The 60,815-nt window shown below is 39.5% G+C and overlaps 2 protein-coding genes across 2 annotated transcripts; both read right to left on the minus strand.

Annotated features, from left to right (window-relative positions):
• Positions 1–3,394: 3,394 nt before the first annotated feature.
• LOC122049114 lies at positions 3,395–18,979 on the minus strand. Its single transcript, XM_042610570.1, has 7 exons — positions 18,559–18,979; positions 14,040–14,139; positions 12,593–12,658; positions 10,889–11,003; positions 10,473–10,555; positions 10,211–10,272; positions 3,395–3,839 (listed from the first exon to the last, which is right to left on the minus strand). Exons 1-7 carry the CDS (start codon positions 18,750–18,752, stop codon positions 3,740–3,742), a joined length of 720 nt encoding a protein of 239 aa, XP_042466504.1. The 5' UTR covers positions 18,753–18,979; the 3' UTR covers positions 3,395–3,739.
• Positions 18,980–24,488: 5,509 nt separating this feature from the next.
• LOC122024699 lies at positions 24,489–25,091 on the minus strand. Its single transcript, XM_042583407.1, has one exon. It carries the CDS (start codon positions 25,089–25,091, stop codon positions 24,489–24,491), a length of 603 nt encoding a protein of 200 aa, XP_042439341.1.
• Positions 25,092–60,815: the final 35,724 nt, after the last annotated feature.

A 60,815-nucleotide genomic window follows, 5' to 3' on the forward strand; every position in this document is an offset into this window, starting at 1 on the left:
TTATGTATTTTAAATTTCTATTTATTTATTTTATTAAAGAATAAAAGCATAATATACAAAATTACCAGAGATTTACCAAGCCATGTATTTGGTTTTGCATATTAGCTAAAAAACAGATATCAATTTTAGAATTGATCAAATTATGAATCCTTTCTCATTTTCTTTCCAATAATACCTCCCGTCTTTTTATTTTATTTTTTTCAAAAAACTTAATTTCCCAACTCTATTCTTTCATCTCTGTTTTCTCTATCGTCGGAGCATTGACGGTGCCTCTCCGTTGTCATCCATTCACCTTCTCCTAACAGTGCAAAGAGATATGGTAAGTCGGCGATGGTAGCTAACTTCGTTGATTTTAAACGGGATATCGGGAGTGATCTTCTATCACTATTCCATCTAAATTCCATTCACTTTCTTTTCATGATCTTCACACCATTGCGTTTCATTATTTTATTTTATTTTTCAAAATTTGATCCATTTTGTGAGTTTCTTCTTGCTAAAGGTAAAGTCCAACGAGTCGGAGAAGTCGGTCACGAAAGGAGGAAAACGAGCACTTCCAAAGGATGAGACTGATTTCGTCGATTCTTCGTCAGAGGACAACTCTGGTCGTAGCAATGTCAGTGCATCTCAAGTTTTTGATTCCGAATTAAAGATATGAACTTTATATGTTTTAGGATGGTTCTATTTTTTTTAATCAATAGTTGTTTGATGAAATACCAAGGCGAACGACGATAGAAAAAACTTGTCGAGACGGAGATGAAGGAGGATAACTGGGAGATTAGATATTTTTGGAAGAAAAAATTAGATTGTGTATACATTTGATCAAGCTTACTTATGCATACTAAATTTATACTATGACTCAATGTCACAAATTCTTAAGTATCATTAATTTAACATGTCTACTAGTCTTACCAAAAATTTATGTAATTCTTAAAAATATATCTATTATGATATTCAGAAAATAATTTTTTATATGCAAATTAGCATTCTATTTTTTATTTTTTGAGTTTTCCTGGTATTGATTATGAATTTTTCTAGTAAACTTTATTTTTCCATTGTCTTTCTATATTTCTACGTTTAATCTTTGAATATGCAAGGGCATATGAAGGAGGACCACATGAGGTTATCTTATTACAAAGAATCATCTAAGATACTTGAAAAGATTGAATAACTTAATTTTTCATTGGATGATATGAAAAATTTTATTGAGGAATATTCATAATATTTTAGAGCTATTGTCGTCTTTATAATTGTTATTGATATATATTAATAATTGTTGTTTTGTCTAAATTATTGTGCTATTCTTGTGTGTTGTTATTATTGTAAAACTCAATAAAATTATTGTTGTAATTTTATAGTATGACAGTTGTAAATTAATATTTTTTTATAGTATGACATATTTTTTATTTTGTTCGAAGTTTGGACATCTCTAGGGCCATTAGTAATTTTTGTTCCAAAAGTGACCAATGGTTTTAAAATATTCTAAAAAAATAATAATAATATTATCTGACATAGCACAGTCGATTTATTTGCGGGGTCAAATAGTGAGTATTTTCATCATATTATTTATAGTGAGTTTTTAACTTTATTTTTAGTGAGCAACAATATTGTTGTTGACTTAGATTTTTAGAAATTTATTACTTTTGATTGAAATAGAATCAGAAGACGTATAATATATCAAATTGAAACTTGTTCATAAATTTTTGATTTGATATACTGTACGTCCCGTGGTTCGATTTAAATAAAAAATTATAGTCTATCGAAGTTTAAATTAGTAATATATTATTGATTATTTCTTAAAATTAATAATACAAGTAATATATTATTGATTATTTCTTAAAATTAATAATACGTTACTTGTTTCTTAAGATTAGCAAACACGAACATCAGCAACAATGTTGTTCTTGAATTAAACTTTGAGAGAGAATAACTTTTGGGTAAGATTGAATCATAAGACGTATATCACATCCAAGTTCGTTCGAAAATCTTCGATTTAAAATATTATGCATCCAATAATTCAATCTAAGTCAAAAATTATGATCTCTCAAAATTTAAGTCAGCAACATAGTGTTACTGGTTTCTTAAAATCAGCAAGATGTTGGTTTCTTAAGATCAACAACATGAAGACCAGGAGCAATGTTGTTGCCGACTAAATCTTTAAGAGACCATAACTTTTGACTTGGATTGAATTACATGACACACAATATATCAAGTCGAAGATCTCTGAACAATATTCGATTGATATATTGTGTCATGTAGTTCAATCCTAATTACAAGTTATAATCTCTTAAAGTACAAGTCAACAACAATGTTATTGTTGCTGGTCTTCGTGTTGTTGATCTTAAAAATCAACAATAATATATTGTTGATTTAAACTTTGAGATATCAGAACTTTTATTTTGGATTGAATCATTAGACACAATATATCAAATCGAAGATATCTGAACGAGATTCGATTTGATATATTGTCATATAGTTCAATGCTAATCACAAGTTATAGTCTATCAAAGTACAAGTCAACAATAACGTTGTTGCTAGTCTTCGTGTTGCTAATCTTAAAAATTAATAATAATATATTGTTGACTTAAAATTTGAGAGATCATAACTTTTTACTTGGATTGAACCATGAGACACAATATATCAAATTAAAGATTTTTAAAGATCCTTCGATTTGATATATTGTGTGTCTTGTTATTCAATTTTAATAAAAAATTATAATCTCTTAAAATGTAAGTTAGCAACAATATTATTTTAGTGATTTTAAAAAACCAATAACAATATTGATGCAGAGGGAGATTTGGTGCACAGGGAGATGTGCAAGCTATCACTCTCAGTCTTTGCATACGAATATTAACCAAATTTGTTTAAAAAGTACTTCAGAAAATTTTCCTGGTTATATAAGCACAAAAATTGAAACATAAAATTCGATATAAGAGAGCCTAAAAGTCAATATAAAAGACCCGTTTATGGCTGCACAATAGTGTATGTTCTATTTCTCTTCATTAAGAAATGGACTTAAGAATATTGGTCATCATTTAGAAACGGACTTAAGAATATTGGTCATTTAAATAAGTCCATAAATATTCACCATTAGGATAATGAAAAACTTTAACTAGACATCTCCAGGATTAATCAAAGTGATGTATATCTGTATTAAAAAAAAAAAGTGCATGTTCTGAGAGCAAAATAGGATTCATGCCATTTGTTATATATGTGTCTCCTTTAACCAAACCATCAATATGACGTAAAACATTTATGATTTGGCCAATTAAAAAAAGTAACTTAACACACTTATTTAACAATAAGTTCAACAGTCTTTATTTTGGAAGAAAATAAATTAACAAACTACAAACTTTCATTCCGACACCACATATCTTCTTGCAATTCTCCTGGCAAATGGGAACAAAATAGAGATGCAATATTAAATTAAAGGTACCTTTGAACATTAAGGTCCACTAAATCTGGTTAATCACTGACAATTTCAGAACAAACACATAGAGTTAAGGCTATTTACTAACTGTGCATTAGACTAATTAATCATCAATTCTAACCAAAAAAAAAAATCCTTGACTGCTTAGGTTATCTGTAGACAATATGTACTAATCGGCTGACCAAAGAACATTATTAACATTATTACAACGACCAGGGCAACAGATAGATTACCACTGGTACTAACTGCCTATTTCAACCAGAAAAGTGTTTGATTTCCTTGGGCAGAGCAACGAGGTGGCCATGGATCAGTCTACATATTTGGCCTTGGCAGGATCGATTTGGCAAGCTCTTCGTTCAACTTCACTGGAAGTGATGGCATCTGCTTCATTATTTCAGGCATATCGGTCAAGCTGCAACGAGATTAAAAATTTAGTTTGATAAATATCCTGAGCAAATAGAATATCAAGTGAAAGTTTCAGTAATTGTCTCTGAACAGATTCTTCTTGAATCACTGAAAGACTGTTCAGTTTCTTCAGATACATGCTCAAAGCCTACAAATTTAGGTTGTACGTTGAGGTCAGAATTTGAACGTTTGGCAAGTTCAGCCTAGAAATTTGATGAACATGCAATTATGATGTATATACTTATTAGGGAACGTTGATTAATGTTACTACATGTGAAAATCTAGTAAAACCTGATCATGTTTTTATAACAAGCATAACTGCTTCCATTTATTTATTTCACCAAGTTGTTTTATATAAACAGTGTCCACTCAACACCAACAAACCGTATATTCCCCACCAGCTGGGTTGCATTACGTAGACCTTAATACTCAGGTCAATTGGATAACATTGAATTATCAAGCACCATTCCTTCAACTCCGGTTAATTTCATTCATCCAAATATGAAATATGTCCATTGTCTGAACATTTGTGTACCTTGAAATTTATATCTTCTTAATCTATTTCCTTCCCTTTCATCATCTATTTGGATTCCACTTAAGTAACCACAGAAAATACTTTTAGTAATTTACATTATCTAGTGACCTCACACATCCACTTCTACATGTTCAATCTCAAATCTTATCCGTAAGTTTCCAGCTCGTGTGGAGTTAGTGTGTTAACTTGGATCTGTACTGGTTGACATGAAAAAGAAAGAGGGAGGAACAAGGAAAACCAAAAAGAAAGGATGCCCGTATATTGCAACAATCCAACATCAGTCAATCGATCAAAACTATGTTCAACTGTGAAAACATTCACAGCTTTTACAGAATAAACAGTTTTGTCGAACAACTGTGACAGTTTGAATAAGTATGAATAGTAATAGCGATGAGCACAAAGTAGGAAATCAAGAAATGTAATTAGAAAGATATTAATTTTAGAAAGATATTAATTTTCTATGTACAGAATAATTAGTTTCCTATTCTCTTTTCTATTATAATTTTATATATAATAGGTATTCTCGTTCTAAATGTAATACAATTCGAGACATCAATTTTTTCCACATGGTATCATAGCATTAAGCCTTCATTGCTAATTTTCTGCTTCTGCATGTCTTTATCATGGCTGATTCTACATTTCTACATTTCTTCGGTGGATTCAATAATATAAAAATTGAGAAACTTCGAGAATTGTTGAGTTCTCTTGATAAACCATCTAGCGTGTGCTCTTTGACTCTTTCATGTATCTCCTCACTCCCTTTTTGTATGAATACCTCAAACATTTTTTTTAATAACTTATGAATAATAGACTGTGATTCCCAATTCTCAAAATTTCTACACTTATAATCTCAGCCCAAGCAACAAAAAAAATTGTAGTAGCTAATGGATCTTTAGCTACTTTTGCTGGTTTGGGAAATGTTCACCTTACTGCTAGCCTTATCCTTAAAACGTCTTTCATGTACCAAAATTGTCGGCCAACCTTATTTCCGCTCAAAAATTAATTACAGAACTTCACTGTCATGTCATTTTTTCTCCTCCTTATTGTGTTTTCCAAGATTAGGACTCGAGAAGGAGGATTGAACTTGCTAAGGAACATAGTGACCTTTACTACCTTGAGTTCACTATGAAGACTAATTGATCTTTATCCTTTCACAATTCGTCCAACAAAGATAATATTTGATTGTATCACAAACGTCTTGGTCATCCTTCTTTTAGAGTTTTAAAGGTCATGTTTCCACATCTTTTTGAAGGATTAGATATTTCTAAATTTTAATGTGATGTTTGCGAATTGACAATTGACAAAACATTCTTGTGTATCCTTTCCTATTAGCAATAAAAGAAGTTTCTCCCTTTCATTTAATTCATAGTGACATGCGGGGTCCTTCTAATATTCCCAATGTTTCAAGGACCTGATGATTTGTATCCTTAATTGATGATTGCACCCCAAGTTACATGGTTGTTTCTCCTCAAACAAAAATATGATGTCAGCATTATTATTCCTAATTCTCACTCAATGAATCAAAATCAATTTAAAGTGAAAATCAAAAGTTTTAGGACCAATAACGCTAGAGATTACTTCAACCAAACATTGTCCTCCTACTTCCAATTTCTGGGGATTATTCATGATTCATCATGTGTTCATACACCCCAATAGAATGGAATAACAAAAAGAAAAATGGACATTTACTCAACACTACTCGTGTCATTCTTTTCTACAACAATGTACCTAAATCCTATTGGAGAGAGATTATCCTTAATGCCACATACATGATAAACAAATTTCCCTCACGTATCTTAGATAATAAGAGTCTCATGCAACTGCTCAACGATTTTTATCTTCATTTCTGAACCATAAATAGACTTACTCCTAGAATTTTTGGATGACCTGCTTTTATCCATATCCATGGTCCACTACAAGGTAAACTAGACTCTCATGTCATCAAATGTGTCTTCCTTGGATACTCATCCACTCAAAAAGGGTACAAGCGTTACCACCCTTCATCTCAAAAGTTTTACATCTCGGCTAATGCTACCTTATTTGAACATACCCCGTTCTTCTCCAAGTCCTATCTTCGGGGGGAGATTTCAGTGACAGAAAATAATGCTTCCGAGTCATTTGAACTTATTAATGCTCTTGATCTTCTGAATCACCTTCTATTCATATTCCATCTAGTGAGTCACCTCCATCTTCCTTTCCATCCAGTGTTTCTTGGGATAGTCCAAGTATTCCTTAAGTGTATTCAAGGAGGAAGGTCGCTCTAGAAGCAATACAAGTCCAAGAACCTCAACCACACTGGGATCATTGTAAGATCTAACCCACCTTTACAACCTATTGAATCATCCACTAACTTAACATATAGCCTTAACCTTCCCATTGATGTTAGAAAAGGTACTAGAGAATGCACCAAACACTCTCTCTACCCTCTATCTCACTATGTTTCTCTTAAACATCTATCATCACAAGCCCACAAAAGATTCATTGTGAATCTAATTACCATGATTATTCCCAATACTGTTTATAAGACATTGCCAAAAAGGGAATGGAGGGTTGTCATGAGGGAGGAAATGGATGGATTAGAAAAGAATAAGACATAGGAGGTTGTTGAGAAGCTAAAGGGGAAGAACATTGTTGATTGTAGGTAGATTTTTACACTAAAATAGAAAGTAGATAGATCTTTTAAGAAATATAAAGCTATGTTGGTGGCAAAAAGTTATACTCAGACATATGAGGTATATTATAACTTTTGCTCTAGCTGTAAAAATGAATACTATCAGAGTTCTATCTTTGACTGCACACTTCAGCTAACAACTCCTACAGTATGATGTGAAGAATACATTTCTCCATGGAGATTTAGATGACAAAATTTATATGAACCTCTCACTAGAATTTGCAGGGGATATTGATAACATACTATGTAAATTAAGGAAGACTCTTTATGGTCTAAAATAATCTCCTAGGGCATGGTTTAGAAGATTTGTAAAAGTCATGAAGAAGTCTGGGTATAATCAAAGCCAAGGGGGTCATACTTTCTTTGTTAAGCACCATTCTAGTCTATGTAGATGATAGCATTTAACTGGAAATGATGAAAAAGAAAAACATGATCTAAAGCAGAAATGGATAGAGGAGTTTGAAATAAAGGAATTGGGCAAATTGAAATACTTCTTTGGTATTGAGGTAGCATAATCTATCAAAGAAATTTTTATTTCTCAACAGAAGTATGTGACTGATCTATTAGCTGAAACAAGGAAGATTGGGTGTAAGTCGATTTCTAATCTAATGGATCCAAATCACAAAATAGGAAAAGCTAAGGAAGAACCAACTGTGGACAAAATGATATATCAGAGGTTGGTTGGTAAGCTCATATACCTTGCTCACGCTAGTCCAGACAAAGCATATGTTGTGAGTGTAATCAGTCAATTCATGCATGATCCAAGAGAATCTCACCTCCAAGCTACTTACCGAGTATTACATTAATTGAAAGACACTCCGGGAAAGGGAATTTTGTTCAAGAAAAATAAAACGTTAGCTTTAGAAGCTTACACAGATGTAGGTTCTCTAGTGAATAGAAGATCAGATACAGGATATTATACTTTCCTTGGTGGTAATCTGGCGACATGTATGAGTAAGAAACAAAATGTGATGGCAAGATCATCTGTAGAATCAAAATTTAGGATCATTACTCAAGAATTACATGAACTACTCAGGTTGAAGATTATTCTAGATGATTTGAAAATCAGATAGGAATGCCCCATGAAACTTTATTATGACAATAAGTCAATTATCAATATTGCTCATAATCCTATTCAACATGGTCAGACTAAGCATATTAAAATTGATAGATATTTCATCAAGAAAAAATTGGAGAAAGGATTAGTGTGTATGTCATGTCCCTTTAGAACTACAATTGGTTAATGCGCTAACAATGAACTAAACAGTTCTAGATTTCATGATCTTATAGTCAAGCTATTAATGGAAAATATCTATTCCTTAGCTTAGGAGGAATGTGGAACAACTTTCACAACTTATTCAAAATAAACAACTATGTCGAACAAAATAATTAGTTCCCAATTTGCTATTAATTTCCTATTCTCTCTTCTATTGTCATTTTATATATATGATCCTGTCCGAAAATCGAGAAGATGGTTGGCTGGGGATGTGGTTTCTACGTTGACTGGATGTGGACCTCGCTTCGCTCTACAAGTACAAGAAACGTCAGTGCCGAGCCAGGGAAGGGGTCCCCAGCATTGGCCCCTGATGTTCAAGTCAGTCATCGGAAAGAGGAAAAAGACGGAGCAACAATAGACACAGATATGAATAGTGAATAACGCGTACCTCCGCCGGTGTATGGACCCTTTTATATAGTGCTCTAGTGGGTGACATGCATGCTTCTCAAGGCGTGGGCATGTTCTCCAAAGGTAGTAGGCACGTTCTCCAATTTGTCATATGAAAGGACCTATCAAGAAAGTGTCTCTGACATCATACCTTAACAGGATATGCATATCCCTGACAAGATAGTAGAAGCTTCCGTCGTACGATCCGCCGGTTGACCATGCCTCGGATTGGCAAACGTCACCTGTAATAATGTGGACTATAAAGTCGATCATTGGGTATGCAATAAGTTATGCGGAGGGATATGAGTGATGTAGATGGGATCTATCCCTTTCATATGACGGAAGCGATATCTGTGACCCCTTGATTAGTAGGACACAAGAATGCATGATCATACTCGAATGAGTCAATATGCGATATTGAGCTTATTTGATTAACTATGTCTACTTAGAGATCAAGAAATACAAAAATTGATAAGAGGATGACACGATCTATGTCTCATTGATCAATCTAGATATCAAGGATAGAAGAATTGAGTCATACAAGATAATAGACACAAAAAGGTTAGGTTGGATCTTGACATTCTCATCAGTTGGGTAGCAATGATACCTTGGTAGATGTCACTCATTACTTATGTATCTAAAATGATTTTAGAGACATTGCCAACGTTACGAGAACCTATTGGTCACACACACAAAGAACATGTTAATTTGGAGATGGGTTCATATGGGATCATTAGATTAAGTCTAATCTGAATTAAACTCAGTGAGTTAAACTCAATTGGATCCAATTATTGGATTGAGTCTAATTCGAATTAGACTCATTGAGTCAATTCGGATTGATAGGGATTAATGAGTTAGACTCATTAAGTGACTCGATGAATTTGAATTCATCAAGGAAGAGAAATGTTCAATTTAGAATTGATCATGCATTGGATGAAGAGTAAAAAGGTAGTCAATTTTAAATTGATGATGCATTGGATGAAGACAAATATTAATGTCAATTACGACAATTGACATTAAGGCGTTTGATTGAATGAGTACAAAAAGGGTTTTGATTCATTTCATGAAAAGACTTGTGTTCTTGCTCTTCTTCTTCTTCTTCTTCTTCTTCTTCTTCTTCTTCCACCTTTGGCCGAAACTCCCTAAAAAGGTTGCTAGCACAACCTTAGGTGGTTTTCTTCTCCAAGTTTGTGAGTCCGTAAGGTGGACCGAACGTGTTCGTGTGAATACCGAAAAAGGCACGAATACTTGATTGTGCTGAGATCCAATGAGGACAAAGTTGTCATCGGGAGTTCGTGTTTATGCAACAAAGATATAACTCTCATCACCGCTAGTATACGATTTCCTTCGCTTAGATCTTCCGGAAGGATCTCGAAAAATATATTCCGCTGCGCTTGTGTTTGTTTTGAGCTCGAGATCCTTACACATTCCTGTATATTCTAAAAATTACCACGAAAAGGTTGAAAACATAGTGCAAAAAACAAAAATCTTTCGGGCAAAAGAACATACTCTTTCAAGACTGATAGTATATTGTCCAGTGTCTGGCAAAACAGGTTGATGTTGTCTTGTATCTGCAGTAGGAAAGAAACATGGTTCGTTATGTTCATCATAGCCAAATCTATGCATAGAAGTTGAGGCTAGATAACTCTGCAGAAAACTAGTAGTCCAATTACAACAAAAGCTATGCCCACACAAACATTAGTGATTAGTGATTCCAGTTTGTTAGACGCAGCAAAGAACCAAACAAAACTGAAACATAGAATATACACACCTTTAAGTTAGTAAAATTTGCTGATATTTTACTGAAGGCCTCTGCATTACTCTCAAGAAGCTCTCCTGTTCGTCCACCAATATCTGTACATAAAAATGTATTCCTCATGAAGTACTACTCTACATTGCTTGAAGTAAATATATTAATCCAAATATTAGTAATCATTTATGCTACTAAATTAATGTCCAAAACAAAGATGATTTGTTGTTATCAAATGTTTGTCCTAACTATTTGTGGTCAACTACATAGATGTTATCTCTCCATTGAACTTCATACAAGACTACATGCCTAGTAACATTTAGATCAATTAAAGCACAATCATTTTTGTAACATCAAAATATGGTTTCAAATGGAAACCAAGTCAAAATCTTATTACCACAATAAAATTAGAAATGGACAAATGAAGATGTCAGAACCTTTATAAGCAATGTCATCATCATCGACTGGGAGCATTGGCGGTGGATATGTAGGAACATTAGGACGTGTTCCAATGTAGCTTAGCGCTTTTGCAGAAGCATCTGAAACCCTCTCCTGTGAGAATGACAATAAAAAATCAGATGGCAGATTTAGAGAAGTAATTAGACACAGATGTCCACATTCTTCCAAATGATGAAAGCCCATTACAAGTCCCTGCGGATCCTTCAACAAGTTTCATCAAATATATATTAAAGCAATGCAAGACTCATAGGTTAACCAGAGTAGGAGAAGGTTTCAAATGTAAATAACATGGCATTCCCAAGGATCTGGAACACAAAATACCCTCTTTTTTTTTTTTTTTTTTTTTGGCAAATATCCAAGACAAAGCAGATTAAGTTTACATAGCAGTTATGGTCATTGAAAGCAGTCATGGTCATTGAAAGATATAAAATAACTACCGACATGTATGGTTTGGAATCTCATGTCATGCTAGGCATGGCTGAAATATATTGTTCCTCTAAGTTCTTAATACTGGTCAGCATGCATCTTCTCTCCCGTACCAACCATGCTACTCATTCCAATGGTATCATACCATGCTAACAGAAGGCATGCATTGACTCACTTCTGCACATGTTTAAATGTGTCAAGATGAATTCTGATGAACTTAAAGATATTTTTTATTTTTTATTTCTAAACTTTTAATTTAATTGATTATCTAAGTCGTATTTCTAAAAGCCACTAAGTTAAGTGGATGAGAATTAAAGAAGTAAACTTATCAAAAACCATCTCGATATGCATTACAATAAATAATTAAATAAAACTATTATTCAACTAACTAATCAATATAGTCAATTTTTTAAAAGTAAAATATCTAAGCAAAAGGAGATTGAATGAGTACAACCGTTTCGAATTTATCTCATAGGCTTTGTCACATGTTGAAGAATGCTCAGTACTGCACAAAAGTTTTACTTACTATCTGATTGCTACAAACTTATTTTTGGAAGTAAATCAAATAAATAGAAAAGGTTGAAAGAAGTAAAACTTATTTAAACTCATCTTGGCACACTTCAATGTGTGTCAAAGGGTGTGCACAGTTTGATGACAAATTGTATCATTCGATCTAAACCCCAACACAAACAATATTGTAAACCTTGGATTAGATCAAAAAACAAAGAGTGCAAGGAGAAAAAGGGATTTGCCCATCACCACAACCACCACTAGGATAATTGCTCAAAAGCATCTGTAGATAGGCAAGTTGTAACTTCAGAAGCAATGCCAATGGAAGAAGCAACACAAATCCAGAGTCAAGAGATGGATAGGATAGCATCTATCAACTAGTCACCCAAAATTAAGAGGGAAAGTAGTGGCACAGGCGCAACAAGATAGCATGAAAACAGAAAAGAAAGATAATGGTTGGCAGTGAAAGTTTTTATCATTCTAATGCCAAACTGAAATGGGATTGGAAATGGTTAGGATTCTCAGAGTTTCCATATATATGTAGATCCATAATGAGAACAATTTATAAAAAAATGAAAGTTGATCAAACTTAACCAACACATGAAAATAATTCTTAACATACTGGAAGTGGTGATTATTCAAAAAAAAAATATCCATACAACAATATGATACATTGAAAATTCCAGTTACTTTTAATAGCATAACCACATAAATATATGAGTGAGTATATGCTATAGGTAATTCACCTTTTTATCTTTGCTTTTTCTTGCCAGATTGTGCTCTTCTTTCCTCCTCTTGCTGTTCTCCTTTTTCTAAAGAAAAGAAACATCTTTATTAACCAAAAAGCCATAGCCACAGTTGAAAATGTTTACTTGAAAGCTATTATCTTAATTCATAAATGATGAATTGGATTTTATAACTACTGTATCATTTATTAACAATATTCTAAAAATATAGTCTATTATTGATGAAAAAAATGTTACTAAATACAAGACTTAGGTCAACAAATAAAAAAGGCAGCTCGGTGCACGAAGCTCCCGCCATGCGGGGTCTCGGGAAAGGATTCATTGTACGCAACCTTATCCTGCTTTTTGCAAGAGGTTGTTTCCAGGATTCGAACCCGTGACCTTTTGGTCACATGACAACAACTTTATCGTTGTGCCAAGGCTCCCCTTCACTTAGGTCAACAAATCTACTAATAAAATTATCATCCCTAAAACTTTTAGTGATAAATAATTAAGTTTTAGTGACAGAATTTTTGCTCTTCTTCTATCACCAAGGAACATAAACCTCAAGTTAATCTTTCAACAGATAGACTAATCAAAACATTCTATGCTCGGAAAACAAGTTGTTCAATTTTGTGTATGGAAAATGATTTGCAAATTGCTAATGGAAGTGCTAAAAGTAAACTTTCGAGCCATGTTAACAGCATTTTCTATAATACAATCAGATAAAGAGGAAGGACAAGCAGGTGCACCCCTGTATAGACAAACAGAAAGCTTACATGAAACATTTATGGCCCTTACAAGAATTTTCAAACGAAGCTTGTTTTACAGTGTTAAACAGGTTTGCCACTCCTTTCTGTTAGCACCCTTAATCCATGCCAAGAAATTAAGAATTATAAATCCGTTAGCCCAAACAAGATGTCCAACTAACAACATCCAAGCCCAAACAGATAACCTATTCTTACCAAAAGGGTATCTATTGATGAGTTATTAAGGGTTTAACCATAGATAATCCCTTAACCACTCTATCAAATAGGTAGAACATTCATTAAATTGTGAAATGTTACCCAATCATAGTGTGTTGTGTTTCCAATGCCAATAAAAAGTAACCCAATGCTATTTAACATCCAGAACTGTCAAATAAAATGTGGTCCCAAGAAGAAGAGAATTGAACCTCAAAACATGTACACAGAAAGAAGAGAGAAAAATACCAGTTATTGAAATCATTTGTCCTTGTCTACATGCAATATATGCTTTCTCAATTCAATAAAAGGGTAATATTTCCACAAAATCATCAAATTAATGGAATTTCTGATGTTTATTTCTTCTAGAAGTTACTTTCTGAAGAATCAGAACAATATTCATTAAATACAAAAATGATGTTACATGTTTACAGTTACAAGCATAGAAAGGCATGCATATTCTGCAAAATTATTAAGCATACATCAAGCTTTTATATCATACTTACCGTCATCCATCTACACCGCATTGCCACATCACGAACTGTCTTGTCATGCAATTTCATGGCAATTTTTGCATAGCAGATCAGAATTGTTTCAGAAGCATACCTGCAAATCCATCAATGGAACCTTGAGTAAAAGCAAGGCAAACACAGGCCATGTTTCCTACGAAGGAAGGAAACAATCAGGGAGTAGGAGAAGAAAACTCATAGTAAATTAATTATGAAATAGTTTTCATTTGATTGTTTCCTTGGAGGGAAAGGAGGAAAATTTAAAATTTTATTTACTAAAAGCATTAATCATAAATAGATGGTAAAAAAAAATTCTGATTTTTTAAGTTGGATTTTTAATCTCCAGTGCAGCCTTTTCCACCCAAATTGGATGGACAGTTTATGATATAGATATGAATGTTTTCATCAACGTCTATCAGGATACCGGGATAAATCCACTTTGACTAACGTAAATACCAAGTTGGACAAGGTGCAACCATTAATATATCGCCAAAAAGATAAATTAGTTTCTCATCCTACCAATCCTTTTCAATGTAGAGCTTCAGAGTCTCAGACACAAGCAATGTCATCAAAACAGGAACAAACATGGGTTCTTGCCCTGATCCACTCAAATCAAGGACCATATAATTTGCTTGAACAGACACATTGTATTTTTAGACAACTGCAGTACATCATCCTAACTCCTCAACCATCTACAAGGATCTTCATAAGCGCCATATGTGATGCAGGAGAGAATCTAAAATTGGAGTTTTTTTAAATAGTTATCCGTTAATTAGGTTTAGTTTATTTTTTATATTTAATTTTGTCCTAAATCTTAGGAAACGAGTCTTAATAGTTAATTTATCTTAAATCTTAGGGAATAAATCTAGTTGGTTATTTTTCTGTTATTTTTTTTTTTTAAGGGTTTTGAGAGCTATATAAACCTATGCTTAGATGATGTTTAGGGACAAGTTATTTTGATATTGAATCAATAGGTTTCGCTTAAGCCACGTTACGGCTACATCTCTTTTGTTCTTTATTTCCCGCTCTTATTTTCTCAAGAAAGTTTTTTAAAGCCTATCTTGAGCTACTTCTTATTTCGTTATTTCTCTCTTGTTTCTTCTTAATCCCTTTGTAACTTCACGCCCCAAAATAATCTATATTCTGCTCGGCGTCAGTTGGTATCAGAGCTCATTAAGATCCAATGGAGGGTCGTCGTAGATGTGGTCATGATCGTGAAAGGCAGGTTCCTGCTGAGGAAGCCTTACATTGTGGTTGTAGCACCCAAGACGAGATTCAGTATCTACAGAGACAAGTCACAAAATTATCTTAACGTCTAGCGACACGAGAATGTAAATATCGTAAGTTCCTTTATTCCCCTTTTGAAAAATCTCTAATTTCCAATCGAGAAGAGTTGTCCAAGCACAAGTTTGGTTTCGAGAAATACGGGTTCAACCACCCCACAACCTACAACTTCGAGAGAACACCAACTCTCGGTGCCTCTACGTCCCCCCTTCCTCTCACGGCGGCGGAGACAACCATGAGGATGCGGACCTCGACAATAACGAGTACGATCAGTCCTACTCTCTCGATCATCCAATTGCAGGAGGCAGCGAAGACAACGACAAGATCGAATTATTCGGTGATCCAATTTACGACGAAGACGAGATCGAAGCACTAGGCGAACTAATATTCGATGATGAAGTTGACAAGGCACTCTATGGTGATGACCATGAGATTTTGGTCTTATTTGAAGATGCAGTTTGTGCCGTATCGGAAGACAATGCAAAGAAAAGGGAGACTATGGATGTTGAAGACATTATTTAGAACTCGAGGATGAGTTCTTTTAAACCTAGGGTGTCTGATGCAGGAGCATCCAGTGATACAATCATCTCGTACCATAACATGACTATGTTCCCCTTGGAGTTGTTACGAGAAGAAAATAAAGCTACCAACTTTCCTTTTGAATCTAAAAGAAGGACGATCAAGGCTACTTATAAGGAAGATGATGAGTTCGTGGTCTTCTAACGTGGCAACTCTATTCGGAGTCTGGACGAGATGGAATCCCTTCAGATTTGGTAACTAATAACTCTACACTACTTTTTATGTCCAGATTTTTGAACAAGATGAAGTACGAAGACATGGTCTATACTTTGCTTCCTTACAAAAGCAATAAAATAGACCTAGACTTAGATCTACCAGCTGAGGTGCAACCACTCCTATCCAACTTTTGCTAATTTGATGGATGAAGACCTTCCTCCGGGACTTTCCTCTAGGAGATACATTCAACACCAGATTGACCTCGTTCCGGGGTCAATCTTACCTAACTGGCCGGCATACCGTGTTAGCCCTAAGGATGCTGAAAAACTACAATGACAAGTTGTGGAGCTATTGAGACAAGGTTATACTCATGAGAGTATGAGCCCTTGTGCAGTCTCTTCCCTACTTACTACCATGGGTATTAAGGTTACCGACTTTGGATCTTTCTCAGATATGTATGTTGATGATCCCTCCTTTGGCAAAATATTTCAGGAGGTAACTAATGGACTTCACAATGACTTTATTTTGCACAATGGTTATCTATTTCGTGGACTATGATTGTGCATTCCAGACTGTTTCTTAAGGCAGCACAGGATCAGTGAATTGCATAACGAAGGACACTTTGGCCGAGACAAGACATTAGCCTTCATCTCTTCCGACTTCTATTGGACCAAGCTAACCAGTGATGTAGCTCATTTCGTGAACCGTTGCTTTGTTTGTCAATAATCTAAGGGAACCCTCACCAATGCTGGTTTGTATACTCCTTAACCAATTCCCGAAGCACCATGGTATGAGGTTAGCATGGATTTCATATTGGGTTTACCCCGCACCCAACGGACCGTAGACTCTATTCTAGTTGTGGTGGACCGATTCTCCAAGATAAGATGGCTCACTTTGTGGCATGCAACAAAACCATGGATGTTGTTCGGATTGTCACTCTCTTCTTCAAAGTGATTGTGCGTTTACACGGTATTCCTCAAACTATTACTTCGGATCGTGATGCTAAATTTGTTAGTCAATTTTGGAAGATTTAATGGGGAAAGCTAGGGACGAAGCAAAACTTCAACAGCGCCTATCACCCTCAGACGGATGGTTAGACCGAGGTAGTGAATCAGAGCTTAGAAAATCTTCTGAGATGTCTCATAGTAACCAAACCGAAGCAATGGGATATAGTTTACCTCAAGCAGAATTCGCATACAATAGATCAAAAAACAGGACCACTGGTTTGAGTCCTTTCGAAGTTGTTTATGGACGAAACTCATCTGGGGTACTAGATTTAGTCTCTATTTCGCGTCCCGGACAAACTAACCCCAAGGCTGAGAGAGGAGATGGCCAGGCATCTTTGAGTTATTCATGAGCAGGTTAAGCAAGCTATTCAAGAAACCAACACCGAATACAAGGGCAAATCGGCATCAACGTCAGGTTCTTTTTGATCTTGATGATATAGTTTGGGCTGTATTAACTCGTGATCGTTCCCTGTTTGTGAATACAACAAGCTCAAAGATCGAAAGATTGAACCTTGCGAGATACTAGAAAAAATTAATGACAATGTCGGTTGCGACTTCCTAGCCATTTAAAAACTTCTGATGTTTTTAATGTAAAACACCTAAGTCATTGTGCTCTGGAGCCGGATACACCCACCCTAAACTCGAGGACGAGTTCTCTTCAACTCCAGGCGACTGATGCAAGAGAGAATCCAAAATTGGGGGTTGTTTAAGTAGTTATCCGTTAATTAAGTTTAGTTTATTTTTTATATTTAATTTTATCCTAAATCTTAGGAACCGAGTCTTGATAGTTAGTTTATCCTAAATCTTAGGGAATAAATCTAGTTGGTTATTTTTCTATTTTTTTTTTTGAGGGTTTTGAGAGCTATATAAACCTATGCTTAGATGATGTTTAGGGACAAGTTATTTTGATATTGAATCAATTGATTTCGCTTAAGCCACGTTACGGCTATATCTATTTTGTTCTTTATTTTCTGCTCTTATTTTCTCAAGAAGGTTTTTTAAAACCTATCTTGAGCTACTTCTTATTTCGTTATTCTCTCTTGTTTCTTCTTAATCCCTTTGTAACTTCACGCCCTAGAATAATCTATATTCTGCTCGGCGTCAATATGATAATTAAAGAGGGGAGAGAGGAAATTCGTTACAGAAAGTTGTCACAGCTGCCGAAGTTTCCAGTGAATCTTCGTTCCACTTGCAAGGGATCAAGAACACTATACTATTTCCAAATGAATGAGAAAACACGATGCAAAAGCTCTCACTATATTCAAGAAAAGATTGTGCGTAGTCTATATATAAAATTTCACAGACTTCCACCACAAATATAAATCTGACAATAGTTTGTTCGTTTTAAAAACTTCAAAGCATAATTATCTAGAATCATCCACTCCAAACAGCTAATTTTCTGGATCTAATAAACTATTTACTCCAACAGGGAAAAAAAAACTCGGCAAACTATAAGGATTATACTCGAAAGGAAAGTCCGATATACTAACTTGCTAAGCCCTTCTTCCAAGGTCGCCTGCTCCTCGGCGGACCACTCAATCGACAACCCAGGGTTATGCTTCAGCGCCTGCGCCGCCGCCGCGGTACCATCGGTAGAGTTTCTTAAAGCTGATGAACCACCTCCACCGCTTCCGGCAGGTAAGGGACTGCCGTTCGTCCCGTCCGCGTTCACGCGGGCTCCCATCGACACCAAGACCTGGCAGAACGTTCCCCCAATTCTCAGAATTTCAAGCGCGCCGCGGCTAATGCACAGATGCTTTCGCCGCAAAGGTGGAGGGAAGGAGGCGAAGTTTCAACCTCGAATTTGACGCTCCGCCCGAGAGAAAGCCTTCTCAATGTGAAGAAGAGGAAGCGGAAGACGATACGGTCTGTGTTCTCCTCTCCTAATATTTATTTAATCAGCATTTAGTTATTTGTTTCCTTTTCTGGTATAATATCTTCGACAAATTGATTAGTTGACAGCCTCCGCACCACTTTTTCTATTTAGAATATATAAATTAAAATAAAAAAATATTTTATTAAATTTAAATATCTATTTTTAATACATTTTTTATTTCTTTTCATTTTTATAATATTTAAGGAATGAAATTCACGTCCTCAAATTTAAAAGAATACTATTTATAAATATATAATTTAAAAAATAAATAGAATAGTATTATAAAATAATTTTAAATAAGCAGACTCTTGTTTGTCTACCCATGGCAAACCTAGCTAGTGACAGTTGATCATCAAATTGCAAACCTAGATATGAATGAAAAATTCCATGGCAGGATTAAGCAATTGTGCCTGCATTGTGATGAAAGGATTAAGTATTGAGATGAGGGGAAGCAATGAAAAAAAGGGAACGGATGAAATATCCTACACTATATAGCAAAAGAAATTTTACCCACCAATTAAATATGTAAAGAAAAAAACTTCACGAAACTTTTATCTACCCATTACAAAAGAGGAAAAAAAAAGTTCTTAAAACAAGCAGACTCTTGTTTGTTTACTAACCACCAAGCATGCCCGCAGGAGATTTCATGAAAGCACATAAAAACAGTTATACTTAACTCCTTTGCACAAAACCTAAAAGGAAACTGGCACTAAACAACTGCAAATAACCTTGACATAGAAATTTATCAAAAAAACAAAATCCAAGGTGAAAATTCTCAAAGGAAGGAGACTTATATAGATTCATTAACCACGGAGCATGCTACGGGAAAGTTTCATGAAAGCACATAAATTCTATCGTACTTAACCAGGTTTAAAATTTCGACCTAGGTCAAAATTTTGATCATGGATCGGAATGATACAGTTTCAATATAGTATCGTATCATACCGATATAGTTGTGATATTTTTTAAATATAAAATATATTAATTAAAACATAAAATATTTAATATAAATATTTTAAAAAAAATATCAAAATAGATAAATAAATAAATAATTTATTATAATTTTTAAATTAAAATAAATTAAATATAAAATTAATTAAATAATTTTATTAGAATTTAATAAAACTCCTTTAGATTATCTCTATTATAGGTAGAAGTTGATTAAATAATTAATCTAAGTTTAATTAAAAAAAATCCGAAATCTAACACCACTCGCGAGTTCGCGCGACTTTAGTACTTCCGCGGGATTGCACTATCCCTCAGCCATGGGCGCAGGGATCGCGTGACTCCTCCGGCGCAATCGCGGTGATCGTGCGACCCCTCTGTAGCGGCTGTAAGATCACGCAACGCCTCCACGACAACAGTGTAACCCCTCCGTTGCTGTTAAGAGGTCGAGCGATCCCTCCGCTACTGCCACGGGGTCGCGCAACACGTCGCGTCTGGTGCCAAGGTTGTGCCGATGCCGATCGTCGGGCAGAACGAGATGTTTCACCCGTTTTAACCATCTCGATATGGCCCTTTAAACCATGATATTTAACTCCTTTGCTCAAAGCTACAAAGATACTGGTACTAAGCTAGTGCAAATATCCATAACATACAAGTTTACTGAGAAAAATCTGCGATATTGAATTAAAGCAGTCTGGAACATTAAAATTTACTGAAATTAGCAAAAAGGCGAGAAAAATCTGCGATATTGAATTAAAGCAGTCTGGAACATTAAAATTTACTGAAATTAGCAAAAAGGCTGCAGCTGCAGTTCGAGTTTTACAAGGTAATCCATAAAACTTCAATATATATATATATAGATGTATATACACAAATCCAGGCTAGTTATTCCATCTGTCTTTACCAGGAGATGCATGAAGAGCTCAGGAGGATGCATCCACTAGTTGTTATACTTTCTCTCTACTCATAACTCCGTGAACTTGTTTGCTTTACGAACTGTACACAACACAGGAAAATAACACTTGATATAACTTAAAGTCCAATAAAATCTCTTTATTGTTGTTGTCAAAGAAAATAAAAAATGAGCAGAACAGTACATCTTCTTCTGCTATAGATACAAATAAAAAGAACTAAGGAAATAACTTCCACTAACTGCTATAAACTGCTATAACTTCCACTAACTACAATAAACAGTTATGAACTACTTCTAAAGCATAGTTTTAACACTCCTCCTTGCTTTAGGAGCTGCAAACACCAATTTCTTGTCTCAGAAACTCAAACTTGCTGACAGGAAGGGCTTTGTGAAAAGATCCGCCAACTGATCTTCAAATTTGCAATAAATTAACATCACCGATTCTTCTTTCTGCACTTCTCTTAAAAAAACAGCTTTATATTGAAATGCTTAGTTTTCCCATGAAACACGGGATTGTGGGAAATGGCAATAGCAGCTTGATTATCAACAAATATTTGAGTGCTTCCTTTTTTATCAAACTTGAGATCCATTAAAATCTTCCTTAGCCACAAAGCTTGATTAACAGAAGTTGTTGCAGCAACAAACTCTGCTTCTGCAGTAGATTGAGCCACTGTTTCTTGCTTCTTCGAACTCCAAGAGAAAACACCAGATCCGAGAGTAAAACAGTAGCCTGAAGTGCTCCTCATATCATCAATGGAACCTCCCCAATCACTGTCTGAAAAGCCAATAAGCTTGAATTCTTTGCTTCTTCTGAATTTGACTCCAAAGTCACTTGTCCCTTTGACATAACGAATTACTCTTTTGGCAGCCTTGAGATGCAATTCACTTGCACAATGCATGAACCGAGACAAAATGCTTACAGCATTTAAAATATCAGGCCTTGTTGCTGTGAGATACATTAAGCAACCAATTAAGCTTCTGAAATACCCTTCATCAACCTTTTCAGCACCATCTTCTTTACACAGCTTCTCCTTTTGATTCATAGGAGTGCTTACTTCCTTGCATTCTTCAAGCTTAAACTTCTTTAATATCTCCTTTGCATACTTCTTCTGACAGATAAAAACTTCATGCTCAGCTTGTTTAATTTCCAATCCAAGAAAGGAAGTCATCAATCCAAGATCTGTCATCTCAAAAACTTTCATCATTTCAAGTTTGAACTCCTCAACCAGCTTTGCATCATTTCCTGTCAGTAGAAGATCATCAACATAGAGAGAAACTATGAGAAGATTACTGCTTTCATGTTTGACATAAAGAGTGGCCTCAGATAAGCTTTTCTCAAAGCCTAAGCTTAGCAGATGATCATCAATCCTGCTATACCAAGCTCTTGGAGCTTGCTTCAAACCATAAAGAGCTTTCTTGAGAAGAAACACCTTGTCTTCCTTCCCTTTCCTTTTAAAACCTTCAAGCTGTTCAACATAGATTTCTTCTTGCATAACACCATTTAAAAAGGCTGATTTTACATCAAGCTGATATACTCTCCAATTCTTGTGAGCAGCAATAGCAAGCAACAATCTAATGGTGTCCAATCGAGCAACTAGTGCGAATGTGTCAGAGTAATCCACACCAAATGTTTGAGCATAGCCTTTCATCACAAGTCTTGCTTTGTGTCTTTGACAGAACCATCAGCATTGAGCTTGGTTCTGTACACCCACTTGACTCCAATTACTTTTCTATCTTGAGGCCTTTCCACTAGGATCCATGTCTTGTTCTTCTCAATCATATGAACAGCTCCTCCTTCATTGCAACTATCCACTTTTGATCATTTTTAGCTTCCTCATAGTTTGCAGGTTCACACACGGCAATGTTACATCTTTCATAGATGTCAGAGAGCAGCCTAGTTCCTCTTACAGGAACATCATCTACTGCTTCATCCTGCAAACCTTCTTCATCTTCAGTGTTTAAACTAGAAAACTTGAATTTCAAGTCTGTCACAGTCTGATTTTTCTTCTTTGTATCCTCCGAGTTCCATGCTTCATTCTCCATGAAGTAAACATCCCTGCTTACTATAATATTTCCAGTCTGTAGCTGGAAAACTTTATAGGCTTTGCTGACATTACTATATCCTATAAAAATACCAGGTGTAGCTTTTCTATCCAGCTTATCACGCTTGTTTTGTGGAATATAAGTAAAGCATAAACAACCAAAGATTCTAAGAAATTTCAGAGTTGGTTTATAACCATACCAAGCTTCAAATGGTGTTTGATCTTTCACTGCTTTTGTGGGAAGTCTATTTTGAAGAAACACAGCCGTGTTTGCTGCTTCTGCCCAAAAACTTTTTGCCAAATTCTTCTCATGCAGCATACACCTTGACATTTCCATGATATATCTATTTCTCCTTTCACTAACTCCATTTTGCTGAGGAGTGTAGGGAGCTGTAAGTTGATGTTCTATGCCTGCATCTTCACAAAACTTGTTAAATTCTGTAGAAGTATATTCTTTCCCATTATCAGATCTTATAGTCTGAATTTTGCAGCCACATTCATTTTCAACTCTTGCCTTAAATTTCAAAAAAACTTGAGCTACTTCTGATTTGAATTTCAAGAAGAAAATCCAGCACATTCTAGTGAAGTCATCAATAAAGGCAATGTAATAGAGACTACCCTTTAAAGAAGGTGTTCTTTGAGGCCCTGAAACATCCGTGTGAATCAATTGCAACTTCCTTGAAGTTCTGGCAGTTGACTTGGAGAATGGTTTTCTATTGAGCTTGCCGAATTGACATGCCCTACAATATGAAATCTGATCAGCAAATTCTGGAAGCTCTTCTAGAATCATCTTGGATTTCATTTGCAGCATTCCTTGGTGATGATAATGCCCGAGTCTCTTGTGCCAAATCTCAGTGACATTTTCACGAATTCAGAAAGCAGTTTGCTCCTCCTCTAATGGTTTTAGAGCAAAGTTTTTGCCTTTCATCTTTATCTTAAAGATATCTTGATTGGCTGCATCTTTAATGAGGCAAAAATTGTCTTCGAAAACAACTTTAAATCCCTTTTCAATCAACTGACCAACACTCAACAAATTTTGATGAATTTCAGGAACAAAAAGATCCTCAGAGGTGAGTTTTGTACCTGAACAACTGGTTATGGCAACCGTTCCCTTTCCTTTGACTGAAATATAATCACCATTTCCTATTCTTACTTGGTGATTTTAGTTGGGTGCAAGTCTTTGAACAGTTCCTTGTCATTGGTCATAAGATTGGTGCAACCACTGTCAATTAGCCAACTCTCAGTTTCTACATTGCTTGCAAAACAAGTTGCTACAAAAAGTTGATCCTCGTCTTGATCAACAACTTCGTCTTGATCAGCAACTTTAGCCTCTTCTTCTTGCTGTGGATTCTTCTTTTTGCAAATGACAGCTTCATGTCCCATTTGATTACATTTTCTGCATTTTGCATTGGGTCTTCTCCAACATTTGAAAGGTGGATGACCTTTTTTGCCACAATGATGACATGGAGGATAATTCACTTTTGCACCAACTTTCTTGTCTCCTGCCTTGTTCTTATTGCCCATTAATGAACCTTCTCCTATTGCTTGAGGATTCTTGTTTTTCTGTTTTCTGAAATTGCCAACATCATTATGCCTGGCTGGTAAGGCTCCTTCAATTTCTCCCTCTCGCCTCATTGCACGCCTCTATTCTTGTGCTTGTAAGGCATTCAAGAGTTCTGCCAGTGTAATTCTGGTCAGATCCTTCATATTTTCGAAGGTAGTGATGGTAGCCTCAAACCTTTCAGGCAGAGTTACAAGAATTTTCTCAACAATTCTTAAGTCTGTCAATGAAGAACCTAGTAATCGAACTCGATTTGCTATCCCAAGAAGTATGTCAGCATACTCCTTGATGGTCTCTGTTTTCTTCATTTTCTGCATCTCAAAATCACGAATTAGATTCAACACCTGCATTCCACGAATTCTTTCATCTCCTTCATATTCTGACTTGAGATAATCCCAGATCTCCTTTGCCGTCTGAAGAGACATGATTCGAGAAAATATAGTGGCTGAAACTGCAGCAAACAAACAAGCTTTAGCCTTTGACTTCTTCGTCTTCTTCTCCTTATGTACTTTGATCTGAGCCATGGTAGAATTTGCAGGAAGTACAGGAATTTCGTAATCAACGTTGAGTGCTTCCCAAAGATCCAAAGCATCCAAGTATGTCTCCATGTGTACTGTCCATATCTGGTAATTATCTCCATCGAACACTGGTGGAGAAATAGTAGAGAAACTTGCTTCTGCTTCCATGGTGTGTTAAAGTTACACAGGTCCCTTAAGAAGAAGGCTCTGATACCATCTGTTGTCAAAGAAAATAAAAAATGAGCAGAACAGTACATCTTCTTCTGCTATAGATACAGATAAAAAGAACTAAGGAAATAACTTCCTAAGGAAATAATTTCCACTAACTGCTATAACTTCCACTAATTGCAATAAACAGTTATGAACTACTTCTAAAGCATAGTTTTAACAATTGTCACTGTTTCTTGTAGATACAGATAAACTGCAAGGTTGCAACTGATCAGTTCCGGCCCAGCAATAGCACTAGGAAGACCACAAAATGGATGGAGTGAAATAGACTTTGCCCCGTTGCTGTTCTGTCCAACTGATCATAATCTTTTTAAGTTTTCTTTTGCTATTTCCAGAGAAATTATCCCCACCCAAATTATTTCTAAGTTGTAAAACTGATGGTTCCAGGCAATCTTTCTCAAATTTCTCACAAAGAGCTTCATCAAAATCAGCAGCCCACATCATTTGGGAAAAAGAATAAACAAGTGTAGAAAACAAATTATAAGTTATGGAGATAAACACATTATGAATTAGATGAACAAGAGATTCATGTAACCAATTCTCAGTAGTTGGAAAATTTAGACTCGCTATAGTAGTTTTTATACTCAAAGTGCAGATATTACAAACCTCCCGCATGAGAAGTGCTTCGTCAAAGGGAACCAGCAACATTCGGAAAGCAAAATGAAGACTCTCAGCCCCTATAAGTGAAAGATGTCCGAACATTTCAGCATCTACTAGTTCCAAGACCTTCTATAATGTCTGCAACTGATTCATAACCCCAGTAGGCCCCTCCATCTGAAAATTTTCCAGCTGAACAAGATATTAAAATAAGATATAATTAGTTTCTAACATTTTGAACACCAATAACAAATATTTTGGGTGGATCAGATAAATGCACAATAACATTCTTCGAAGAAGCATCTCAAAGCACAAAAAAGCATCTGCATTGTCCTCATAAAGCACAATGAAAGGAGAAAGCATATCGCTCATTCCTAATGACAATGATATGACAATGTTAACACTTGCAATGTCTCCAGATCACAAATATTTAAATTTTACACATAAACATACATCATAAGTTAGAAAATCAAGAGGTCGCAACTTTGGCAATATCCAGTAGATGGGTCAACCCATGCATAAACAGCAAGAATATCTGACATTCTAGCAATATTGTCTGTGTCTCCATAGAATTCTAGATGATTATCTGTTCTCACAACATCAACAACTAGAAAAATAATGATTTTAGCTAAGAATAATAAAAGAAAATAAAAATATCATGAGAAAATATTCAAGAATTTCTTGCAATTACATCATAGAAAAAACTAATTTACCAATTCGATGAAGAGTCCATAGCCATTCAGAAAGGCCAAACCATTTGGAAGTGTCTTGTTTGTCTTAAGTGCTTCTGGAATGTCTAAAATCTTCAGGCTATTAACAACATCTTCTCTGTACACCAATGCTTATGCTCCTTTAATTTTTTGAATATCTGAGTGAAAGATATCACTTCTTCTGTTGCTTGTAGGAGGTACATCTAATTCCATAGTTAGATCCACATTGTTGTTTATTTGGAAATTATACATGTTTTCGTCTTTCAACCTTCTTGTTCTTTCAGAAATAAAAGTTCTATCACCACTTGGCTCGTGCTCTCCACCTTCATTCTCATCAGCATAATTTTTTAGGAATAAATTAATTACCGGAAGAGAAGGAAAATCATTAAAGCTTTCACTGTCATACTGGAGTTCATTAATTTCACACTCAGAGGTTCTTGAGCATTAATTGTAAGCAGCATTGTCGGTACTCATTCTGGCACTGACCAATTCTGTTGATGTACCAGAGTTATTCTCACTTGTAGCTTCTAGTTGCTTATCACTATTGTCTTTAGATAGCGTCCTTACATCCATGACTTTGGATCCAACAACAAAAGCAAGGTTACCTGTTCCAATGCTAGAGTGCATCATTTGGCATTGCTTAACTAAATCCTTATACCATTCCCTGTAATGTATTGGCCATATTACACAATGCTCTAATTTTCAACCACCAGAAGAGCTTAGCATGAATGCTGCATAAATAGCAATCTGACCGTATCTTTATGAAAAAGAGGCGCATGATAGATTATGATCCTAGAAAGTTGATATTCATATGTTCGAAGAACACCATGAATTATAAATAGATTTTAATAACAACCACATTAGCACCCCTAGATACCAAATATGGACTGTGTGTTAGAAGTAAAAAAAAAAAACAATTTACACCAATGATGCTACAGATTCATGGTTTTCCATCCAACTCAAAATTTACTTTTAAGATAGTCAAGCTCTGCAAACATGAAGTTCATTTAGTTGAAAATCAGGAGACAAAATAGAGCATCTGACTATGAAACAAGTAGATTTGTCAAGTTTGCAGAATATCAAAACACGTTTATGATGCTAATGGGTCTTCCTGTCTCTACAGAATTTCAAGGCTATTAGTTTTAGCCTTCAAAACTTAGATCTTAAAGTTAAAACTGAAATCATGCAAAACAGTCTAACAATCATACCAGTAATATCTAACCAAATAATGTACCTCCGTGTCATCCTTAGCTGCTTCCTATTTTCAGTAGTGCTGTTCAAAGTATAACAACCAAGAAGAAATTCCCATACTTCTGCTCTTATAGATGGATCTACACCCTGCTCTTTCAGAAGGAAAGTAAAATACGAGGAGCCATAGACTGCGCCAAAAGCACCAGTACATTGTATTAGAATAGACCAATTTAGGTCTATTTGCATCAAGCATGTACATGTAGGGAGGTAACTAAGTAAATCATTAGTTATGCATTCGGATGTACACCACCAAGTCCAGGGTTTCATCTTTTCATGCATGATATAAAGCTAAAAGTAATTCCTTTTTACATGACATGCATGAAATTAACATAGCAACCCTAATTTATCAACTGTCTAGGGTTTCGTTGTTTAAATTTTGTTCCTACATATACAAAGCTGCAAGGCCAGAAAATGTGAAGAATTCAGAAGGAACCATAAGCTTCAAGAATGAAAGAATTACACATAATGTTACTAAATGCATGCCCAAGAACTTACCCCTAGGATAATCAATTTAAGCGCTTTCCGGAAACCAACAACCATCCGATTGCTATAAAAAATATTTGCCACTTTTCTAGAGTAAGTATTTTGTTTCTCTGCATCATAGAAGTTACAGGAAAAAAAAAAGCACTTTCAACAGTTTCCTATAAAATAGTATTTGATGCGGTGATAAAAAAGGACCCACTGAGCATGGGTCAAGAGCGGAAGCAGTAGCCAACAGAGAGGTTAAAGTCAAGGAGGTTAATGTCAGAGAACCAACGGGCTCAAAAAAAATGGGCCGAGCGGAAGTCAACGTCAACTGCCGATCGAGCTCGAAGTGTCCGATCGGCTAACAGGTTCATCGGAGCAGATTGCTCGTCCGGCCGGGATTACTACAGCAAGAACGTCAAATGTTCATTACTGCTTGAAGGAGCACTAAGGCGATCAGAATGCCTGTCTGGTCAGACGCGAAACAATCTACTGAATCGAAGTATTACGAAGAAGAGTGGCGGAGATCGACTGGGCAGGGATTCTCGGCCGAGCGGCTCCCTAGCTCGGCCAAATAGTGGGCCCCCTCCCATATCTTGTAACATCCCTCTGGGAGATAATGCCACTAGCAATAGGGCAAGGTCAACAGGCAAATCGCACGACAGAAGCTTCTACTGTCATATCAGGGATTTGCGCGCTCTGTTAAGGTATGGTGTCAGAGACACTTTTCTGACATGTCTTTTCATAGGACAATTGGAAAAATATGTCCGTGCCTTAAGGAGCGTGCACTTCGCCTACTGTAGCACTATATAAAGAGGGGGTCCATTGGTAAGTCCAATAACTAGTGTCACGAATGAACTTCAAATTAATTCAATGTTTGAAACCCTTCAACTACTCAAAGATATGACATAGCATAGGGCCCAAGTCGATTTCTCAAGGAACCTAGCAAGTGAGTGCTTGATTTAGATCCAAATCTATGTTTTTGAACTAAATCCTAGATTAAGGAAGAAGTACCAACTAACAAAGACAATGGCAGAGAAATGAAGTGTGCTTAAATGCAGAAATTAAATCTAAGTGAATAACTCAACCGCTTATCAACTAACAACCTTGCAGAACAATTTTCAACGTAGTAGAATTGAAACTACACAAGTTACTAAAATCTGAAATCAAACTTAACAGAGAATTTTAGAATCTAAGTTTAATGCTAATACAGGAATTTGCAGGAATTAATTTCAAAACAAGCATGCAAAAATTCTGAAGCAAAGTTAAATTGCAGAACTCGAAATCTGAATTGTAACTTCAGAAATAAAAGTTGCAGAATCAAAAATTCAGATCCTCAGCTAAAGACACAAATTAAACCAATTTGAATTGCAGAAAGTAGATCTAGAGTAACAACACTATAACTACTCAGTCCAAATTTGCATAAACAAGGAATTCGTTATCAAGTTCTTAAGGAAACAGAATGCAAAATCAGTAAACTGCAGAATTCTAATGACTAAATCTGAAGAGAAGTAAATAAGACAAAGCAATACTCTAAAATTGTCAACTACTTAAAATTGAAACGATTCAAGTAATTCTAAGCAAGCAAAAACAATTGCAATCAAACAACAACTACTCTTCAATGATAAAACGAAAACATTCTTCTCTGAGACAAAGTTAGAAACTAATTACACTAAAAGAAATCTGTTGAAATTGCTGTATCAACGAACACAAATAGAAACTAATTAATCCAACATAAACTACTGAAATTACTGCATCTAAAACAAGGTTTGTAAACTACTTTCATTAAAAGAAACATGCTGGAAATTCTGCAGCAAAGAACAGGGATTAAAATCTGCAGCAAATATAAAATCAGCAACTCATTACACTAAACAGATTCTAGAAATTACTGCATCAAATTCAAAGATTGAAAACTGATTACACTATCAGAAACTTGATGGTATTTCTGCATTACAGAACAGGGATTGAAAACAAAATTCTTGAAAGAAACTAATCTATGCAATAAACTGTGTTATCAACGAAATCTAGATCTAGCTAAAAACAGTAATAAAATGCAAGATTAAAACTAAACCAATTCCAATCACAACCAATTCTTGAATCACAACTCTTGTCGTCACACAAGAGTCCTCACTTGAGACCTCAATTGCGAAATCCAGAAAAGCAGAAAAGAGAACGTCGCTGATCCGAGTTCAGATCCAAAACCCGCTGATCCTAGCCAAAGAAACCTCTCTGGAAGAACACAAGTTCAGATCTGTGCAAAATTGTCGAAATCTGGATCTGTGATTCAAATCTGTGAGCAGCTGTTGCTTGCTGATGGATCGATGATTGCGGTTGGAATCAAGTCGGTAAACACTAGAGAGACCTCTCTAACTCTTCCCGATGATGGCTGATGATCTCCTGCTGTCAACACCGTTCGAACAGGGGCGGAAATGAAGATTTGAATCGCAGCAAAGCTTGCCGTCGAGACCTCTTTGGCAACCCTCCAGCTTCAGAAAATTAGGCCAGCAGCTCCCTTACTCTTCCTCTATGGATCTGGAATTCAGAATGTGATTGTTCACTGGAATCGGGGGCATGCGCGCGCGCTCACGAAGAGGAAATCGCCGTTGGCACGATGAACAGTAAACGCAACCACTGTTCATCCGCGATTCTTTTGGGTTTTATACCAAGGTTTGAACCGGGATTTGCATTTGGTTTAGGGCTTAGTTTAGGAGGAAAATTAGGGATTTGATGAGAAGGTTTGACATGGGTTAGCTCAAGAGGAAAGCTCCATTTAATGGATCGGGCCCAATCCAAATTCTTGTAGTCCAATGAGCCTATTCCTTCAAAACAAATAAAGTACCATTATTAGATAAGATTCCACAAGAAATATATAGAAAATGCAACAAGGCTCTAAATAATTCTCAACTCATAAGATATAAGATAAAACAAGAATTAATCATATGAGAAGATGCAAAATACTCAATTCAAGAGCCCAATTATGCACAAAAAATACTAGATAAATACTTTTCTGACATGTCTTTTCATAGGACAATTGGAAAAATATGTCCGTGCCTTAAGGAGCGTGCACTTCGCCTACTGTATCACTATATAAAGAGGGGGTCCATGCACTGACGAAGGTATGTGATATTCGTTATTTGCACTTGTGCTTTCATTGCGACTACATTACTCCACCTTCTTTCTACTATTCTGGTGACTGACTTGAGCATCAGAGGGCCAACGCTGGAGAACCCTTCTTTGAGCCGGCACTGACATTCTGTGTGTTGCAGATCAAAGCAGAGTCTTTATGAGGTCAACAAAGGAGCCACATTCCCAGCCAGCCTTCTTCACGATTTTCAGACAGGATCATATTGACGTCGTCTGTGGAAACCTAGCCTACATCTGAGACGTGGAGATGGAGGAAGCTGGATGACTCATGACGGTGACACTGATAAAGGAGGAAATAGACATGCTAATACAAGCCCAAGCAGCAAAGATTGTGGAGCAACAACAGCAGACAATGGTCGAGCGACACGTAAATGAGCCCGTGGTGTCAGCAGCAGGACAGCAGGGCAGATACAGAGACTGAGCGGAAAATATATCCGTTCGGGGGCAGAACAAGAAGCCGACTGGCACATACAAGAATGCGCCTAATGCATCGATCCCCTTTCACCAAGCGTTGTTCCATACCCCATCGAAGGAACAAGGTCGAGCGGATAGAGAGCAAGGATCTTCTTCGAACAACACATCTATATGGGACGGGCGAAAGGGAAAGGCACCAAAGGTCGATGATGCCCTAAAACATATCAACAGGCAATTCTCTCAAGGGATCCTCAACGACCCACTACCACGCCATTACACTTTATTGACGATCGGAGAGTACAATGAAACGACCGACCCGGAGGACCTTGATAACACGGCTACTCTCCATCAGTATACAGATGGGGTGAAGTGTCGGGTCTTTCTCACCATTCTCTATCGAGACAGAGGTGGTTTAGGCACTTGCCGATAGGATCAATCCGTAGCTTCAAAGACTTCCAAGCAGCGTTTCTACATTATTTCGCCAGTAGTCACCACTACCAGAAGATGAACGTTAACTTGTTCGCTTTGAAGCAAGGACCAAGGAGGCACTAAGAGCCTATATCAAGAGGTTCAACCAAGTGGTCATGGACATCCCATCGGTTTCTCCGGATTTATTAGCAAGTGCCTTCTCCTAGGGACTTTCAGAGGGCGAGTTCTTTTGCTCACTTATCCGGAGGCCGCCGAAAGACTTCGACCACCTACTCAGGTGTGCCAGCGAATACATCAATGTAGAGGAAGTCCAAGCGACACGAAGGAAGGAGGCACCTGCTGAACCTATCGCCGCCCCTAAATGATGGCCAGACAGAAGCCATCAGCTACCAAAGGGCGCCCGAACGGGAGTAGCACAGCCGCACCAGGAGCCCTAAACCCATGTCGTGTAGCACGTAGAAGTAGCCATGCCGAAAGCTGCAAAAGGCAGGCCTTGGACACTGTTGTTTTGCTCGTTCCATCAATCGGGAGCACACAACACTCGAGACTGCTACAACCTGAGGCCAATTCTAAGTTGATCGCCTCCTCCAGGATATCACCGTCGGTCACCATCTCCCAATCGGTATCATTGACGTCGATCAGACAAGCAGTAGGAAGAAGAAAGAACGGTGGTCGAGCGGCATTAACATCAGTCTCAATGGAGAAGTAACACAAGTCTCGCCCGAGCTTTGGCTGAGCGGACTAGACCCTTGACTCGGGAGGAGGAAAATCGAAGCAAAACCGCTCGGGGTGAAATCGGAATAATCGCCTAGGGGCCAACCGACGATGATTCCAGCCGAGCAAGGAAGTCGCACGCGCCGGCGATGATTCCAGCCGAGCAAGGAAGTCGCACGCGCCGGCGATTGGAGATACATGCTATGGGATGCAATAAAGAGAAGGTCGAGGGACCAGAGATCAATTTCAGCCCTCGGGACCTAGAGGGAGTGGAGATCCCTCATGATAACGCTTTGATCATTCGAGCGGTAATAGCTAATTACAATATTCATTGAACTTTTGTGGGTACAGGCAGCTCGGTGTATATCATTTTCAAGAAGGCGCTCGACTAGCTGCAGATCCACCATAGCGAATTGTAGTCCATGACGACCCCACTGTATGGGTTCATTGTTGGTGCAACCTTAGGTCAAGGTTGACCTGGTTGACCCGACTCGAGTTGACTTGACTCGAGTTGTATTTTGATGTTTGACTTGGGAAGATTGTCGGTGCAACCTTAGGTCAAGGTTGACCTAGTTGTGTTGCATGTTGATGTTTGACACTCGTGAGAGAGTTCTATTCTTGATATGGGACAAGAATAGATGTTTGGGAGATTATTGGTGCAACCGTAGGTCAAGGTTGACCTGGTTGACCTGATTCGGGAAAAAGTCCAAGTATGGAGACTTGGCCGGAAAAGTCCAAAGGAGCTATTTGGAAAAGTCCAAGTATGGAGACTTGGCATCGAAAAGTCCAAGCAGGGAGCTTGGCACGCGAAAAGTCCAAGTATGGAGACTTGGCTGGAAAAGTCCAAGCAGGAGCTTGGCACGGAAAAGTCCAAGTATGGAGACTTGCAGGAAAAGTCCAAGTATGAAGACTTGGCACGGAGAAGTCCCGTGAGTGAAGCCAAGGAAAGTCCTAACTGGATGTTAGGCGATTGGAAAGTCCTAGTGAGTAGGAAAGGAAAGTCCTAACTGATGTTAGGCAGGTGGAAGCCAGGCAAGGGAAAGTCCAGTGAGTGAAGCCATGGTGAGTGAAGCCGGTGAAAATCTAGTGAGTGAAGCTAGGTGAATGAGAAAGTCCTAACGGGATGTTAGGCAATGTGGAAATCCTGGTGAGGCAGGTGAAAGTCCCGTGAGTGAAGCCGAGGGAAAATCCAGATGGATCGGGGATGATCGGACTTGGTGTTGGAAAGTCCAAGTAGGTCAAAGGATTGACCGACACAGGGGAGTTCTAGCAGTCAAGGGAGTGACCAGATGTTAGGGATGAAGTACCAATAGGTCAAGGTTGACCGGATATTGGTTTGAAGTCTTGGGACTTGGTTTGGGCCAAACCCAAGCTCTGGATCGGTCACCAAACCGATCAGATACTTTGCTCGATCGGTCCGGTGACCGATCGCTCTGGCATCGATCGTCCGTGACCGATCTGTCGAGAGGCAAAGAGGCCGATCGGTCCACGCATCGATCTGTTATCGGGGGGACCGATCGAGACGATGTCGCTGAGGTTGGGATCGGGTGGACCGATGCTCGATCGGTCCACGCACCGATCGTAACCCGCAAAGGTGGGCAGCTATGTGAAGAAAGTCGATCGGTCCGGGACCGATCGAATAGGTCCCGATCGTCCCCGATCGGGCAGTTTCCGCCAGATTTCTTCTGTGTTTTCTTCGCTTTCGCAGTTATAAAGGAGGGCTACAGTTGCGAGCCAAACGCTTTTGCTTCTTCTGCTGAATCTTTTCGCCTCGCCGAGCTTTGGTTGAGCTCTCATTGTGCTGAGTTCTGTTGAACTCGTCGAAGTGAGTTTCCTGCTGGTGTTCTAGCTGCTGGATCCGAGAAGCTGCTGCTTCATCAAGGTTCCAGTCGACAACAAGAGGCAAGCAAGTGTATTACAATTTCTATTGTTCTTGTTTGTTTTCTCCATTGTTGTACTCCTTTGTTTGCTGTTGCAAAAGATTGTGGTGAGGTTTCTCCACCCATAAGGAGTTTATATTAGCCGGTTCTCCGGGGACTCATCCACCGACGGATTGACCGGACTCGTCCACCTTACGGACACGCCGAGGAGTAGGAGCCCTAATCTCCGAACCTCGTTACATCCATCGAGTTTGAGGTTTGATTTCTTTCTTTGTCGCTTCTATTGTTTTATTTCCGCTGCGCTAACTCGACATTGTAGAAAGAATCGAACGAATTGGGGTCGGCTATTCACACCCCCCTCTCTAGCCGTACAAAGGATCCTAACAAGTGGTATCAGAGCAAGGTTGCTCTTCGTCGGATCAACACCCGTGGGAGCAAAGCTAGAGATGGATCAATTCGGAGAAGACATCACGATTCCACCCTTCTACAACGACAACTTCACATATTGGAAGGTAAGGATGATGTATTTTCTTAGGACTAATATGTTGAACTGGTTTTGTGTACAAGAAGGTTTTACTCCTCCAATGGATAAAGAAGGAGAGCCTCTAGAGAAGAACAAGTGGACAAAGGAACAAGTCCATCAATCAACGATCAACAATGAGGTAACTAAAACAATTGAATTTTCATTACCTACTAATATTTTGCGTAAGATAGGTGAATACAACAATGCCAAGGAGTTGTGGGATAACTTGGCCAAGTACCATGAGGAGAGTTCCACTTCAAGCCATGAAGAGGAGCCTAGTGAGCCAAGTAGCTCACATCATGGAGGGAGCGAGTTGGGAGTTGAGGGCTACTCAACATCCAAGGAAGAAGAGGAAGTGAGTTCTTCTTCAAGATCGGAGCACGAAGAAGAAGCTTCTACCTCCGGGAGGGATGAAGAAGAGAACATCCATTCATCCTCAATCCTAGGTAACTCAAACACTTTAAGTTCAAGTAAATTGCATATAATGTGTTTTGAGTGTAGGGAATTTGGGCACTACAAGAGTAAGTGTCCAAAGAGGGTAAGAAAGACTCCACCGGCGCCAAAGGTCAAGGAAGCCGGAGTCCCGAAACGCAAGGGCAAGGAGCACATCGTGTGCTTCCAATGCAAGCAAAGGGGACACTATAGGAGCCATTGTCCGAGGGGAGGCAACCTCACAAGGGCAAGAGACCGGGCACAACGATAGGGGAGCTAAGGCAAACCCTAAGGTAACCTCTAAGGTTCATTATTGCAATTCTAATAAAACTCATGCTAGTAGTTTTGTTGCAATTGTTAATAATGATAAGCATGTTAACTTTAGGAACCAATACATGTGCTTAGGAGCTAAACATGTTAGCCTAGGTAAGGATAACACTAGAAATACCAACCCTAGGATTAACGCTTCTAAAGTTAAGGAAAACCTAGGTAGAAATCCCAAGAAGACTAGACACATGCCTAGGAATATCTCAAGAGAAAATGACAAATTAAAACTTGAGGTATTAGAGAGGGAAAATCAAGTCTTGAGGTCAAGACTTGATAATTTAGAAAAGGCTCTTAAAAACATGGAGAAGTCATCTCTAGGGTTTAAGGGTCAAAAACCCAAGTCCAAGGACAAGAAAGGTTTGGGTCACAAACCTAAGTCCCAAATGGTCAAGCCCACCTATCATAATGTTCCATTCGATTATGGAACAAAACCTAGGGCTAGGAAGACCAACACCAAGGTCACAAGGGGAGTCACCCCTAGAGTTGATCTTGATGAGTCCCAAATGACCAAGGCTTTAAAGCCTAAGAGGGTCATTAGGAGGGTTGCTAGGGAAGTCATCCCTAGTGAATTTTTAGTGAACCCAATGAGCTCAAGTAGGTATTGGGTTCCTAGGAGCATTTTCTCTACCCCATAGATGGGTTAGAGAGTGTCAACTCCAATAAGAAGGGTAGTTAACCCAACTTTGAGGAAATTGACACTCAAGGAGCATTTTCAAGGTTTTTGGAACCTTTGAAAATGAAAGGATAATCTTTATCATTCACTCCTTGGAAGAGTAAAGTGTGCCAAAGTGAGAATATTTTAATCTTATTTGGCACAATTTAAGAAAACCTAGAGAAAACCATAATTGGGATTTTGGTTTTCTCTTAGGGATATATGGGCAATCTAGGATTAGAATTTAAGTTAACTAAGAGATTAAGGATACTTAGATAGGTAATCTAGGTATTTTATTTGTGTTAACTAACCATGGTTGTTTGCCATATGACATGTCATGACATCATGTTTAGTTTTATCATCATTTGAAATGTCATGATAATGCTTAGGCTAGTTTTTATGTCATGTTTATTTAAGTTTCAAACTTTATGCCATGACATCATGACATTGGCACATGTTTTTACTTACGATATCATTTATGCCATGTCATCATCTCTTGCATTATAATCAATGAAATTGATTTAAGGACAAACACATAATTTGATATTGAGATCAAATTGATGTTTAGAAAATGCATGAGAACTTAGCCTAAGTTGACCTTAACCCATATCTCACATCAAATTGACTTGAATGTGGTTTGATACACTTTAGATGTGTGTGAGATATTAGGATCATGAGTTAGGATCAAGGTGCATAATTCTTGTACCTAGATGACCCTAATTCAAGAAATGGAGGATCATAGGGAAAGCTTATGTACAAGTCATGTACATTTAGCCCTAAGATTATGGTCCTAAATTCAAATGGTTTTAAAAGCATTTTAAAATTGATTTGAAAAACCTTGATGAAGCTTTCCTAGTGATAGCATTCATCATTGAACATTGTGATACAAAGTTGAGTTAAACTTGAACTATTTCAAAGTTTTTGAACTTTGTATCAAGATTTGAAAATGGAAACTATTTTCATAGAAAATTATTTTTCCATGGTAGTGTATGATATGAGGAATGTATCCTCAAAATTTCACAATTTTTCGAATTTTCTGGAATTTATTAGGGGTTTCTGAATTTCGGGAGAGGAAAAATCAGAAATCCCTGATCAGTGTCTGGATCGGTCTCTGGACCGATCCAGGGATCGGTCGCTGGACCGATCCAGTAAGGTCTGATAGCGTGCCAATGTGCGGAAATTCGACTGCATGTCTGAAATTTTGGCTGACAGTTGGGTTTTGGATTTCGAGAGGTTTGAAACTCTCCAAGACATTGTTGGTGCAATGGTCAAGGGGAGTTGGCCTTTAGGGGAGTTTTAACTATTAGTCAAGGGAGTTGACTTTTAGGGGAGTTTTACTCCTTGAGGATTAGTGATATGGGATTATCACTAAGTGGATTGTTGAGCTTAGTATCAAGGGAAAATAAGAGTTTCAATGAAAGGTATGGGACTTTCATTAGGAAGAAACTCTTGACCTTGATACCCTCCTTATTCTTTTGATGTGTGTCAAAAGGGAGAGTGTTCATTGGAGAATTATTGAGAACCCAAGTTAGGTTATCGGTTTAACCTAAGCTAGGGAAGATTGTCAAGGAATGTTCGAGGAAGAACATTGGAATACTTTTGATGTGTGTCAAAAAGGGGAGAATTATTAGAGAACCCAAGTTAGGTTATCGGGTTAACCTAAGGGAGAATGTCTAGAGAATGTTCAAGGAAAGAACATTGGACATTGGAAGATGGTTGAAAATCTAAGTTAGGTTATCGGGTTAACCTAACTTGATTATGGTTTTGTCAAACATCAAAAAGGGGAGATTGTTGGTGCAACCTTAGGTCAAGGTTGACCTGGTTGACCCGACTCGAGTTGACTTGACTCGAGTTGTATTTTGATGTTTGACTTGGGAAGATTGTCGGTGCAACCTTAGGTCAAGGTTGACCTAGTTGTGTGGCATGTTGATGTTTGACACTGTGAGAGAGTTCTATTCTTGATATGGGACAAGAATAGATGTTTGGGAGATTATTGGTTGACCTGGTCGAGTTGACCTGGTTGACTGATTCGGGAAAAGTCCAAGTATGGAGACTTGGCATCGGAAAAGTCCAAGCAGGAGCTTGGCATCGAAAAGTCCAAGTATGGAGACTTGGCATCGAAAAGTCCAAGCAGGAGCTTGGCACGCGAAAAGTCCAAGTATGGAGACTTGGCATCGAAAAGTCCAAGCAGGAGCTTGCACGGGAAAAGTCCAAGTATGGAGACTTGGCACTGGAAAAGTCAAGCAGGGAGCTTGGCACGGAAAAGTCCAAGTATGGAGACTTGGCACGGAAAAGTCCAAGTATGAAGACTTGGCACGGAGAAGTCCGGTGAGTGAAGCCAGGTGGAAAGTCCTAACTGGATGTTAGGCGGTTGGAAAGTCCTGGAGAAACGTGACTAGAAAAGTCCTAACTGGATGTTAGGCGTTGGGAAGTCCTGGTGAGTGAAGCAGGGCAAGGAAAGTCAGTGAAGCCAGAGACGAAAAGTCCAGTGAGTGAAGCCAGGCGGTTGGAAATCTGGTGAGTGAAGCGGTGAAAATCCTAGTGAGTGAAGCTAGGTGAATGAGAAAGTCCTAACTGGATGTTAGGCAATGTGGAAATCCTGGTGAGTGAAGCGGTGAAAGTCCCGTGAGTGAAGCCGCAAGGAAAATCCGGATGGATCGGGATGATCGACTGGTGTTGGAAAGTCCAAGTAGGTCAAAGGGATTGACCGGACACTTGGCAGGAGTTCTAGCAGTCAAGGGAGTGACCAGATGTTAGGGATGAAGTACCAATAGGTCAAGGTTGACCGGATATTGGTTTGGAAGTCTTGGGACTTGGTTTGGGCCAAAACCATCCTGGATCGGTCACCAAACCGATCCAGATACTTTGCTCGATCGGTCCGGTGACCGATCGGGCATGCTGAATTTGCTGAAATTCGACTGTGGTCTGATCGGCCTGGGGACCGATCAGAGACGATGTCGCTGAGGTTGGGATCGCGGACCGATCGGTTTCACTCGAACCCGTAAGGTGGGCGCAAGAAAGCCGATCGGTCCGGGACCGATCGAATAGGTCCCGATCGGTCCCCGACCGATTCAGTACCAGCCGCGCCGCAACGCCAGATTTCTTCCGTGTTTTCGCTTTCGCAGTTATAAAAGGAGGGCTACTACCGCGAGCCAAACGCTTTTGCTTTCTTCTGTGAATCTTTTCGCTTCGCCGAGCTTTGGTTGAGCTCTCATTGTGCTGAGTTCGTTGAACTCGTCGAAGCTTGTTGCTGGTGTTCTAGCTGCTGGATCCGAAGCTGCTGCTTCATCAAGGTTCCAGTCGACAACAAGAGGCAAGCAAGTGTATTACAATTTCTATTGTTCTTGTTTGTTTTCTCCATTGTTGTACTCCTTTGTTTGCTGTTGCAAAAGAGTGTGGCGAGGTTTCTCCACCCATAAGGAGTTTATATTAGCCGGTTCTCCGGGGACTCATCCACCGACGGATTGACCGGACTCGTCCACCTTACGGACACGCCGAGGAGTAGGAGCCCTAATCTCCGAACCTCGTTACATCCATCGAGTTTGAGGTTTGATTTCTTTCTTTGTCGCTTCTATTGTTTTATTTCCGCTGCGCTAACTCGACATTGTAGAAAGAATCGAACGAATTGGGGTCGGCTATTCACACCCCCCTCTCTAGCCGTACAAAGGATCCTAACATTCATAAGCAATGAAGTATTGTCAATCAACCAAACTCGGTTGGCCATATTGCTTAAAGAGGAGTCTCTCAAGAGGACAAGGACCACAAACTTCATCGTGGTTGATGCGTCGTCTGCCTACAATGTAATATTGGGTCGACCAACCCTAAATGAGTTCTGAGCTGTAGTGTCCACCTTTTGCTAGAAGATCAAGTTTTCAGTAGACAATGTGGTAGGCGAAATCAAAGGCAACAATTGGCGCTCGGCGGTGCTACGTTGAGATGGTCAAGTCAGAGGCAAAGGCCGCTCGAAAGACTAAGCGTCTGGAGGTGAACACAATCATGGAGGAACTACCGACGTTGGTCTATAATGAAAAAGAGGAAGTTTAGATCCATCCCAGTCGATCGGAAGCCACAACATTTGTCGTCGTCGACCTGACAGACGAGAAGAAGGCAGAGCTGGTCACATGCCTTAGGCAAAACCATGACATGTTTGTCTGGTCAACTCACGAGCTCTCGAGCATCTCGCCGAGCGTGGCTCAGCATGAGCTTCACATCTGACCAAAGGCTAGGTCGGTGAAACAGAGGAAGAGAGACTTCAGCTTGGAGTAGAATTAGATCATCCGAGCGGAAATAGATAAATAGTTAAAGGCCAGTCACATTCGCGAAGTTCAATTTCGAAGTTGGCTGGCTAACATGGTGCTAGTCTCCAAGCCGACCAACAAGTGGCAAGTTTGCATCGACTTCCATGATTTAAACAAAGCTTGCTCGAAGGACTTCTATCCCCTGCCTCGTATAGATCAGATGGTTGACTCCATAGCGGGCTGTGAGCTAATCTTTATGCTTGATGCGTACCAAGGTTACCATCAGGTGTCGCTCGCCAAGGAAGATCATGAGAAGGTCAACTTTATTACTGCCGATGGGACCTACTTCTACAGTGTAATGTCGTTCGGATTAAAGAACGACGCCACTTATCAAAGACTGATGAACAAGGTGTTCTGACGACAGATCAACCGTAACATAGAGGTATATGTCAATGACATCTTGATAAAATCTCTCCGAGCCACTGACCTTTGTGCAGAGCAGGTCACTCTTCTACAAACTAATCGTCGAGGAAGCAAAGTGTTAAAGGAAGATGGAGTCTAAAGGACCTGTTGGATGGATATTCGAATATCACCTCCATACAAGAAGGATGATTTTGAATATTGGAGGGAGTGGTTGGAGATTTGGTTTCAAATGGATTGGGACCATTGGACTGCATTGGAAGTTCCGTTTGAAGCTCCGACGGACAAGAGGGCAAGCATCTCCGACCTCGGTATTAGACCAAAGAGTAAAGGGAGCAAACAGAAATGGATAAGGAGGTAACTAGAATTATATTGAATTTATTACCTCCTAATATTGTGTCGCATGTAGGTGAGTACAAGTGTGCTTATGAGTTATGAAGCAAATTAATCGCACTTCATGAAAACCCTACACAAACACAAGAAGTCGAGGAGCCCAAGGAGAACAGCTCATTAGTCCAATAGAAGGAGAAGGACCAATCGAAAGTTGAAACAAGCTAACATCCGAGGAGGAGAAGGAAGATAAGGAAGTGTCATCAACATCTTCAAGAGAGGAGGATGTGGAATATGTTGGGGTTGCAAGGTTGCAAACATAGTCCCACATTGAAAACACATGGGAAAGATTATGGGTTTATAAGAGAAAGATATCTCCATTTGGCATGAGGCCTTTTGGGGAGATCCCAAGAACAAAACCATGAGGGTTTAGGCCCAAAGTGGACAATTTCATGTAATTGTGGAGATATCTAAATTCTTTTCGATCCAACAATTGGTATCAGAGCTCGGACTGCCAGAAGGTTTAACCGCCGACTGTGCAAGTCATGTGGGTACAATATTAACCTCGAACAAAGGAAGTGGGGGCTCCTATGTTCGGATCAAGAGGACCAGACACCAGGCAGGAAGTCCTAGTTGCGACTAGGCAAGGAAGTCCTAGTAGGTCGGGTGGACCGAGGGGCAGGAAGACCTGGTGGGTCAATGATCGGACGTGGGAAGTCTGTGGTCCTTTGTTTGAGGGGGGGATTGTTGGGGTTGCAAGGTTGTAAACATAGTCCCACATTAAAAACACATGGGAAAGATCATGGGTTTATAAGAGAAAGATATCTCCATTTGGCATGAGACCTTTTGGGGAGATCCCAAGAGCAAAACTATGAGGGCTTAGGCCCAAAGTGGGTAATATCATGCAATTGTGGAGATATTTGAATTCTTTTCAATCCAACAGAATAGTCCACATCTTCGAAGGAAGAAGAAGAAGAGTAATCCAAGGAAGAGGAGGTCTTGGATGCTCAACCTTCAATCGCACCCACCAAGAAGAGAACTAATGCCCACATCAAGTGCTTTGGGTGCGAGGAGATGAGACACTGTAAGAGTAGATGTCCTTCACTCAAGAAGGTACGGAGGTAAACCCTAAACCTGGTAAAGTTCTTTTAAAGACTAACGTGACTTGTAGAGATGGTGCCCAGGAGAAGAGGCACATTTGATGCTTCACATGTGATGAGTGGGGTCACTATCACACAAAGTGCCAAGGAGAGGAGAGCTCAAGAAATTAATGCACTTGAAGAAATGGGAGAAGAAGGGGAGTTCAAGTCAAAGGGGAGCTCCAAAGGTAAAAGGGAAGGTAATCTCTAATTTAAAGTTTAATCCAAATTCAAATTCCTTTATGCTTGTTAGGAATAATGAAATGAAAAGTATGTACCCATGCATAATTATGGATTTAAGTATAATGATAGGAATAAGATTAATACGATAGATAATCCTAGTATATCAAAATCGAAGGTTGGACCTAATAAAACACAAACTACTATATCTAAGGGGAGGAAGGTAGTAAATGATCAAGGCATTAATCCCAAGAAGGGGAGGCATATGCCCAGGAAGGATAGGTCTAAGAATGTCCAAGGTGGACATATTGATTCTAGGGTTAGAACCCTAGAATTGAAAAATCAAGCCTTGAAAGTAAGACTTGAGGAAATGAAGAAAGTCCTAGATATTCAGTATTGGATCTAGAAGACTTGATTTGTGTTTGAGTGATCAAAGATCCAAAAGTGACAAATTGGGTCCCTCCAAGGCCAAAAGGATGTCAAGTACTAGGATGACATATGACAATGGCAAAGGAGGAGTGACCAAGGGCAAGGGAGAATCATCCAAGGCCAATGAAAAGAAATATACTAGGGTTGTATATTTTTATGGCAAGGATGAGGTGTCCAAGGTTAAGGACAAGAAGAAATTAACCAAAAATAAGGTATCTAAGGTTAAAAAGTTAAGTTTGTAGGTCAAGTGTCACCCAAAGTGCACTGAAGTGGCCTAACCATAGTGAATGAGTCGCCTAAGGAGGTAACTAAGGATAAAAGCTCTAGAGAGAGCTCAAAGAGTCTTTGGGACATACGATAAATGGATCTCAAGCGGACCATGCTTGGGACTCAAGATGGGTCATCAAATATGCTAAAGTGAGATGGATTTGAGTCTCAAATACAAGAAATTGATACAATTGGGTTGAGTTTCATGCATGGAAATATGATTTGGGTTCATATTGTATGAAAATTAGTTTTTGATGTATAGATGTCATATAAACTAATGTCAGGGATGCATTATGATTTAGTATGAGCAGATACATTAAGAGGAAGCCAAAACTAGGACTTTAGGTCAAGGTTCAATTGAACCATTTAGCTAGTTTTAGATTTTGTATCAATCTTGGGATCTATTATAAAAATATTTTTGTATATTTTTTTCCAAGTAGACATTGGTAAAATAAATCTCTCTACAAAATTTAAAATTTTTAAAGGTCTATAGAATTTCTGGTACATTTCTGAAGTTAGGTCAGAAGTGCTATTTTTTGTTGAAATAGTGATCAGTCGATTGATACAGTTACTAGTTGACTGGTAACACTGTTCATGAGCACAAAATATCTTTGTGAGCTCATTTTAAAGAGGGCAGTCAACTAGGGTTAATGGCAGTCGACTGATACAGTCTAAAAATATTTTTAACATTAGAAAATGATCAAAAGAGTGGTGAACATATATGTAATCTTATGGAGGATTAATACATGATATTTATTGTCATTAGTGTTAGTACCCTATAGTAGTTTTGATATGGTTAATCAAGTTAAGTTAAGTCCTATGTATTTAATCCTTGTGTCTAAGTGTGCATGAGCTTAGGAACACAAGAAGTCGAGCGGAAGACGCAGCTAGCGAGAAGGATGGCACAGGAAGGGGGCCGACGGGCTTAGTGCATCTGAGGGACGAGGTGCTGCCGAAGAGTACACCGGTGGACGAGAAGAATATGCACAACGTTCAAGGGACGAGAAGTCAGGGAGGAAGCTTGATCGAGGAGAAAATCGGAAGATGAATCCGAGTGAGCCCAATTCCAGATGGACGAAATCACCTAGGCGAATGAAGCAGCAGAAGAGCAAAACGGAGCTGCTAGAGGCACCCTCGCGCCTTTCTAGTGGAAGGTGCCTTCAAACTATTGAAGGCGTCTTCAAGCCTTCATAGAAGGCGCCTTCAAGTGATTGAAGGCGCCTTAGACTGGGCAAAAAGTGATTGTTAGCAAGGATAAAGTCTTATTCTCGCTTGCCTCACTGGAGGCGCGTTCCAGCTTATGGGAGGCACCTTCCAGCCTCGGATAGAATTTTTCAGGGGCTATAAAAAGACCACTAAAACTAGGAAATTAACAACTTTAGTATTCATTTTCTAGCACATTTCTGAACGTTCAACGAGTGTAATAGGCTTCTCCGCCGACACAAAGGAGATCTTTTCAGTGCTCTTTTCTGTCTTTGATTAACAACCACCTAGGTTGTTATCGACTCCTTAGTATCTCTAATTTATTAGTTGTTTAATTTTCTTTTTATAAAGTGTGCTACTAATCTGAGTTGAAAGATCAAGAAAGGTTCACATTGTTTTTAACAGATAATTCCCCCCTCTTGCCGACCGTACTGGTCCTAACAAGTGGTATCAGAGTCGGGTTCATCTCAGAAAGACTAACCACTGACTAAAGCACCAATACGATGACCGGACCAAGCATCTGCCCATTGAAGTTCGAGGGAGAATTCGCGTTATGGAAGAAACACATAGAGATATTTTTTAAAACTGATTTTGAAATTCTTTTGATAATTAAATATGATTTTTTAACTCCCAAAGACCAACAAGGAAATGAAAAGGAAGAATTCCAATGGACCAAGAAGGAGCAAGCAGACTTCATAGCAAATGGACGAGCTGAGTTCCACCTACTCAGCGTACTTTCACCTAGGAAGTTAATCGGATCAAAGATTATGAATCAACAAAAGAACTTTGGGAGAAGTTCCTGGAACTACGCGAAGAAACTGTTGGAGCAATCCCAATGGTTCGTGCGACCATGTGTTTTAGTGTTTGGGCAAAGGGTTTAGTTAGGTTCACCCTTGTATTTGATATGTGTACTTGAGTTGTGCAGGACTGCAGGATACACATGTGACTTAGGTTGATGGCTTCGGGTCCGGTGAAGGATGGAGCATCCAAGGGACCGTGGACAAGGCAGCGAGGACAAGGGCCGAGGGAAGCGACTTCGAGGCATACGCGAAGGATGGCATTGGGTACGAGCCGCGGGCTTGAATGCATCCGAGGGACGAGAGCCAAAAGAAGTAGGCTTGAAGGCAAAAGGTCAAAGCTGCAAAGGAAGCGTCAAATGAGTCATAAGGGTGAGGGTACGAGTGCATGAGAGATTGTACTCGGAGTAAAATCCTAATTTCAGGGTTTTACTGTAGCAGTATTGTAGCAGTCGACTGCATGTTTTAGCAGTCGACTGGTGCACTCGACTGGGGCAGTCGACTGGCAGTGTGGAATCGAGTCGTTGGGATGTAACGGTCGAATTTCCATAGAGGACAGTCGACTGCATGTTTTAGCAGTCGACTAGTAGGCAGGGTTTTCCAACCCGCGACCTATATAACCAAGGCTTGGAAGGTTGGTTATCCCTGACGAAATTAATGGTGGTAAACCCTAATTAGTAGTCTACTAGTCTCAAGAGTCTTGGTTGGTGTTGTGGTGAGGTTTCTCCACCCACAAGGAGCGACTTGAGATAGCCGGAGTTTGCCGGGGGCTAATCCACCGACGGATCAGGATCGTCCACCTCAAGGACACGCCGTGGAGTAGGAGCCCTAATCTCCGAACCAGCTTAAACGAACGTGTTAGCGGTTTGCTTGTTTTTCTTTCCTTTAGTGTTTAGCTTTCTTATTCGTATTTTGTATTGTATTATTCCGCTTGCGCACTAACGAATACATAGGAAGCGAGTATTTGGGGGTGCCGTCTATCCAACTCCCCTTCAAGCCGGTCGTCCGATCCCCAACAAGTGGTATCAGAGCGAAGGTCGCACTTCACCGGACTAATCGCCGAGAAGAGCAAATACAAGAAGATGACCGGCTTGATTGAACCTCCAAAGTTTGAAGGAGGAAGCCTTGGGGACATCACCTATTGGATGATGAAGATGGAGATCTTCTTCAACACGGATTGGGATATCATGATGGTGATCAAGAAACCGTTCGAAGTCCCGAAAGATAAGAAAGGGAAGAAGCTCCGACCACAACATTGGACGGAGGAGCAAACCTCACGATCAGAGGCAAACTCAAAGGTAATAGCAATTTTAATTGATTTATTGTCTCCTAATGTTATAAGTGGTGTAGGTGAATATAAGAACGCCCACGATTTGTGGAGCAAAGTGAAGATGGTTCTACGGGAAGAACCTAAACCTACACAAGAAGAAGAAGAACCCAAGGAGATGGGTTTAATTGCTCAAGTTGAGGAGGAGCAAATGGAAGTTGAGCCATGCTCAACATCCGAGGAGGAGAAGGAAGATGAGGTATCATCTACATCCTCAAGAATTAAAGAAGATTCCAAGACAAGTGAAGAGGATGAAGAAGAAGTCTTGGAAGTAGTCAACCTAGCAAGCACCTCCACCGAAGCAAAGTCAAAGGACCATATTGTATGCTTTGGGTGCAATGAGAAGGGACACTAAAAGAGTAGATGTCCATTGGATAAGAAGAAGGTAACTCCTAAACCCAATCAAGTTATTTTGAATAGTAACATGGGTTGTAGGAATGAAGAAGCCCAAAGGAGGAGAATGTGCATTACATGCTTCACGTGTGGGGAGAAGGGACACTACCACACCAAATGCCCCAAGAAGAGAGAAATCAAGAAGCTTGCATATTTAAAGAAATGGGAGAAGAAGAAGAGGAGCTTGAGTCAAGGGGGAGCTTCAAAGGTAAAGGGTAAGGTAAACCCAAATTTAAATTTGAAATCAAATTTAAATTCCTCCATGCATGATAGGAATAATTGTTATTATTTACCCATGCAAAATTTTGGATTTAGATATCATGATAGGAATAGGGTTAATGTAGATCAAAACCCTAGGAAATCTATGCATGAAAAATCTAGAAACAATAGACCTAGGGAGACCCAATGCATTAATCCCAAGAAAGGGAGACACATGCCTAGGAAAGGTAGGTCTAGGAATGTCCAATTTGGACAAATTAACTCTAGGGTTAGAAACCTAGAGAAGGAGAATCAAGCTTTAAGGGGAAAGCTTGATAAGTTAGAACAATTCCTTAAGAGATTCAATGTCGGATCTAAGGAATTAAGGATGATGTTGGGTAGTCAAAGACCCAACAATGATAGATCGGGCTTGGGATACCGATCTAGTCCCTCCAAGGCCAATGAGAGTTCATATGCTAGGATGACAAATGATCATGGCAAGGGAGAGGTCTCCAAGGCTAAGAGAAAGTCTTATGCTAGGGTTGCATATGACTATAGCAAGGAGAAGTCAATAAATGGCAAGGGAAAGTCATTTAATGGTAAGAAGAAATTAACCAAGATAAGGTGTCCAAGGTTAAGAAAGTTACGTTTGTAGGCCAAGTGTCACCGGGGGTGGACCGATGTGGCCTAGCCATTGTGGATGAGTCACCTAGGGAGGTGGTTAAGGCTAAGAGCTCTAGGGGGAGCTCTAAGAGACAATTTGGGACCCATGGCCAATGGATCTCAGGTGGGTTTTACTTGGGAATTTAGGTTGGGTCATGGATTGTGTCAAGTGGTTTGGAGACGGACTTGAGTCTCAAACATAGGGATTTGGCATAATTGGATTGTGTTTCATGCAAGAAATATGACATTGGGGTCATATAGCATGATAATTAGTTTTGGATGTATAGATGCCATAAAAATCAATGCTAGGGATGCATTGTGGGTTGACATGGGTAAATACATCAAGAGGAAGCCAAAACTAGGACTTTAGGTCAAGGTTAAATTGAACCATTTAGCTAGTTTTGAGTTTTATTTCAATCTTGGGATTGGTAATAGATACATTTTTGAATATATTTTTCCCAAGTAGACATGGGTAAAACAGACCTCTCCACAAAATTTGGGGATTTTTGGAGGTCTATGGAATTATTGGTGCATTTCTGAAATTGGGTCAGAAATGTTGAAAAAGGCTGAAAAACTATGCCAGCCGACTGCTAATTTTAGCAGTCGACTGCACCGGTCGACTGCTAAAACATGCAGTCGACTGGCTGGAAACAGAAGCATTCTGTTCGCTCAGCCAGTAGCGACCAGTCGACTGATACCAGTCTGAAATTGTCTTCAGCACTGAATTTTGACCAAGTCAACTCATACAAGTGTATGAAATCCATGGGGGATAAACACACGAGTTTAGGGTCAATTGGAATGACAAGTTTTCAACAATTGCGATATTGTTGGAGGACTTTTTGGATGTTAGGCAAAGGGGGAGAAGTAAGGTTTAGTTGGGAAAACCTGAAAGTGTCTTTGCGTAGGGGGAGCCTTGGGATAGGTTCTTAAAAACTCCGTTGTAAAAATCCTAACTCATTGGGGAGCGTAGGTGTAGGGGAGCCTTAGGATAGGTTCTTAAAAAGCCGTTGTGAAAATCCTAGCTCATTGGGGAGCCTTAGGATAGGTTCCAATGCATGATGCTTGTTACGGCGGTTGCCAAGTGTGTAGCCTTGGCATCGTAAGTCCATTCGGCATTGTAAGTCCAAGTGTATAGCCTTGGCATCGTAAGTCCATTCGGCGTTGTAAGTCCAAGTGTATAGCCTTGGCATCGTAAGTCCATTCGGCGTTGTAAGTCCAAGTGTGTAGCCTTGGCATCGTAAGTCCATTGTATTAGCATGTTTATTTGCTATTTGTTTTCCCTAACTTAAACGTATTGTCAAACACCAAAAAGGGGAAGATTGTTGGAGCAATCCCAATGGTCCGTGCGACCATGTGTTTTAGTGTTTGGGCAAAGGGTTTAGTTAGGTTCACCCTTGTATTTGATATGCGTACTTGAGTTGTGCAGGACTGCAGGATACACATGTGACTTAGGTTGATGGCTTCGGGTCCGGTGAAGGATGGAGCATCCAAGGGACCGTGGACAAGGCCGAGGGAAGCGACTTCGAGGCATACACGAAGGATGGCATTGGGACGAGCCGCGGGCTTGAATGCATCCGAGGGACGAGAGCCAAAAGAAGTAGGCTTGAAGGCAAAAGGTCAAAGCGGAAGCGCCAAATGAGTCATAAGGGTGAGGCATGAGAGATTGTACTGAGTAAAATCCTAATTTACCGTCATGAAGCGTTATTGTAGCGATCTTTAGCGCCATCGCATGTTTTAGCACCGATCGCGCACTCGACCGCGCGATCGGAATGGAATCGAGTCGTTGGGATGTAACGGTCGAATTTCCATGCATGTTTTAGCAGTCGACTGGTAGGCGGGGTTTTCCAACCCGCGACCTATATAACCAAGGCTTGGAAGGTTGGTTATCCCTGACGAAATTAGTGGTGGTAAACCCTAATTAGTAGTCTACTAGTCTCAAGAGTCTTGGTTGGTGTTGTGGTGAGATTTCTCCACCCACAAGGAGCGACTTGAGATAGCCGGAGTTTGCCGGGGGCTAATCCACCAACGGATCGGGATCGTCCACCTCAAGGACACGCCGTGGAGTAGGAACCCTAATCTCCGAACCACGTTAAACGAACGTGTTAGCGGTTTGCTTGTTTTTCTTTCCTTTAGTGTTTAGCTTTCTTATTCGTATTTTGTATTGTATTATTCCGCTTGCGCACTAACAAATACATAGGAAGCGAGTATTTGGGGGTGCCGTCTATCCAACTCCCCTTCAAGCCGGCCGTCCGATCCCCAACAGAAACTTCTAAAACAAAGCTCGCGAGATGGGGCTTGCTCCGGAACCAACTGACAAACCTCTGGAAGGAAGAAAGTGAAACAGTTGCACATCTGCACTCGAGGATCAAAGAACTTATCACCGAACTCACGAATCTCGGAGAAAAGGTAATGAACCAAGATTTATTAAGGTACGCTTTTAAATGCATTTCCTAGGACTCCCAAGTGGACCTCCATAGTCAACTCATTTTATATATCTAAAAATCTAGAAGTTAGTTCATTAGAAAATCTTTTTTCCACCTTTAAACTTCACGAATCTAGATGTGTAGAGTTGAAAAATGAGTCTAGTCAGAACATCGCCCTAAAGGCAAGAACGGATGATCCAGACTTCGAAGCGCCAATTGATGAAGATGAAGTGGCTCTAATGGTGAGAAAATTTAGTAAATTCATTAAATCTAATAAATTTAATAAGTCGTAGGTAAAAAAGTACTTTCAGAGCAAAAGAAAGGTCCGATGCTACAATTACCAAGGAGAAAAGCATATCAAAGATGACTGCCCAGAACTAAAGAAAAAAGAGAATGATAAAAACAAAAGACCAACAAAATCGAAGCACAAGAGTCTGAATGCCTCATGGGATGAATCATCGTCCTCCGAGTCCGAAATTGAAGCCTACACCAGACTAGCCCTGATGGCAGATCACCAGAGGGACATTGAAAGTTCTTCAGAGATGAGCATCGATGAAGGAGGAGGATCCTCAAAAGAAAGCAGTGACTGAGGGGGAGCATCAGAACACAAGGTAAGTGAGGTACGTGTACTATCTCCCAAGTAATCTTTTGAGTTTATCAAAATGCTTTCTAAAAATATGTGCAAATTGGAAAAAGAAAATTTTGATTTGAAAAGACAATTGACTAATGCATGTCCACTAGACTTGTTTGATAATCTGAAATTAGAAATCAAAAAATTTAAAACACAAATAGAGAAATTGAAAGATAATCATGCATGCTCTAACTCCTATCAGAAAACAGGATTTAGAAATTATAGTAAAATCAACTAGTACATTAGAAATCATCGAGGACAAATTAGAAAAATCCTCAGAAGTTATGTACCAGCTAAATTTTTAGTAAATCCAGTAGGTAGGAATTTATACTGGTTCCAAGATCATGCTTAGATTAAATTGATATTTTTTACCTAGAAGTCTCAGAAAAAAATTAAATATTTATTTTCTTTAAAAGGCTTTGTCTAGAGTGATTGTTGTTCTAATATCCAAGAAGACCTAGTGTCTCGTCACAGCCTGGAAGCCAATTATTAAAATTAATATTTAATTGTCTAACTGTTAAGACGGTTAGTGGTTATAAATTTTTTTTAAGATACCCCTAGAAATGTATTTCATATTTTTGATGTGATAAAAGGGAGAGATAAGTATAAGTTAAGGGGTAGTAAGAACATTTTTATCATTGTTCAAATTTTTGTAATTTTTGTTAACTTGGTTAATTCTCTATATTGCAAGATTTTTTTGCAACTTATTATTATTCTGTTAGACCCTAACTTTAACTTGGGTTGATGCATATCAAAAAGGGGAAGATTGTTAGTACCCCATGGTAATTTTGATGTGGTCAACCAAGTTAAGTTAGGTCCTGTGTATTTAATTCATGTGTCTAAGTGTACAAGAGCTTAGGAACACAAGAAGTCAAGCGAAAGACGCAGCTAGAGAGAAGGATGACACGTGAAGGGAGCCGATGGGCTCGGTGCATCCGAGGGACAAGATGCTGCGGAAGAGTCACAAGTGGATGAGAAGAACGTGTGCGACGTTCGAGAGACAAGAAGTCGGGAGGAAGCTTGCTCAAGGAGAAAATCAGAAGATGGGTCTAGATGAGCCCAATTCCGAATGGACAAAATCACCTAGGCGAATGGAGCAGCAGAAGAGCAAAATGGAGCTGCTGGAGGCACCTCTAACGCTGATGGAGGCGCCCTCGTGCCTTTCTGGTGGAAGACGCCTTCAAACTATTGAAGGTGCCTTCAAGCCTTCATGGAAGGAGCCGTCAATCACTTGAAGGCACCTTAGACTAGGCAAAAAGTGGTCATTAGCGAGGATAAAGTCTTCTCCTCGCTTGCCTCGCTGGAGGCGCCTTCTAGCCTCGGATAGAATTTTCCAAAGACTATAAAAAGACCCCTGGAGTTAGGAAATTAACAACAACTTCAGTATTTATTTCCTAGCATATTTCTGAGTGTTCAATAAGTGTAATAGACTTCTCCGCCGACACAAAGGAGATCTTTTCAGTGCTCTTTTCTGTCTTGAATTAACAACTACCTAGATTGTAACCAAGTAACCCCATAGTGTCTTTAATTTATTAATTGTTTAATTTCTTTTTTTTATAAAGTGTGCTACTAATTTGAGTTTGAAGATCGAGAAGTTTCAGGTTGTTTTTAACAGGTAATTCACCCCCTCTTACCGACCGCATGGGTCCTAACAATTAGAGGCTAAAGAGTCCAATAATTGGGATATTGTTGGAGCTCTTTTTGATGTATGACAAAGGAGGAGAAGTGTTGGGTTTAAGTGGGAAATCTACACACCCTTGTAAAAAAACCTAGCTCAAGGGAGAGCCTAAGTGAAGGGGGAGCAATTGCTTGCTTGTTGGCAAAGGAGGAGAAATTTAACTTTGCGGTAAATCCTAGCTCAAGGGGGAGCTTAGATGAAGGGAGAGCCTAGGGATTTATATTCCATTATTTATGCATGAGTTGATTTGCATATTTATTTGCATTGTTATTACATCTATGTTTCCCTAACTTAAACAAGTTGTCAAACATCAAAAAGGGGGAGATTGTTGGAACAATTAGGGGTGTAATCGAACCGACCCGAGCCAAACTCTTGAATATTTGAGTTTGACTCGTTTATAATCGAGTCGAGCTCGAGCTTTATTTAATGAATATATTCATGTCTTACTAGCTTATTCGAGCTTTTATCGAGCCTAAACGATCTTAATAAATATAAATTATAAATTTAAATATTCATTAAAAACTAAATTATATATTTAGATAAAATTATAATATTCTTATTAAAATTTATAATTTTATTCTAATAAATAAATTTAATATATTTGTCTATATGTTTCATAAGTAGAGTGTAAAATCTATAAATTCAATATTAAAACTATTATTTTTTTATTTAAAAGTTGATTCATGAACTTAACAAACATGTTCACGAGCTAACAAACTGAATATCGTGAAGCAGCTTAGTTTGTTTATCTTATCAAGTCCCATTAAACGAGCTCTAGCGAGCTTTTATCGAATCGAGCTTCGAATAGCTCATAAGCGGCTTGGTTCATTTATACCCTAGGAGCAATCTATGTGACCTTAGGTTTTAATGTTTGGGAAAAAGTTTAAGTTAGGTTTATTATTATATTTGATATGTATTATGAATGTGTAAAATATATGTACAACAAGGAAAAGTCCAAATGTGATCTTGGCAAAGGTGAAAGTCTAAGTGGAATCTTGGTGGTGTAAATCCAAGCATGCAGTCTTGGCAACGTAAGTAAGTACAAGTGTGACTTGACAATGGTTAAAGTCCCAGAGGTGAGGAGCCTCTTGGTAAAAGAATACCTAGTAACAAGGACAAGATCGAAGAAAGTTCCAGAAGGCAAGACGTGAATAATGGAGAGGCATCCGAGGAACGCGAGGTTGATAAAGGAGGCTAGAATGCTAGGTCTAGGTTGGTCGAGCGAGGATGAGTGCTGAGTGAATGTACTCAAGGTTAAATCCTAGGGTTAGAGTTTGATCAGTTGACTAGAGCAAGGAATAAAATGTTTTTGTGCCCGCCGGTTGCAAAAAAGTCATTTGATACTGTAGCAATCAACCGTTTGCTCTAGCAGCCAATCGTACTGTAGCAGTTAGTGTAGCAGTGTCGACTGTTACTGTAGCAGTTGATTGGTACACTATGACAGTCAACTGGTATCGAGCCGTTAACTGGTAATGGTTAAATTTCATTTAGGACCAGTTGATTAGTGTTTTTACCAGTCGACTTATGGCGGAAAACATAGCTAGTTGTTTCCTCCCGAGCTCTATTTAATAGAGCTCGAGGTGCTTGGCAAAGGTTGACAAAATAGAGATGGTTAACCCCTATTAGTAGTCTTCCAAGTGCCTTAACATCCCAAGTGTGCTTGTGCGAGTTGTGGTAAGGTTTCTCTACCCACAAGGAGTTACGTGAGCTAACCAGAGATTTTTCAAGGAATCATCCACTGATGGATCGAGATCATCCACCTTACGGACAACCGTGGAATAGGAGCCTTAATCTCTGAACCACGTTAAACGAACGTGTATTAGTTTGCTTTCTTGTTTCTTGTTTTCTAAAGTTAGCTTTCCTTTTGTTTGTTAGTATTTTTATTTCCGCTGCGACTAACAATTATAGGAAGTTATTCATCCCCCTTTAGCGGGCGATAAGATCCCAACAATTTTGACAATCATAATAATTGTTCTTGGGATATAACCAATAAGTCAACTCAACCCGGTTAGGAAAGAGTTTAGTCGAAACCTTTATGACAAATCCTAAATTGGGAAAAAAGGAAGTTAGAGAGGATATTTCAAAAAACTTGAGATGCAATGTGTCAAGAAAGGTGACTTATTTAGCAAAGAGAAAAGCCCTGAAGTTGCTGCAAGGGACGCATGAAGAATAATTTAGCAAGATAAGGAATTATTGCGCGGAAGTGAAAAGATCAGATGAAGGGGTCACAATAGCTTTAAAGTTGTCAGAGGATGATGAAGGTGCACGATTCCAAAGTTGATACATGTGTTTCTCAACCTGTTAAATAGGATTTGAAGATTCCTGCAGACATGTCATTGGTGTTGATGGATGTTTTTTGAAAGAAAAATACAGTGGACAATTGCTTTCAGCTGTGGGATTGGACTCAAATAATAACATATTTCTAATATGTTATGCATTGGTTTAGCGTGAGAACAAAGATAGTTGGATATGGTTTTTGCAACTACTGGATGATGATATTGCGCCACTTTGTACCTTCATGTCAGATAAGCAGAAGGGACTGCTTCCTATATTTGAAGATTTGTTTCCATATGCAGAGCATCGATTTTGTGTAAGACACTTTGATAGCAATATGAAACATGACGGATTCAAGAGCCTATCGGTTAAGAATGCATTATGAGCTATGGCAAATGCAACAAGAATTGAAGAATTGTTATTCCCGGGTAGCTTCTGGAGTATGCAAATTGATCGTCGAGGCTAGTGTTCGATACTATCTTCGTAAACGATATTGCTCCGCTACGGTGCTTAACGGATTGTTGCAATTCGTTCCCAAGATACAACGACGACGAACGTCTCGGAATCGTAGCACTCCGACTTCCGAGACCAGCGAACCTTCTAGTAGACTTTTTGGGACTCTTGAATGCACAAGATGAGATGAATGCTTGAGGAAGAGAAGAGAGGATTGAGTTAATTGAGTGAATATTCCATCATCTGGAGGGTTCTATTTATACTGAAAGAAGAGGTTGATTGTCCTTTGGGTGAGTGGATGTGTTCCTTGGGCTGGATCGATCTAGATCATCCATTCTGAAGGGTTGTAACCCTTCACCAAACCCACTTCAATCTCATCCATCAGATCTGAGAAGTTGTGACCTATACCTACATGACATGGATGGATCTCATTCAATGTCATCGTCGAGATCGTTACTCTTTGATCCGGCTAACGCCTAGATCGCATCACAAGTGATCCATCATACCTATTTGATCAGCGTTGATCGCGGAGCCATCCATTCCCTAAGTCAATCCATCCTCCTTTGCCCACGAGGATGCGCATAGGTGCTATAACGAGCCTCACGGTACGGTGAGCGACGTAGTGCAATCTAGATGTCAATGTCACCGGCATAAATTTAAGCTCCTCATGACCATGCGAGCGTCAAGCTCTGTGGCGTTCTTGGCCATTGCCAAGTGGTGAGTGAGCCGAGTGGCGAGCGCCGCCAGAGCTAAGGGGCACTGTCTTTTATTTTTGTGTGTTAACTTCATTAACACATCTTCATTAAAGTAGAGAATAGAATACATCGAGAATTTCCGATGTGGGACTATTCTCCATGCATTTATTAATGAATAATAAATTAATTTTGGGCCTTTAAACATTAATTTCTCATTCACCCTTAATCGGTTTTGAGCAAATTAATAGTCTAAATCTATCTACGCGAATCGTAGATTTCAATTTTGAAGTCAATTACGACTTTCAACAATTGATGGCTTCCTTCCTCAAAATCATTTTGGTTCATTTAAGGCCCTAATATCCAACAAAAATTTCGCCGGTGAATGCAGGAACTCAAGGCCATTGAACCAGCTGTTTGTGAATGGCTTGCGAAAAAGCCCGAAAATCACTGGACCATGTCACACTTTAGCACGCTTCCAAAAAACTGATATCTTGATGAACAATATGTGTGAAAGTTTCGATAATATGATATTGGATGCTAGGGAGATGCCAATAAAACAAATGTTTGAGTCAATACGAAATTGTTGATAAATAGATTTGTAGGGAGTTCAAGCACAATATCATCCGTAAAAGCAAGATGTTTTAACGTGTTATTTCTATTATTAGTTCTTGTATATATTATCAAAAATAATGTTCATGTCATAATTTGTATATATTTGCCATTATAGGTGAACTAGTCAATTGATATTTACAAACCAGCTTTTGTGAAAGCCGGAACCAACTTCATAATAGTATCATGACTAAGATCTTACACAGGTGTTCCACATGGAGAGAGACAATCAAACTCTTCCCCAATGAATCTATCTCAGCAATCTATCAACAAGAAATGACTTTTTTGGGATCAATTATGTTGTTCTTTTCACTGTCCTATGGCCATTAAACAATGCATTTTGGTAGTGTTGTGGGTATTTTGATACTTTTTTTTTTTGGTGGAATAGTGGGAAGAAACAAATGTATTTTGTTGGACATGATATATATACCTGTATTTTGATGCTTTCATTTGGCCTATGGAAAGTTTTCATTGATGTGGTGGGTTAATAGAAGTTCCTGACTCATTGGATGTGATTGTGTTTGTTTCCCTATCTTAGTTTTAGTATTGTTGTTGTTCCTCATGGAAACTAGAGAGTAAGGTAGGTGTGTATTTTTGTATTCAAACGCCACTGCAGGTTGCACTACTCACATTTGATGTAGAGGAAGGTGATTATTTCTACATATATGAGTTAAAATCCTTCACTACATTGTCTATATTCCAATAAGGGTTGTGGGTAGCACCTTTGAAATCATTTACTTGATCACGTGCATCTTGCCAACAGTCATAAACACCACGCCCAAGTTTCCTCGGAAGGATCTAGTGGCTAGCGCATGAGATATTATCATCATAAAATTTGGGGTTCGAATCTCAACAAAGTCGAGGTAAATGTCTCCCTTATGTGCTAGTCACTATTCTAAATGCTAGTAACCTCCCGTGATTTACCTCCTCTGTGTTGATCTTGGGATGAATTGATAAAAACACTGGAGGTGAATATATTCATCTTTTACTACCATAAACACCACGCCCAAACAAAGTACATTTTCTTCTAGCCCATAAAGTGAAATAATTAAATATTAAATATTATTCCAAATAAATATTATGAAATGTGAATATAGTAGTGTCTCAAATAATTCAAATAATGGGGCCTCATTATTTTTTTGGAATAAAAAATTCTAAATTCTACCTGGGCAAAAAAAAGAGAACTTTTAATCAAAATTATTGTTCAAATAATGAATGAAGGGTCATCATCACTTGATGATGAAATTTCAATAAAATCAAAATTAAAGAAAAATCCTTAATGACACATGATCCGGTGGTAAGGACGGGGGATCTTCGTTGGCGGGAGGTCAACGACACGTGGAGGTCAATAGTCAAGAGGGTCAATCCCAAGGTCGTGCAGAGCGGATAGAGGTCGTGCCGAGCGGATAGAGGTCGTGCCGAGCGGAGTGGCGGGCCGACCAAGCATCCGGCCAGGGGTCTCCCGGACCGGACGAAAGACAGCCCGACTAGGGGTCGGGTTTCCGATGCTCAAGGTAAAAGAGTCTATGGGCCGGGCGGACAGGAGGCGGACAGGCCGCTCGGCCGAGCCACAGGACAATAAGGCGCAATTCCATCCGAGCACATGAGCAGGGCTTCCCCGCCCGGGCTGAGGTATGCGCATTCCCGGAGGTCATGAGCGCCGAGATGCTGGTCCGCTCGGCCCGGGAACAGGTAAGAGCGCAAAGAGACAAAAAGGACAGCTGGTAACTTCATCCTCGAGACACTTGCCGCCGACAAATAGCATGGTCGGCGGCCAGAGCAGACAGAGTATCGTACCATGGAAGTTTCCACCGTCACATCAGGGATATGCTCGGACGATTGCGGAATGGCGTCAGGCATGGTTTTCTGACACAATCCTACTGAGGTGTGTTTGGGGAAGCGTGCATACATCGAGAAGCGTGCCCGCGCCTCCCCGGGGTCCTATATAAGGACCCCCAGACTTCGACGGAGGTATGCGATTCTCATCACTGTAGCCAAAGTAGCGTTACTTTGCTCTTCTTCTTCTTCACTGCCTGACTTGAGCGTCGGAGGGTCGTCGCCGGGAAACCCCTCCCAGCTCGGCTTCTTTGCAGGTTCGCCGGAGATCCACATCACCAGTCGAAGACAGCGGAGAGTGCCACGTCCCCAGTGTCCATCGACTCAGCGCTCGGATAGGATCAAATTGGCGCCGTCTGTGGGAACGTTCCTGAATCCGACCAGAGACGATGGAAGAAGTTGGACGCCAACTCATGGTGACACTCTCCCCCGAAGAACTAGACGCGTTCATCCAAGCGTGGGCAGCCAAGATAGTCGAGCAACAGCAAAAGGCTCAACCCGATCGGATAGCGTAACAGGCAACGTCGGCATCAGGTGGTCGGGCGGCACCAGACGATCGGTCGGAGCAGCTCTCAATATGGGGCCAGAACAAAGGGCCGACCGGCACTCAGGTGGAAGCCCCGCCCGCCCCGATACCATTCCATCGGGCTTTATTCCAAACACCCTCGAAAGTCGCGTAAGCTAACCTCGACCGGGGCTCTTCGTCCGATGAGGTGCCCCTCCGTGACGCAAGGAAGGGCAAGGCGCCACAGACAGACTCGTCCCCCGAGCGGATCAATAGGCAGTTCTCCGAGGCCATCCTGCGCGATCCGCTGCTAAGGCATTACGCGTCCCCCGCGATCGGGGAATACAACGGGACCACTGACCCGGATGATCATCTGGGTAAGTTCGACAACACAGCCACTTTGCATCAATATACAGATGGTGTGAAGTGTCGGGTGTTCCTCACCACCCTCTCGGGATCGGCACAACGATGGTTCCGGAGGTTGCCGGACGGATCGATCACGAGCTTCAAAGAGTTCCGCACGACCTTCCTCCATCACTTCGCGAGCAGCAGACGCTACCAGAAGACCAGCGTCAGTCTGTTCACCATCAAACAAGGCTCGAAGGAGTCGCTCCGAGCCTACATCCAGCGTTTTAACCAGGTGGCCATGGATATCCCGACGGTCACTTCAGAAACTATGATAAACGCGTTCACGCAGGGGCTCGGGGACGGTGATTTCTTCCATTCGCTCATCAGAAAGCCGCCTCGCAGCTACGACCACATGTTGAACAAGGCCAACAAGTACATCAATATGGAGGAAGCTCAGATGGCGAGGAAAAAGGAAGCACCATCCGAGCCACCAGCTCATGTCGAGCGGAAGCCGCCTTCCAATTATCAACCACCAAGAGGACCCCGCGCAGAGGTAGCCTGTCCTCATCAGCAAGCAAGGTTGCATGCCGTCCAACAAGTAGTGGTCGATCGGCCTAAACCCAGGGGGGAGGTATGGACTCCCATGTTTTGTTCACTCCATCAGTCAGCAACCCACAACACGCGCGATTGTCGGAGCCTCCCCCCAATCTCTCATCCTACGCCAAGGAACTATCGTCGCCGATCGCCTTCGCCGGGCCGACAACATCAACACCAGAGCCCGGGTCGGCATGTAGAAAGAAAATCCCCTGAGCGGCAACATCATCAGCAATCCAGGACTCAACCTCGGGCATCGCACGAGCGTCCCAGGCCATCCGCTCGGGAGGAAGAGAATATAAGCAATGTGTCCCGAGGAGAAATCAACATCATAATCGGAGGGTCGACCGGAGGCGACTCGAACAGGGCACGGAAGGCGCATGCAAGGCAGCTCACGATCCATGAAGTTGGCTGCAGTCAGGAGCGGGCGAACGGGCTCGAGATCAGCTTTGAGCCTAGGGACCTCGAGGGAGTCGAAGTCCCGTATGATGACGCC

Source organism: Zingiber officinale, chromosome 1B, assembly GCF_018446385.1.
Source record: "Zingiber officinale cultivar Zhangliang chromosome 1B, Zo_v1.1, whole genome shotgun sequence".
NCBI lineage: Eukaryota > Viridiplantae > Streptophyta > Magnoliopsida > Zingiberales > Zingiberaceae > Zingiber > Zingiber officinale.

What these genes read in the sequence shown, in the direction of transcription:
- LOC122024699 (XM_042583407.1), bottom strand. Translation starts at nt 25,091, where the DNA reads ATGGAAGCAGAAGCAAGTTTCTCTACTATTTCTCCACCAGTGTTCGAT.
- LOC122049114 (XM_042610570.1), bottom strand. Translation starts at nt 18,752, where the DNA reads ATGGGAGCCCGCGTGAACGCGGACGGGACGAACGGCAGTCCCTTACCT. An exon ending in TGCGGTGTAGATGGATGACG is followed by an intron (nt 12,659 to 14,039) that starts GTAAGTATGATA and finishes TCTTTTCTTTAG; the next exon opens with AAAAAGGAGAACAGCAAGAG. An exon ending in CAAATTTTACTAACTTAAAG is followed by an intron (nt 10,273 to 10,472) that starts GTGTGTATATTC and finishes TTCCTACTGCAG; the next exon opens with ATACAAGACAACATCAACCT.